Source organism: Nelumbo nucifera, chromosome 8 (genome assembly GCF_055504915.1).
Source record: "Nelumbo nucifera cultivar China Antique chromosome 8, China Antique-T2T, whole genome shotgun sequence".
Classification (NCBI taxonomy): domain Eukaryota; kingdom Viridiplantae; phylum Streptophyta; class Magnoliopsida; order Proteales; family Nelumbonaceae; genus Nelumbo; species Nelumbo nucifera.
Window position 1 is genome coordinate 55,779,143 of NC_142656.1, and position 72,089 is coordinate 55,851,231.

The 72,089-nt window shown below is 35.3% G+C and overlaps 1 protein-coding gene and 2 pseudogenes across 6 annotated transcripts in view; all 3 read right to left on the bottom strand.

The window, feature by feature from the left end:
- Positions 1 to 14,325: 14,325 nt before the first annotated feature.
- LOC104589203 (beta-amyrin synthase-like) lies at positions 14,326 to 51,384 on the bottom strand. Of its 5 annotated transcripts, XM_010247444.3 has the most exons (19): positions 51,231 to 51,384; positions 47,206 to 47,452; positions 38,954 to 39,139; positions 23,579 to 23,668; positions 23,298 to 23,495; positions 22,852 to 22,936; positions 22,211 to 22,377; positions 21,940 to 22,128; positions 21,685 to 21,798; positions 20,794 to 20,916; positions 20,589 to 20,711; positions 20,258 to 20,356; positions 20,000 to 20,056; positions 19,787 to 19,833; positions 19,547 to 19,690; positions 17,698 to 17,875; positions 17,472 to 17,552; positions 14,790 to 14,873; positions 14,326 to 14,658 (listed from the first exon to the last, which is right to left on the bottom strand). In XM_010247444.3, the coding sequence occupies exons 2-19, from the start codon at positions 47,401 to 47,403 to the stop codon at positions 14,533 to 14,535; spliced, it is 2,289 nt and encodes a 762-aa protein (XP_010245746.1). In that variant the 5' UTR covers positions 47,404 to 47,452; positions 51,231 to 51,384; the 3' UTR covers positions 14,326 to 14,532. The 5 variants fall into 5 exon arrangements, 4 of the variants coding, with proteins under 4 accessions (XP_010245746.1, XP_088749857.1, XP_088749858.1 ...); XM_088893731.1 differs by lacking the exon at positions 19,547 to 19,690; XM_088893730.1 differs by lacking the exons at positions 14,326 to 14,658; positions 14,790 to 14,873 and adding an exon at positions 17,162 to 17,399.
- A 16,118-nt stretch (positions 51,385 to 67,502) lies between these two features.
- On the bottom strand, positions 67,503 to 68,442 carry LOC104589218 (butanoate--CoA ligase AAE1 pseudogene; annotated as a pseudogene).
- Positions 68,443 to 70,669: 2,227 nt separating this feature from the next.
- Positions 70,670 to 72,089, bottom strand: part of LOC104589204 (protein FAR1-RELATED SEQUENCE 5-like) — a 3,472-nt pseudogene continuing 2,052 nt past the window's right edge. Inside the window, exons 1-4 of the transcript XR_016079195.1 lie at positions 71,885 to 72,089; positions 71,640 to 71,717; positions 71,364 to 71,423; positions 70,670 to 70,907 (exon numbers count right to left, since the gene is read on the bottom strand). The exon at positions 71,885 to 72,089 is cut by the window's right edge and continues 2,052 nt beyond it. The product of XR_016079195.1 is annotated as a protein FAR1-RELATED SEQUENCE 5-like (transcript). The remainder of the gene's footprint in view (positions 70,908 to 71,363; positions 71,424 to 71,639; positions 71,718 to 71,884) is intronic.

Sequence of the window (72,089 nt, forward strand, 5' to 3'; positions counted from 1 at the left end):
CCGGGTCATTGCTTTGTGTGGCTTGGGGCCAAAGGGAGAGTTCGGGCTCCTCGTAGGGAGTTTGAGCTCTAAGTAGGGAGTTCGGGCTCCTCGTAGGGAGTTCAAGCTCTAAGTAGGGAGTTCGGGCTCCTCTTAGGGAGTTGGTCTCCTCGAGGGGAGTTCGGACCGCTGGTCTCTTCCCTTTGGTGTTTGTACCCTCGGTACGCTGTTTTAAGTGTCGAGCTACTTGTTTTTTGCCACGTGGCATGATTTGCGAGGTCGAACCAAATCTTCCTTCATCACTATTCATAATTAAAATCCTATAAATATCTTTTACTTACGGACAAATACCGTAATGGTCAATTATAATTTATATAAGCACGGATAACTAAAGGCCGTTGGTATATCCATGAATAGTTTTTAGCCACAAAATAAGTGTTTTTTGCCACGAACAAATTACCGTGGCTAAAGATCAATTTTCAGTTTCTATGACTTCAAGCCACGGATAGCTATAAAGATCTTTTAGACACGGATAAAATGAATTCTAGCTACGGATGAAATGACCGTAGCTAAAGGTCAATTTTTAACTACGGATATTTATTGTTTGTAGCAATAACCCATGCTTTATCCACGGATTTTTATATCTATAGCTACATTGAAGTAGCTATAGACCTATTTTCTTGTAGTTTGCATCCACATCTACTATAACCATCTTCCATGGAGCCTAGGTTATTAATTGCAACAAGAAAGAGAAAACAAAGTTTAAGGTGTATAAACCATGCTACCTACACTAATTTCACAATCCTCTTGATAAAAATTCTCACTAAAGGTCTCTACACTCTATTAGTTCTTTTCAACTTCACCATGGAAAAATGAACCAACATTTTCATAACACCCACAACCATGATCTTCCAAGCAATACACCATTAAACAAACATCTTTAGCATGTGGCAACAAGGTAATTTTTTTAATAGCCTATTTGGTCTCAAAGTCAAATGAGTCACAACATTGGAGAGTTTTAAGATAGATTTCAAAGTTTGCTTTATAGAGGATTTTCAAAGGGGTATTATCCAATGACAAAATCATGCATATTAGGGATTATGAGATGACATGGGTTCCTCAAGAAAGCAATCAACACTTTTGAGATGGCATGGCTTCCTCAATTGAAGGAAAATTCTTATGTTCATAAATTTTGTTAAGAACTTTTCCTCAACTTTATTTCTCTTATTTTTTGTCAAGACAAATATAATACTTCCAATTAAATTATCAACTCTTCAAGAAAAACTAGACAAAAGAGCTTTAAACTATTAAATGGTCATCATAGCTTACTGTGGCAATCAAGACAAAATGTACAAGGAGCATTTGTAGTGTTTACCTTTAGGATAGCATGGAATTTCCTATATAGAAATCGAAACTTTTACAGTGGGAGAAAGTTGGCTACTCAAGATGGTTCTTAATTAACTTTCTAGTGTTCATTGTTATTCATCTTTTTTTTTTCAAAGGGCAATTTCTGGCCAATACATGCAACGATGCAATTGTTTAAGGAGAAGAAAAAGGAAATGCCTGGTATATCCTTTTTTTAACATTTTACTAGGCAAAACAAAATATCATTAAACAAAAGAGAACCAACAAATTACATATCCACCTCACTTAGAAAGCCTTGAGATGGTGAAATGTAGTGATTATATGGAATGGAGAACAATTAGAAAGTTGGATTAGATTCATCAAGACAATCCCTTCCTATTCTAGTCAGACTATCATCATAGACATTTGTTGATTTGATCCTAGTGCCTATTCATCATAACAACCAGGGGTATCACCCCCCTTACAAAGTGAGGTGTGGTTGATTCCATCATAAGGAGATCCATTCACCTCCAAGAATTGAGGTACCAAGCACTAGGATCAAATAATTGAACTTTCTCAATGATCAAATAATTGAAACAGAGAAACACAAATGTGTAATCCTCCAAACAAGAACTTTTACCCAATAATCCAAATCTACACAATTGATGACCTGAATCATTTGTAGGGGAGTTAGAAAGAGGGAACCTTAGTAAAATTCTATTCATTTGTATTTGGTAATCACTACTGCACTTTCACCCAATAAATAATTTTTTAGGAAAATTATACTTAGACCTCCCTTGCACTTTGACCCCTACAAAAGGCTTCCTTCATCTTACAAAAAAACCTTGCACAAACTGAAATCTTCATCCCAATGAAGTTTTTGATGGGAAGATATAACTATAAAACTAAATTGTTTGATTACATCGCTATAAAACCAAATATATTATCACTAAATTGTGTTTGATTACATGATTACATCAATATAAAACCAAATACATCAAATAGGGAACATTGTCCTAGAATCTCTTTGGCTTGTAACATTAGAGAAACTTGAAGATGGCCCAAATGACGATAAAGAAAATAGCCACCATAGTCATTCTACTTGTTGGTTTGCATGATAAATGTTGTCCATCCACATTTACACCCAATTTAGCCAACACTCTTTTCATCTCATATAACTGAGTAACTATTTCTTCCTCCATGACTTTCAATTCTGTATTGCTTACCTCTTCCCATTGCTCCATCACCATTGGATAATTGTCTTGGTCATCGTTTTCATCGGAAGGGTTGCACCATGAAAAAAATTACACTTTTTTTTTTTTAATTTGAACCGATCTATTTGATATTTGAAAAATAAAATAGAAATATAAGTAAATCACAGCTTGACAAACTTTAACATGTTTGCTTTACAAATCAATAACTTCAACGTGCTATCAATATAACCAAGGCTGTGTTTGGAAACAATGCAAATATGTAGAGTATAAAACAATTCATATAAATTGCAAAATTGGGTTAGTTTTGCATTGACAAATTTACCTTCTTACCAAACATACTTTTAGCTGTAATGGATGCAAACATGAATCCAATAAAGCATATGCTTTTTTTATCAAAAACCCACTTTAATGCAAATTTATTTCTTTTTTATTGATGTACTTTTACATCTTATTATCAATGTAAATATGCATTGGTCTGCCGTTTGTCAATGCATAAATGTAATGTTGTCAAACACAGGCAAAAGTGAATCAGAGTGCAAATTTACCCTGAACCAAGATTTACACTCCATTTGCATTGTTTCCAAATGCAGCCCAAGGAAAATAAAATTCTATTACACCTACCAACCATCCAGCACAAAATAAGTATAGCCTATGAGGGTTGTCTATTGACTTGGAGGCTTGTACTATAGCTTTCCAACCACATTTGCATATTTTATTCTTGTATTAGAGGTAGGAACCTCTAGAAGTCAAAGACTACATTAACATCGCAAGCAATTTCAACAACTACAAAAGAAGTGAACAATTATTAGACAAAAAAAGTCTTATATGCAAGAGTTGATAATCTCACTCTATTTGATTGAGTACCCCAAAGAAATCTCCTAATCATTTTCTCAATATAAAGGCATATATTAGATGTAAAAGAAAAAGCACTAGCCTTCCAACTAACTAAAACTTGTCTTTAACTCTACTAATGGAAGAAAATAACTTCTTCTTGTTTCTCCCAATAAACAAAGTACAATCAATTTAAGGAAAAATATTTACTAAAAAATAAAATAATTAGTGTCCATTCATTTCCCCAGCCAACCATAGAAACTTACTTATCCCTCGTTCTTAAGTTGTGTTCCTATCCTGTCTTCATATCATGGTTATTTAGGGTGGTGAAAGGTGAGGAGAGACAAAGGGGGTTTTGGGAGATGGGTTAAATAAGAACGACTCAAATGCTGAGATAAGTGATAGAAATAGTAGAGCTATATACTGGAAATAGTTATTCAATTAACTACTAGAAATGGTTATTCAATTAACTAATAAATAAAGAGGTTGTCAAATTCCACAATTAATTATCTCTATCATGAAAATCTATTTATTTTCTTAACAATTTTATATTAAAATTTCAGTTTTACCCACTCTCTTCTTTTTTCTTTCTCTTGTTTCTTTATCCCCCAATCCTCAAATCCATTTCTCTTTTAACTCGTGTATATCAAATTTTCCTCAAACCCATTACATTAGTAGAAAGGATTATGATAGTTGCAATAGGACAGTTGAGTGACTCATTTAAAGAATACTGTTAAAAATCTACAAAAGCACTACATACTAGTAAAACCCTTGTGCGTTAAAATGAAAATAGAGAACCCACCTGACCGAAATCCTTGTGCCTTAAAATACTAGTAAGACCCTTGAGCATTCATTCCTCCTGGGTTCTTTCTTCTTGAGTTGCTCCTCTTCAAATAGAAAAAGCTGAAATTGGGATAACAAAAGAGGGCAAAGAGTATGACATGTAGGTAGGGGTATTTTAGTAAAAATTGATTCACATTAATTTGTAAAAGGGTAAAGTAGTTATTTTGAAAAAAAGATCACCAGTTTAACATTTTCCATCTTTGTCATTGATGGAAGGGAGGTATTTGTCGATTTTTTCAAAAATAAAGGGGAGGTTTTTGTTAAAGTAAAACTATAGGAATGGTTTTTATGATTGTCAGAAACTTCAAGGGAGGCTTTTGTATTTTACACTTAAAAAAATGAAAAAAGGAGCTCCGTGCTCCTTATTTGAACTAGTGATTTTTAATTTTTTCTGGTCTGATAATCAGTTTATCCTGATATTACCAATAAGACTTATTTCCTCTTTATTAAGTGAACAAAAAGGACAAAATACAAGATGTATATAAGCTCTTTGAGAAAATAATAGACTGTGTTGTTTGTGTGGTTATTGTGTTGGAATGAAACTCCCAACTAAATTTGCATCCCAAATATCCTCAACTAAAATTTAGTTTTTTGTCCATCACGCTCGAGATCATATTGGCGCTCCACAGAGGGAGCCCCACATGCACATCTCACCATTTTTTGGGAACATTTCCTGTGCTTATCATGCAGAGATGTCCTCAATACACAGGTGGGAGGTGTTGTGGGGTGCCGATGTGATCTCATTGCGGCCACCAAATATTTAATGTGATTTTAGTACTATGTTTATACTTTAAGATTTTCTTCGTGTCCAAGTATAGTCTACAACCTCGTCAATATTCTCAATTGAATATGCTTTTGTGATGTGGAACCCTCTTTTTCTCTTAAATAACTTTCTTTCATTGGTTTGTTTTTTGAATATAATTTGTGGTGTTTTAAGATGTGCTACATCATTTTGGGAATAGGTTGAAATATTTCTTCACTTTAATATAAAAGGTAACTATTGTCAAATGGATTATACCAAAAGCCAAAGTACTTCTGGTGAGGCCTATTTCATTTTTTTAAAGCATCAATCTCCCTTTTCCTTTTGCATTATTTTTAATTTCTCATAGAAGTTTCTGGTAAACTTCTTTTGGAATGCTAGAAAAGTTAAGTTATAGGAATGGAGGATGACTTATCTATCATGTATAAGAAAACTTGTCTACTTAAGTATCACAATTTCAACAAGACCCAATCAATTTGGTTGACAGGCTCAAAGATGGCCTAGAGAAGACACCTTTAGCTCTTGCTACGACACCCCTAAAGACATTAGTGTGTTGCTAGTTCTAGATTTTCTTTAGAAACTATATATGTGCATCCCTTGTAGGTACCATGGTCTTCTTGTTACTACTAGTAAAAGTGTACAGGTGTTGCATGTGGCAATATCAAATGATGATAATGATAATAGTCAACAATCAAATGACCTTATTGGTTGAACCATTAACCTATTTAACCAGCAAAATTGACTATGATTAAGACATTAATTCATTTTTTCTTTGTATTTTAACCATTTCTATCTTTACTAACAATAATTATTATTTTTCAATCATATTTTTGTTTAAAATGAAGAATATATAATATTAATGAACGTTCAAATTTTTTTATAAAATTTATAAAAAAAATTCTATATTTTTAATTTATGAGATAATAAAATTTACTTATTTACCAAGAGGAAATGTAATTCCAATATATTGTTTGAATATTGATTTTTAATATTATGGTCAAATCAATTATTTATATATAATATATATGTTATTTATATTGCATATTTGTAAACTTTTTATATGATGAAAATAGTTGAAAAATACTTATATTTTTTGTTTTTTCTTTATTTCAACTATTATATTTTCTTTTCCTTTTAATAATTTATTATTTTTTAAATTAAATTGGGTCATATCAAATTCAGATATCCAACATATTGATCGAATTCAATTTGGATCGAATCGAATTCAAATATAAACTGATTCAAATCTGATCCAATCTATTTGCATCTTTACCAAACCACTTGCCTACAATGACCTATCTAATTAAATCATTGAACCATTTAACATGGTTAGTGGGGTCATGTGTTAGGCATTGATGTTCTTTATTTTTTATCATAATTTTTATCCCATTTCTATCATTAATGAAAATAATTCTCATTAATCACACTTTTTTATATGATGAAAATATAATATTATAGAATGTCCCCAAAATTATCGATAAATTTATACATTTTCTAGAATTTTATGCATTTTATTATTTAATAATAACATTCATTTGACATGGATAGTTTAACCACTAACCTATCACTTGGATGGAAAAACCATTTTGTTTTTTCGTTTGATTTTAAATCATGTATTCCATTTTCATCATCGACAAAAGTAATTCTTATTTTCACATTTTTGTTTAATATGATGAATATATAACAATAGAGTTGTATCAAAATGTTTTATGCAAATCTCATATTTTTCTTTTAGTTTATATATATGTATGTATGCATGCATATATTTAATATTCGTTACTTGGTTATGACATCATAGATTGACCCATTTGACCCGGAATGTTAAATCATTGACCTACCTACCATCTAGATATGGAAATGGTTTCATTTTCAAACTGGTTTTAAATTTTGCATTTCATTTATATGACTGATAAAATAATTATTATTTATCATACTTATTTTTGTTTATAGTATTAGTATATAATATTATAGATGTGTCCAAAATTGTTTCATATTTTTTTGTACTATTCTATTTTAAAAAAAATTATTTTTAATTATACATCATGGGTTAATCTATTTGACCTGAAAAGTTGAACTGCTAACCTACCCCCTAGATAGGAAGATGGTTTAATTTCCCATCGGTTTTAAGTTGTATATTTGATGTCCATCATTAATAAAATTATGTCTATTTTATAATATGAAAAATATATAATAATAGAAACGTGACCAATTTTTTTCAAAATTTATTTTTTCTATATTTTTTGTATTTCTTATATTTCTAAATTTGTATTATTTATTTATGAAATCATGAAGTTATCCATTTGACCCAAATGGCTAAAGTACTTACCCACGACCTAGATGGAAAATATGATTTCATTTTTAGGTTTATTTTAAAAATATAAAATTTCACTCTATTAATAATTATTGTGTTTAGATTTATTAATGGAATTTAATGATAATAAACAAAAGTATAAATGTTGGATTCAATGAGAGAGAATATGATTTATTTAATGACTTAAATGTGAGACTTAATGAGAAGTGATTGAATGTACTTAATGGTATTCTTTTAATTACATTTTTTGCCCTTTCAATAGGGATGAACTAAATTCAAGAGGAGGGGTATTTTAGTGAAAAAATCCAGAAGTCAATACCTCCTCATTCACACTTTTATAAGTAGTATAGATTTATTGACCAGACTCTGCCTATATCCGACCTTATCAATCTGAAAAGTTTATATTTTCCTCATTGAAACTATAAGAAGTGAACTTCCAAAATATATGCAAATAAGACCTTAATGACCCTACAACTAACTTTCAATCTTAACCACTGCTTTTCAGTCCTCACATAAAAGAAAGAAGGGGATACACCTTGGCCATATGATTGAACTTCAAGAATACTTTCTGGGTAATCACCAATCTGAATTTTAGTTTATGCTCTCTATGATCATATGGGTTCTAAAGGGGTATATTAATATATTATAGACACTTTGTAACTTGGAGGAGATGGGTTCTACATGCTTCATTAGTTCAAATAAATGGTTACATCCTAAATACAATAGAAACTCAATTACTTATTGCACATGCCCAAAGACAATATAAATGTATTATGAATTTTAATAATACATTAGAATTTCAATTCCTTTGTATTTGTTTGAACCTAATCTGAGAGAGAATTTGGATTGGGTTAACGGTTTGAAATGCTTATCAATGCAATCCCAATTCCCCTCTCTTGATGCATTCGGTAGGGGAGAGTTTGGATTGTCTCCATGTATAGTATGTGAAGGGTTTGAATATTTATTTTAGAGCATGCAATGTACTAGAGAACTTTTTAAATAATTCCCCACTTCTCTTATGCTTCTTTCTTTTAACCAAACTCACTTAGGACAGGTTTTGCACTGAAAGCCTAAATTTGATTAGTTTTGAACTTTGAACATCATATTTAATTTGGAAGGTTTCTTTTCTTCTAGCCATATATTGAAGAGAATTGGAGGGACAAGGAATGGATGGTATGACCAACAAATTGATGCTTACAAGGCATGCCTAAATGCACAAATTAACCAAAGAGACAAAGAATAGACCTCAAATTCCAGATTCAACGACTATTGATGATACCTACCATGTATTGTTGTAAACAACCATATACTGTGCATTATTGATGCTATTTCAAATAAAGTCACCAAGTTTCCCTATGACGTCACCAAGTTCATTGAATATAGCCCTTTTGTAATTTATGAGATTTGCCTCCAACAGAATGGTCTAGGAATACATGTAAATTGATAATTCAGAAGATATGTTGATAGGTGGAAAATCCATTTTTTCTATAATTTCTGTAATTTTATATATATATTTTTTCAATTTCTACTATTTTATGCAATTTCTATGTTTTTATAATTTTTGTTGTTTTGTTGAAACTTTTTTATTTTTATAAAATTTTAACTTTTTATGAACATTTTGATATTTCCTATAATTTTTTATATTTTTCTATAACTTATTAATATATATTTTGATCAATTTGCACTTTGTAAGAGCATTTTGGTCAACTTGCCATATAGAGGTATTTTGATCAGTTTAATTATTTATTAGATCCACAATTATGACAAACACATTGATATTTGATGCTTCATACTTTGAAAGGCATTTTGGATAATATATTTTTAATGGCCACTTATACAAATTTAAGGGTATTTTGGCTAATTAGGGGCATTTTGGTTAATTCATTATTTATTGGGTTGTATTAGGCCCCGTTGTGTTGTTTATTATACCTTGTAACAACATTTTGGTCAATTTGTCATTATAGGCATATTTTAATCAATTTATTAATTAAAGGGTATTTTGGACATATTTATTATATGCATGTTAAAACTAGATTTTTGCTTAGTCTGTTGCCTGAACTTCCAATTCACTTCAAACACCCAATCAGACCTTCATGGTCCCTCTAAAACACACTAAAAAAACCGAAAACCCAACTCTTAACCCAAAAGCCCCTAAATCCACCATTAAATTTACCCAATACCTATCCTATGGTCCTAATTAACCCCCATTTACACACCGACCATTAGATTAGACACCACCATCAGACCCAGGACATCCTAAAGTATCTACCCATGAAATTTCAACTCTAAATTCCCCAATTTACCCCTTCATCAAGCAAATATTCCATTTTAAGCCATCTTATTGGCCTAAACACCTACAACCCAAATCCCCTTGATCCTAACGCCTCAAAATCAACCAGATCACCCCATTGAACTCTAAATCCCCCTAAACCAAATAAACATTATCATCATCTCCTAAACACCTCAAAATACCAACCTGTGAATTTTTAGCCCAAAATACCCTTGATTTTCCCTCCATTGCAACACGATTCCATTTCAAAGCTCTAGATTCTTTGAACTAAACCCCTCTTGATTTAGCTGATCTAGACCTAGTTGGGCTAATTTAATCCCATTAATGATCCAAAATGCGAAAAAACCTCACCTGTCAAATTTCAACAAAAATTACCCCTTGTCTGCACACTCATCTAAAAAGATTTAGTTTTAGCCAATCTCATTGACCCATACACATAAAACCACTATCACTACATATGCTCAGACCCATCTTGGCCCTTCATACTTTGACCGAGAACCCCCCCACCATTAGATCGGGATCTTGGTTTGACCCTATTAAACCTAGGAATGGCAACGGGTAGGGTACCCGTGCAAATTGCCTTACCCATTCCTGAACCTGCCTATGTATCCTTAATTCCAAACCCGTCCTAAACCCATCTAACTTTTCCTCTCAATTTCCCAAACCCACCCCATCCTAAACTTATTAAACCCGTCCCAACCCGTTTCACTCGTTAAACCCCTGACCCAACATTTTCTACTAAAAAAAATGTTTATAGTATGACTTAACCCAGATCAATTAATGATTGCACTAAATCTCTTAGCACTCCTTTAAGCCACCAACCCATCTCGCCTTTTGTGTTATTTAATGAAATAAAATAGGTTTTATTAATTTTTGTGTTCATCAAAACAATATATATATATATAACAATTCCAAATTTACATCAAATGATGATTTTAATCCCAAGAAATTTATACAAATAAAATATTAATAATAGAATAATTATCTTAATACTTAACATTTATAAATTTGTGTATGATATATAATATAATATGTTCATATTTATGCATCCCGAGTATCGGGTATCAGAAACCCGTCCCAATCCCTACAAAGGTTTTAATAAAAGGATCCTATTAAGGTCAGACGGATCGAATATCAAAAAATTCCTGCGAAATTGCCATCCCTAATTAAACCTATAACTACCAAAATACTACCATAAACCATAAAATTACCAAAGCACCCTTATACCCTAATATAACTATTAACCTTTGTTTCCCATTCGTAATAAAGAGGTAGCGGTAGGTCCTCCTCCGACCTTTATCTCTCTCTCACTCTCTTCTCTATTCCCCCTTTTATTTATTTATTTTCTCGATTTCAGTCACTGTTCATCGTCTTCTTGATGAAAACAACTACTTCTTAGTGGCGACATTCTCTTGGTATTCTCGTTCTCCCTCAGGTGAGCATCTCACTGATTCCTATTTCGTTTTAGTCCCTTATCGCCATTTTTTTTTTTAAATTTTTCATCTTTTTCAAACTCCACAACCTTCCATCGAACCCCCATCTCTTGCTAGCTTCCCTGTTCGAACAGAGTAATTTGTCGCGACTGCCATTAAAGACTTCACTCTCAACTGGTTAGAGAAACCCACACTTGAAGCATCATCTTCTCATCGTTTTCTCGATCGTAATTTTCTTCTGTCGTTGCCATTTGAAGACAAATAGCCCGTAAACCGAAGCTCAGCTGAAATTACTCTGTTACACTGGTCAAGTCCAGGCCGAAATATTATTACGTAGACCCGGTTATCGTTCTTTGTTTTTGGTTTTTCTTTTTTTCTTTTTTTTCTTTCTTTTTCGTGTTTTTCCGATCTGTCTCTCCTGCATTTTTCCATGGGGTAGCTGGACCTCAAAGGGAGGGTGAGTAGTTAGAACTCACAATGGGTCTACCGCTGAACCAGTTCCTGTGAAATCCCAGACACATGCCCAATTCGGTTGTGGCTTCTTCTCGGTGCTCCAATCATCACATAGATTTATTTTAAAAGAGGATTTTTCAGTTAGTTATTTGGAGCTTAAACTTACACTTCTTTCCTTTTTCTCTAATTGATTTTTCCTCTGATAATTGCAATAGCATGTTGTTCATTCATTTTATTGCCTTTCTTTGATCTGTTCGAATGAAATGCTGATAAGTTTTGAATCTAAATGGATAATCCCCTCTACTGATACGACTATGTTGTTCTCTTTGTTTAGATGGTTAATGCCTTGTTTAAAATAGGTCTGATATCATTATCTTAGTTGTAGTAATACACCAATTTGAATTAAATGTTTGGTTGGTTCTGTAACTCGAAACTGTGATGAAGGCTGTTGGGTTATTTTGATTGTTTGGCTTCAATGACACCAGGGTTAGAGGAGACTGTTAATGTTAGATCCCTGATTAGGGGTGTTTAAATTCGGTTGATAAACCGAAAACTGAATAAGCTAGTTGGGTTCGGTTAAAATGGGTATTAGTTTGATTTGGTTTTTGTTTCTTTAAAAAATCGATTTTCAGTTCGGTTCGGTTTGATTGAGATTTTTAACCGAACTGAATCGAAAATCGAACTAGTGATTGTATTTAATTAAATATATAAAATATATAATATTTTATTTAATACTTTACATTTATTAATTAATAATTATTATCTTTTCCAATGGGCAATGGTTAATTTGCAATTCCCCTTGTGCTTTGGGTGTTGGGCCTATTCCAGCATTTAATTAATAATAGTTAATTAAAAAACTAGAAACTCTAAACAACTAAAGTATTAAAATCTAGATTAATTATTAATTATTGATTAACTCTTTGTAGTTGCTTTAACAGTTAGTCATTTATCTTTTCATTAAATGATTGTATTTGTATTAATTGTTCATTAAAACCTAGACTAAAGATTAATAACTAATTGTTAAATAATTATTAAAACCAAACCAAACCAAATTGAATCTGGTTAGGGTAAGTTCGAATTTTAGTTCGGTTTGATTCGGTTGGGAGAGATGGTCAAACTGAATAGTCGGTTAGGTCTTTAGTTATAACTGAACCAATTGATTGTAAACCCCTATCCGCGATTGCAAAAAAGCCATTCAATCATAAAAAATATATCAAATGAATAATAACAAAAAAGGAGATAAAATAATGATAAAAGGGAAATAGGTGCAATATATGGATAAAAAAAGAGAAACGGAGAAGTCGGTGATTTAGAAGAGGGGAGCAAAATTGATCTTGTATTGTAAAACCTAGACTAAAGATTAATAACTAATTGTTCAATAGTTATTAAAATCAAACTGAACCGAATTGAATTTGGTTAGGGTCAGTTCAAATTCTAGTTCGGTTTGATTCGGTTGGGAGAGATGGTCAAACTGAATAGCCGGTTAGGTCTTCAGTTATAACTGAACCAATTGATTGTAAACCCCTACCCCTGCTTGCAAAAAAGCCATTCAATCATAAAAAATATATCAAATGAATAAAACAAAAAAGGAGATAAAATAATGATAAAAGGGAAATAGGTGCAATATATGGATAAAAGAAGAGAAAGGGAGAAGTCGGTGATTTAGAAGAGGGGAGCAAAATTGATCTTTCTATGTGAATTAGAAGGGGGAAAGATTAAGTTATTGAATTAGACCAATGGTAAAAAGAAAAATAAATAATAAACAAAAAATAAATATGTTAAATAATAAGAAGAGAGGCGAGAGATCAAATCAGCCCTTACAAGACTGCCCCCCACAACGTCCCACAGCACATCTCTACCCTATATTGGGAACATCTCCTGATGATAGTACCAGAAATGATGATATCATCATTGGGAGATATTCTCAATACACGGCGGGGATGTGCTGTGGGATGTTGTGGGGGGCAATATTGTGGGGGGCTGATTTGAACTCAAAGAATTAGATGAGAAATATAGGATATAATGGGATAAAATCATTGATAAAAAAAGTGAAAAAAAGAGAATAAGCTACTAAAAGGGAAATAGTAATAAAAATGAAATAACAAAAATAAATAATAAAAAATGAAGAGAAAAGAAAATAATAAAAATATATAAGAGATTCAAAAAATAATAAAAAAATATTCCACAAAACAAATAAAATAGAATAGGCTTCCATAAAAAAATAACACAATAATCGATAAAATAAAATAAATAAAAATTTAATTAAGGGGATCCTCTTGTAATCTTTTGCTTTTTATGTTTTTCCTTTATTTTGCTCTTAGTCAATTGAATAATTATCTATTTTGTGAATGCACCTATTTGGATTCCCATGTGTGTCCCATCTATTGGACATGTGAGAAGGGTGCCTAACCCCTTCCTTCTCCCATCCAAATCTTACTCAGATTGGTTTAGCCAATGCCTTGGGTCTTGGAGTCACTATAAATAAAAGCTGATTTTTGATGCAATTGGGCTTGAAGTGTTGTTGAATCATTCAACATAAAAGCTTAAGCTGTTAGATGAGGTCCTTGAATAGGTTGATATTTTTTAACAAGCTCCATCACACGAAAGTTCATTGGGTTTGAAGTGTGAACAAGCACAGACCCACTCATACCTTGTACTGAAACTTGATTAATTATAATGGAGGTAATGAGAAACGAACACTAGACCACTTGGTCAAAAGTGACTGATACCATTTCAAACAATCATTCAACCTAAAAGCTTAAGCCATTAGATGAGGCCCTTGAATATGTTGATATTTTCTAACACAAATGTCTTATCCATTGACAAATCACTGAACATGAGTTAAAGAAATTAAAAGACAATATATATGGAATAGTGATAACTTTTAAAAAGGCAATAAAGATTACAGCCTCAGCAATTTTATTTTGCCCATGTTCAGCTTATAAGAACCACTTTTCATTTTCGAGCAAGCACAGCCCCTTAATACAATAAGTGAAAAAGAAGAAAAAAGATTAATGCCTTATTGTCTATTATTTTGAATAAGGAGAACTTTAAAATTTTGGGCTTCATTTATATTATAAGTTCCTGGTAGATTTCATAACCAATCGCCTCCTGTATTCTCCAAGTGCCCACAATGGAAATATATTTTTATATGATGAATAGTGTAGCATACAATTCTTACAAAAGACTCCAGTGAGTTCCTGCTTGCAGATTTGTAAACGACATTAAATCAGACAATATTGGAAATAAGTAAATTAATGGAATTAATGGTTATTTCTCAAAGTTAGGTTACATCATACAACAGTTGGATGTTTTTCAAAGAGTTGGTTACCTGTTGGGGAAAATCACCATTTTCCAATTGTGAATTAATCAGTAGCTTTGCTGCACGATGTAAGGGTGTTGCATCTCTCTCTGCCTGGTCACAGGAGAAAACTAAATTAATATTAGTATTTCTCATAAGATTAATTCTCAGTTCTAAACAAATAATTTTCCAAGGTTAAACTGTTTTAATTAAGTTTAGGATATCATTTCTTTTTAGGGTAAATTTCTTAAACTGTCTTTATAGTTTAGTTTAATTGATTAAGTGTATTCTTATTATTTGAAAATTGAGTAATGCTACTCTTATTATTTCTGATAATTGACTAAGTGTATCCTTAGCAGTTAAACATGAACAGAAAAAGTCAAATACCCATTTTACCCCTATATAAAATTACATTTTTGTCCCTGATTTTAATTAACTCGTAATCCCTCTTAGATACTATGGCGCTATCACCGCTTTCCACCATTTCATTCCCACCTCTTGTTCTTCTTCTTCCAGTGAAATTGAAGACAACTCAGTGATGTGAACCCACCAGAGTATCGATGAAATTGAAGATAACCTAGTAAGATAAACCCGCGAGAGCACCAACTGGCCACCGCCTGAGTGGAGGACGACGAGTACCGGTACTATCATCCAGAGAGCGAGAAAATATGGCGAAACCGACGGCTTCTCCAAAGCCATTCTCTCCGTGCCCAAAACAGTAGAGACAGGGAATGATCGTTGTGCCGGAAGCGACAGAAACAGGGCCGTGCGGGCTGGGCCCCTCAAAATTTTCAACCGACAAAGCTGCTTCTATCGAAATGGGTAAGCTGCTTCCCCACCGGCGATGGAGAATAGAGGGATATTGGAGAGTAGGAAGGGAGCGAAAGGGAAGTTCTTCGAAATTCACAGTCGACGATAATAAAATAGGGGAGAGAGGGAAAGAGAACGAAGGGGAAGAAAGAGAGAGAGAGAGGATCTGGTGCGAAACCGACTCACAGCACCACTATCAGTTGGCTACATGCAATGAGGCTTCGTCTCTGATCTCTGTGCTTTATACAGAAATGAAGAAGATGATGTTCAAGGCTTCGTCTTTAGTCTCTGGTTTTTGTCTTCAACGAGAAAGAGGAGACCGACTCATCTCACTTTAGTCTAACACCATATATCATCGATTGAATACGTTGACAGGATTTAACAGAAGCCGGCAGATCCGCCACTTCTCTTCGTCGCTTGGTCCGACCAAAACACACATCAAAGCAGTGGCAGAGCTTAATGGTCTTTTCCAACTGAAAATCGACTGAAATTTTGCAGGGGTTCATTCATAAAATGTGCGTTCTCTTTTTTCATTTCTTGGTTTCTGATTTCAGAGATGGAGATCCATCATCTAATGGGTTCCACTTTTTCTTATCAAATAGCTTTACATTTTAAGCTGCAAAAAAATTAGCATGCTTGCAAAGCTTTTCTATTCTCTTGCTCAAAGACAACTGAATCAAATCCGTGCAATCGTGATAAAAAACCCTAAACCCCATAAACTAAATCCCCTACTAAGAGCACTCCCCCTCTCCCTCTCATCTCATCTGTACAGAAGCTTTCGTTGTTGCTTAGTGTCCAGTCGGTGCTTTGGCAGACATGGGAGAAGGATAATAAGCTTCGGAAGTCGGGATTAATGACAATGGGAGGAAGTTGGAAGAGGAAGGTGATCTGGTTTTGATAGAGACTGTGGGAAGAAGATAGAGGTCGGAGGAGGAAGGGTGTGACCAATCTAGAGGAAGGGGATAAGGGTAGAATTGGGTTTTAAAAAATTTTAAAGTTTATAGAATTAGTCAATTGTAAGAAACAGTAAGAGTAACCTTAGTCTATTTTCAAACAGTAAGAGTACACTTAGTTAATTACCTAAATTATAAGTGTAGTTTAAGAAATTTACCCTTCTTTTTAAATTAAGTAATAGAGGATGTTTGCCTGTTTGGTTTTATTGCATAAATGTTTTGTATGGTATCTTAGAAATTAAGAATTTTGTTAAAATCTTTTTTTTTTTCAGCTTGGCGTCATTAGACACCATTAATAGCCATTAGGCACCATATAAGCCAAACAGTAAAAAAAGAAAAAGCTAGAGAATGCAAAAAATGTCATTTTTTTAAGCATCTATTTGGCATCAATGCTGTTGCTCCAGAAAACGGTGATACATCAGCGCCACGTTGTTGGAAACGCCTATTTGTTTGGAACAGTTTTTTTATAAAAAATGGTGTTTCAAGCCATGTTTTAGAAATCAAGAAGGTGTGGTTTGGAGCAACGCCGAATTTAGTGTTTTCTTAGATTGCAGCTCGTTATTGCCAACAAGGACATGATGTGAGAGTGACATGAACTTCCTATAATGGGTACCAGTGTTGAAAACAGACATGGAGCACTAGTACGGTAGTACCAAACTAAAAGTGTTGCTGTTGCTCCAGGAAACATCCTACCTAAAAGCAACGTTTCCAAACAGAAAAAAAGACACCTCAAAAAATGGTGCTTCCTACCCACACATCAGAAAATCATTTTCTCAGAAACCCAAACATCAAAAAACGATACTGTATCTGCAGCATCGATGCCAACTAAACAAATAATTAAGCTCCTTTGCAAAATTGTATTATTGGCGCTGATTTTCTGACCATGAAACCAAACACCTTTATTATAATAATAGAAGCTAAGAGTTTGATATAAATTTAATTAACTAACCTGTCCAGCATGCATAAGACCCATCATTGCCCATGCCGTCTGCACCAAGTTCGATCTACCATTTTCTAGAGGTGTGTACTTCTGTTTCATAAAATAAATGGTAATTGTTCATTTTGAATGTTGTAAAGGCATTACTACCATGCATGGAAACTATTTTAGAATTAAACTTATAAACAATAAAAAAAAAAAACTTGAGCCAGAGCTCCCTACTTCCCTAAAGATATACCTTATTTGGGCATGAGAGATAACTCTCTCCCCAGCCACCAGATTCTTGTTGACTTGATAATAGAAAATCAACAGCTTTACGAACTGCTTGACAATTAAAATATGTCTTGTCCACTGCTGCTAGTCCTCTCACTGCAAACCATGTTGCATAGGTGAAGCAAATTCCCCAAAATCCATACCTGTTCCATATTTTCTTGTCATTTGTTCATTCATGATCAGCATCACCATCATCCATGTCCTATACCAATTATATGGGGCCGGCTATATATTCCAGAGGGTTTGGCAAAACTTTGACGCAACCCCCTTTAATCCGGGCTTGGGACCGGAAGTACTATTCTGATTCCAACTGTTTAATTGAGTGGAATTGAAACTCGTTCTTATTCATGCTGGAATGCCCCCATTTGAGTTATGGCCATTCCTTACCCTTCCTTTGGGAATGAAATCCATTCCTGCTGATTCCAATTCCCATTCTCATTTTTGTTTGAACCAAACAGACTATGTGAATGGACCATTCCGATTCCAATTCCGAAGGATTTTGATTCTAATTCTGATTATGAACCAAATAGACCCTTAATCTTATTTAAGGTCTACTTGATTTACGATTGGAATTGGAATCAGAATCGTCTATTTTCATAATCTGTTTAGTTGATACAAGAACTAGAATAAGTAGGAATGAGGTTTCATTCCCAAGGGAGGGAAGGTAATGACTGATGGAGGATGATTTGACCCGACCCCTTGAGACAACGACACGTGGACATGACTTAGCACGAGCAACAGTTCAGCACCACAGCCTGACTGTGACTAAGTGACCAGCCCACAGGGCAGCTCGCTACCCCATAGCTCGCTATAGGGGGAGCTTGCTACAACGCGAGCTCGAGGTCCCTTGAGCTACTGAAAGGGAATACTCCAAGACAAATCTATCCCAGCTCGCGAGCTAGGATAACTAGCTCGCTCCAACACTTAGGTTGAAAAACTGCCCCAAAGGCAACCTTGAAAGGGGTCACCTCGAAGTACCCCAAGGATAGCTCGCGACAGGATAGCTCGCTACGCGACGGAATAGCTCGCTACAAGGTAGCTCGCGGCTAAGTGACACGATGCTTTCAGGAAGCTTCTATCTGACAAGACCGTAACCGTCAGACTGCGCCATGTCTCCTGACCGACGGTGCAGTCCTTGCCAATTCAACTGACTACATCCACGTCTCTCGACAGATGGTGGCGTGCTTGTCCTCCCGCGATGTGTTACTCATCCGATTGGGTAGTACCCTGCAACAGTTACCTGCGCAGCCTTGGCAGATAACGGCTGTGACAGAAGCCCAATGGCGGTTACGCCCAATTTGACAAGAACGCCTATATAAGAGCCCCCTAGTTGAAGGAAAATAACTCTCTCTCTCTCGAACATCTGAGATCTTATCTTGAACTTACTTGCTCTTGATCTAACTCAGTGATCTAGTGCGACCTACACTCTTAGCCTTTTTCACACTCTTCACTATTTTCTCCAGTGTTCTAACTTAAGCATCAGAGTATTCCCACCGGGCAAGTCCCCTGGGAATTCTTCACCGTCTTCTTCTCAGGTGCCATCCATTGCCAGATAGGAGCCAATCAGCAGCCGGATAGGAGTGCCCGGATCGTGCAACATCAATGACCATTCCCTCAAATGGGGGAATGCCATTCCAAGAGGAATGGGGATGAGATTTTGATTCCACCAAGCCAAACCGTTAAAATTGGAATGACCCATTTCAATTCCATTCGAGACCCCTATTCGCAAAAACCAAACGGGCCCTCAGTAAATCTTAAATATCATTTTTTGTGATTCTTCCATGCATGCATATGCATAAAAGAGGGATATGTACCATGAACCATCAGGCATTTGTGTCTGTTCGAGAAAATGCACCGCTTTGGAGATGAAACTTTCTATTTCATTCCTCCTATATTTGGGATATAACTTCATGAACAATGCTAGAGCTTGAATTGCTGACCCAGTGCATTCAACATGCCTAAAACAACATTCTTTTTAGTCATATGGGAATTATGCAAACAAAAATGGGTACTCTAATTAAAGTGGAAGATGTATTAATGTTAAGAAAACATACTCATGCTCCAAAACAATGTCTTCGAAAAGCTCTGTAGGGTTTAAGAGCTGAAAAAATAGAAAATAGTTCAATCTGTAATAAATTAGTGTAATTAAATCCAAAGGGAAGACGTTCATGCACTATCTTCAAAGAAAAGTTAATTCGATTATTATCATTTAAGTCAAAACCACCATCTTCTGCATAAAATCCAATTTAACATTTACATGAAGTTACCTCTAACCAATTTTGTCCCTTAGCTGGCTCCCAAGCTGTCACACCTCCATTATTACTCTGTAGTTAACCAGCATGGTTAATAATAACATTTCTATATATTGCATCTCATTGATGAAAAAATGCTTGCTTATTTTAAGTTTTTCAAAATCCTAGGAGCATCAAGATTGGTGCTATATATATACATTTTTAAGAAAAGTATATATGTTGAATGCTGATGAAAAGAAGAAAAAGATCACTGATGACTTGGTTCTTAACTACCTGTAGGGTAAGAAGGAGATCAACAGAATCAAAGAGGTACTCAGATTTCATTTTTTCACCAACAACTTCAGGTGGCATTAGTGAAAACATGAGACAAGCCTGTAATAAGTAGAAGATAGTTATAAGTGAACAATATTTTTTTTAGTATGATGTTTGATCTGAATAGAGTCAAAGAGTTTATTTGGTTCCATTTTTTCACCAACAAATTCTTGTGGCAAAAGTGAAAACATGAGACAGGCCTATAAAAAGGAGAAGATAGTTATAACAAACCTAAAATGATTAAAAAATATTTTTTCTTGTTTGAGCATTATGTTTGATTTGAACTAATTACCTTTAAACCTTCTGCAGTGCAGTCTGAGACTTGCCACCCATTATCTTGATCTGAGAGTGGCCATGCTCCTTTTGTAATGTGACGGTACATACTTTGAAAGTCACCGGATGGGTTGTCTCGTATCTTTTAAGAGTGACATACAATAAATAAAAGTAGAGTAGATTATTCTAATTATGAAATGATGTTGGAAGCTATGGAGTGAAACCTGCGACTTTTTAATGAAATCGTGCCCCTTCTTAAGGCAAGAACCAATTTCATTGAGTGGAAGATTACTCGCCATTATTGCTTGAACTGCAAAACCAGTGTCCCACTGCTGACTACCAAGACTCTGCAATTGAGTTCTCTTAGATAAATCATTAGTACTTGGTGTTTCTCACATTTAAACAATATTCTATGTTATAAGAAAACTTAGAAGTTCCAACTATTCTCTGTAAGTTAGTGAAACCTTTTCAGATGATAATTCCTTATGGTTAGATAAAAAAACAGCTCAGTTACTTTTAGTTAAAGTGTGTGATTCCATACAAGTAAAGCTCATTTACTTTTATATGTAGATTATATTTTTCTAATTGGAAGACTATAGCTAATTCAACTTTTATGATCAAGAGCATGGAACTCGACCATCTTTGAACTGAACACTTAGGTTCTGTGAAATTAATGCTATTAGCAGTCTAGCACTAGTCTTTGCCATTAGGATGAGATTCAACAAGAGGAAATATTCCAAGACACATGTGCTTGTAAATTTCAAGCTTCCATTATTGTTTTCTCTTTCCAACACCACACAAAAAAGAAAAGACTGCATCCCCATTTGATGTTCATCATTGTTAAGGAATTAAGATAAGGATTGGTGTATGTACTGTTATGATAAGGGTGATGTTGAATAGAGTTACATTAAGAGTTTTCAGTAAGATAAATTTGTTAGGTTATGATAGAGTTTGAGGTTGATTAAGATAAACTACATAGAGCTGTAGATAGAGTCTAAGAGTTTGTGTTTGAGTTTGAATATGTTTGGTCTGTTTTAATTTATAAATATGATATAATTACTATAATTAATCAATCCATTCTTTCTAGCCTTCCTTGAATTCTATTTATCACAAACCTGCATCTTCATTCCATCTTCAGCAACCCAAATGTAATCTGGAATCCTGGCAAGGTGGTGCTTGAATGCATCCCCATTTGGATCTTCCACCCAACAAGCAAGCATGTGTAACACCTGTGACCAAGTCAAGGAAATAGTATATAATAACTAGCCTCAGTCTGCAGAGGTAATAAATATATACTAAATATATATAATTATAGACTGAACAAAATTCAGATATAGGATTGAATTGTTTTACTATTATATATGTATTACTTTCTCTATACATCCAGTCGTAATGTATCGACTGTTCTCATCTTCATAGTGGATGTGCTTCATGGTTGTTTTCAGCGCCATCTCTCTCAACTTGTTAAAGGGCCATCTTGTCAACAGTGGTTCAATAAGAAAGTAAAGACTATCCCACAGCATGTCTTGGATGAAGGGATGAGGATAGTAGAGGTCCTCCTGTAATACCACATTATAATTAGCATAAGCTTTTCTAATGTAACATAATTAACATGATGAAGATTAATCAAGCAAAATTAACCTTTGCACATATGTGGCGGGTTCTGCTCCATTTTATTTCATTGTAAGGTTGAGTGTGAAGCTCCTCCCTAAGTTGTAGAACGAGTGGTGTAATTGGACCTACGAACCTCTTGCCATATAAATATGACATGGGCATGTAAACCATGCGACAGTAGCACCACATCTTAGCTGCATTGCATAACAATTAAGGAAGATGTTAGAAGGGCCAGGAGAGTGTATAAAAGAAAGAGCAATTTTATCATACAGAGAATGTTTCATGGATATTATGACCCATACTGCATCATTGGGCTGTAAATGTTACACCCTTGAGCTACTAGCTAGTGTTGCACCACCCTCTCAAAACATATGATATTTACATTATTCAGGCGGTTAATCTTACTTATATGGAAGACAACATTTATAGACTCAGAGTGCAACATTTTACAAATTGAAGTGCTTGAAAAAGGTTTCTAAACCAAAGAATTAAATCCACAGTATTTCCCCATGTAGAAAACAAATTAGATATTCCTTAATTTGTACTATGACTTGGGATGTGCAAGTGTAAATACTAAACCAGTGTCATTTGTTTTTGTATATATAGTTATAAATATATTGAATTTATATATATATATGATCTGATTAATCAAAAGTGTTAATGCAAACCTGGATGCATGGGGAGAAAGGATGGGAGAATCCAGAATTCTGGAGGCATTGGATTGCTGCCTTCCCATTCATATACTCCAAGTATCTTCATCAAAGCAACAAACACTATGAGCATTGATCACATAATTATCTACCTGAAACCACTTAATGGCTTCTAATTAATAATTAAGGCTTAGTTTGGAAAGAGTACAAATGCATACAAAATAATGTAAAATATAAGGCTTTTCACACTACATATTTGTATTTGTACTCCTTCCAAACTGAGCCTAAGGTACTTTTTTCTAGTACTATATTGTCACAAATTTTGAGCCATTTAATGTCACTAAAACTATTAGTTTTCAGCAGTCTTAGTAACCTACTAACCTCTAACAATTTATGTATCAGCCTAGCGAACTTGAGTGATAAAAGCTAACTAATTAAACCAAATTTAATGTAAGTAGTCCTACCGAAAGCCAAGTCTTTCCCCAAGATGGTATCATAGTAGCACCACCATGGTCAAGGATCCATTTGCGTGATCTTGGAACGGCCCCATCTAGTCCACCTTCAGGCCCTTCTCCTAGAATCCTCATACAAATGTAGTTAAGTGTTGTACAGAACATGGTACTGTGGCCCTCTATGTGTAGCCCCCAACCTCCATCTTCGTTCTACAACATTTGTATTTAACTCACTAGTTAACATTAGACTATAGAAAAGATCATCTTCGGGTTTAATTTGAAGCAGGATATACCTGGTGATTATATATATAACGAAGAATCTCTTTGCGATGCTCAGCTTGAAAGACAGTGTTAAGATGCCCAGTGATGTATAGACACATGACCTGTGCATGCAATAATTAGGTTTCATTCTTAGTGGTGGTGTATGCACGACCCACATTCCAGTATGGCTTAGGGGTAGGGCCCAATACAAGCCTAGGCCTTGCTCCATAGGCCTTGGGCCGAGCCAAGTTGGACTGGGTTGGCCCATATTATTCCATTTTATTTCTTTTTTGTTTTCAGTACAAAAAATCAAAAATTCAAAAAATTATAAAAAATAATAAAAAGTTAAGTAAAAAATGACAAATTCAATGATTGCAGCAACAGTTTGATAAAATATCATTTTCAAATTTTATTTCATATGAATAATTAGTTCATACAATTAAAATATAAAATGATTAAATGAAATTGAAAAAATTACAACGAAGTTGAAAAAATGCTATAAAAAATGATTAAATGACGTGCCAGGCCATGCTTGGGCTAGGCCACAGGCCAAAGGCTCTCGGCCTAGCCTAGTCCAGCCCTATCATTATAGATGGTTGGCCAGCCAAGCATGGACCAAGTCGTGGCAGCCCACGGGTAGCTCGACCTATTTTACACCTCTAAGAATTCTTAACCAGTTAACCATATATGCTTACCTTTCAATAATTCATACACAAAATGATTCCTAATATAACCTAATCGGTCATGAAATTCTCTCACCCATATTAATATTTCATGAACTAGAATTGAGGAACTACTTGATAAGTGAGTCTATAACAGATAGATTAGGTCAATGAGTCTGTACCACCCTATTAGGGGTACAGGTATAGCAGTCAATGGATTAGATGTTAGTGTAACATGATCTGGTCCTATATGAGTCTATAACAGATGAATTAGGTCCAATCCAATCTGATAAATATTTTAGACTGCATTGGTCCAATATGAGTCTATAACCGCCATGTTGTTATTATTGTAATATTATTTTAAAATATCCTTAAAATATTTTTATGCAATATTATTAAAGCATTGGTAGCATAACAATCTTTACAACATTTTGGAAAGTCCATTCTCAACCATCTATGAGTTGGATTTAGAAAGAAATTGTGTTCATTATTTAGATTTTCTTTCCAATTCAATGTAATTACACTCTTTTTTCTTTCTTGCTCATTTGCCCCTATTTTTGATATTCATATATTTTTTTGTTAAATATGTTTACAACTAATTTAGGTGTTTTGTATTTCTCCTTTGAAATAGTTTTTTGTATGATTTACAATTGGAGAATGCAAGGAATGGAGATTCCGAACGATAGCTTGGTATGATCCGATTTAATTATTATGATGTTAACTATTTAGATTATTTTGATGTAGAGAATCCAAACTTGGTCTCCAACTTCTCTTTTGTTGTTTATAGCCTATAGAGACACATTTGTCATTCAAGAACAGAGATAAAACAACTTTCTAATTTGTTATTTAAAAATTCATGTATAATAAGGTTTCCAAATCCTTGTAATTTTTAATTGTATAGTATTGTAATTCTTTGCATAAATAAGATACTGTTTTAGATTAATCGAGATTATATATAGTGAATCTAATTGGGATTAGATTGAAGACCATGTTTTAATATTGATTTGATAGATTATTTATTCTATTACTTTATAAAATATTAATTTTGAATATTTTTCTTTTTAATTTTTAGTTAGAATTGTTAAACATGAATATATATTATTTATTTGGATTACATGTAGACATTATATTTAATAAACGTTATTTTATTTCACTTATTAATATAAGAAGCAATTAGCCTAGGCGTTTGAGGGTCGATTTAATATATGCCATATATCAAACCTATTGTATCGATATTTCAATTCTTTGTTGCAACTTGCCCCTTTCTCTTTCTCACATACACAAATGGATCTATAGACTATAGGAGGAGCCTCTCTCTCTCTCATCTCTCTATCTCTATGTATCTCTCTCTTTTGTTTCTCTCCCTATTTCTCTCCTCCCTATATCTTTTTTATTTTATTTTATTTTGCTTTTTAGTTTCCTTTGGTTCTCCAAATGATCAAAATTTGAGTTTCAATCTAGATTAGATGGGGTCCAATCTAATCCTTTTGAATTTAAATGAATCAAGTTGGACCCTCTGCCCATTACATTTTGGTTAGGCTAGACTTAGAATGTTTATTTATGGACATGTTTTGGATTGGGTTGGATTGGACCACAACCTAGTCTATTGACACCCCTATGAGCAACTTTATCTGTGGTTATTATCCACTAACAAAATCTTTTTTTTTTTTTTTTTTGTGGTGATGGAATGAGATTCACATCCCTTAAATGAAGGAATGCCATTCTTCCAAGAATGGGCATCAGATTCTGACCAATTGGTTAGGCCATTTCGATTCCAAGTCCAAACCCCTATAAAACCAAATGGGCCCTTAGGTGTGATACACTCTTTGAAATTCAATGGAGGCATCTACAAGTAGATTGAAACAACGTATATACTTGGGATGGTGTTTAGAGGTGTTGCAGACATAAAATGCAAGGTTGAACACTACTGTCAAATTGAATGTCATAAACTATCTAGAATGGACTCTTAGTCTATGAAAATTGGGATTAAGGAATGGGGAACTAGGTTACATTATAGGTAGTTTAGTAGAGCCTGACTTTTAGGATCTTAATCACTTTTGTTGGACACAAGAAAATTACATAGTTTTTCCATGGCTACTTAATTCAATGTAGCCTCACATTAGCTAAAACTACATGTTGTAGAAGATTGCGTAGGAAATTTGAGATGGGTTTTGAAGACATATTTACAACTTCTTGACGTAACAAGGGTGTATTAGTTAAGGACTTAAATTAGTGATAAGTGGTAAGTGGTCTATATATATAGATGTGACTATTTTTTGAGTTTACTCCATATTTTTCTTAGGGGAGGCAAACCAATTTCCTATTCCTATTTCTTGTAAGTTTCTTTCTCCTCCTGCATACTCTTATTCCAATTGTTCCTTGTAAATTATATTGCAAGTATATTAATGAATGAGGAAGTCACCTACAATAGATCAATCACTTCTAGTCTTTCCTAATGATGAAACCCTATAAATCCTTCAACTCCTATTTCTATTTCTCCTCTTACTCTTTTTACTTGCACCACCATTTGACCTTGATTTTCTTATCACATTATAAGCGATCTTCCATTAATCATATCATCTATATTTGTATTTCTTAAGATCACTTATATGTTGTATATAAATCTTTTCTTTTTGCATTCCTTTAATTTCTTTTGTGTTTATTCTAATAAATGTGATTAAAGCAATAAGATGGCTAATGTGTGAAAGGTTTCCATGAAAGATGACGTGAATGCTTTACTTAAGAATGGGACATGGAATATTGTTGACTTACCAGCAAGGAAGATAATAGTTAGGTGTAGATGGGTGTATGCTATTAAACACAAGGCAAATGATGACAGTATTGAATAGTATAAGGATAGGTTGGCTGCTAATTACTATGCAAATTTATTGGATTGATTATGAAAGCCTTTCTCCCCTATTGCCAAAATGACGTGTTCATGTATTATTGTCTTTAGCTTCTAATTATTTTTGGCCTCTATATCAACTAAATATCAAGAATGCTTTTCTTCTCTTAATGGAGACCTTTACGAGGAGGCATATATGGACATCCCATCTAATTTTATAATACTATTTTATAGACTAAAATAGTCTCCTCGTGATGATTGGATCACTTAAATGTGCTTTGTTGAAGATTGGCTATTCTTAGACATGATCACATGTTGTTTGCCAAATGATAAGGACATAACACTACTATCTTGATAGTTTTTGTTAATGATATTGTTCTTACATGGAACAATGAGCAAGAAATTATTCATTTCAAGTTGTTCTTAGGAAAATAGTTTAAAATTAAGGGATCTTAAGAAGTTGCAATATTTTCTTAGGACTAAAGTAGTTAGGTTCTATCATGTTATTTACATTTCTTAGTGGAAGTATCCGTTGGATCTCACTAAGATAGAAAAACTAGGAGTGAGGCCTATTGACACTCCTACTAACCCTAATCATAGAACCAATGCCAATGAGGGGGAGTTACTTCGTGATCGAGGGATGTATCAGAGTCTTATGGGCAAATTGTTGTATTTATGTATGACTTGGATAGATATAGCATATGTAGTAATTGTTCTAAGGCATTACATGCATGCTTCCATACCATTTATCTAATAGTTGTATACAAGATTCTAGCTTATTTATAAAGATGATTAGGAAAGGGTATTCATGACTATTTGAGGATAGATTAGATGTATACACTAATGCATATAGGACAAGTTCTCTTGATGATAGGAGGTCCACTTTGGATTTCTATGCCTTTATCGGAGAAAGTTTGGTTTCTAGAAAGAGCAAAAAATAATTTGGTGTTCACATTAGAATTTAAGTTTATGGCTCATGAATTGCTTAAAGCTTTATGGCTACAATCTCTTCTTGTGATTATAAGGTAGTAATTAATATTTCATGTGACCCAATGCAACATGACTACACCAAATATATTGAAGCTGATCAACATTTTATGAGGGAGAAAGTGTTAGCTCGGAGAATTTATGCCTAATGTGAAGATAAATCAATAGTCCATAATGAGCAACTATTTTTGCATCTCTAAGTTAGAAAGCTTAATTTTAGGAAGAATTGCCAATTTTCGTCAGTCTTGCATTATTAGCGTATGTTCATTTACCACAATTATTTTGGGTTCATGCTTTTAGAGTTGTAGCTTATTTTAGTAAACTATATATTGATTTCTTCTCTTCATGGTAAATTATCATTTACTATATTGTTTCATTGTGATTTAGACTATGATCTTGTTAAGACTTTTGTTTATGCATGCTTACCCTGGCTATGCCTATATAATCATCACAAGTTGGATTTTTAGTCTTCTTAATAGATCTTGGGCTATGCTTCCAACGCAAAGGGTTACTTATGTTTTTCCATAAGGACATGAATCATATCTAAGTAGTAAATTAGTAAACTATATACTAGTTTCTTCCCTTCATTATAAGTTCTCATTCCTTATGTCATTTTATTGCAATCTAGAATATGATCTCTTCAAGACTTTTGTCTATGCATGCTTCCCCTAGCTATGCCTATATAACCTTCATAAGTTGGATTTTTGGTCTTTTTAATGCAACTTCTTGGGCTATGCTTCCAATTCCAAGGGTTACTTGTGTTTCCATAAGGACATGGATCATATCTAAGTGAACTAACATTTATATTTAATGAAACTTGTTTCTGATTTCACGAGATCTCATCATCTTCAACTTCCACAAGAAATCATTTGTTACAGTGATTTAGGCCCCGTTTTGAGGAGTGATTCTGGTGATTCTAAGGATGAAAATAATGTTTGGCTTCACCAATTGATTGATTCTCATTCGAAATGGGATGAAAAAATCCCTCTAGAAACGTGATTCCTTGAAGTGAAAAAAAATTGACTTCTGTATAATGTGATTCTTACTCACTCCTAATTCTTGCCACACTAACTTAAATTAACGAACACGTGTGCCATAAAACTAAGGGTACAAATGTAATTTTCGTTATTTTTCTAACACCCACCCGATGAACCTTATCTCATTCCCTTGTTTCTTCTTCCCCTTCCTTATTCCAACTGCAACGTCTCTGTAACGGTCCAAAAGTGCGCTAGCTTCTTCTTCCCCTTCCTTTGATTGCTCCAATCTCAATGTCTTTGTAATGGTCCAAAAGTGCATCATTGTCCGTCAACATTCCAGGTAAAATCCCGTTTTTTCTCTCTTTTACTCCTTGTAGGTTGTGTCCCAAGCTGTGTTTTTTGTAATGCCTAGCTTTTCTTCTTCCCCTTTCTTTTACAGAGCCAAAACTCATGATCCATCGCTCTATGTCATTCTTCTGCTCGTTACAGGTATGAACATCACTTCCCTTTCCTTTAAATCTCATCTTTGGATTGCCCAAACTACCATATAACAGATTTCTTTCCTTTTCCTTTTGGTAGGTATGATCATCATCACCAACACTACAAGAACCTCTAACTCAAAACCATTACAAGTATTTCAGGTTCCTTACTTCAGTGAAGAACTTATCTTTTTTTTTTTTCTCTGTCAGAATCTTGCTTTATTTTAATTATTTTCTTATTTGTTCATAGGTTAAGAATAGAGTAGTAGAGATTCTTGGCCTATTGGCAATAACTAGTTTATTTCTTCTGGGTGTGTGCTATATCATATTTCTTTGTTCTATATATGATTTGATCAAATGTCTGAGCTGTTATATTTCTTTGTTCAATTGACACCAAAATTCTTTGTTCATTAAAGAAAAGGGTGATGCAAATTATCTTCTTTTTCTTTACGGGGATTGTAGATTGGGTCCTGCAAGTAATTGTAGCCCTTGTACTTGTCCTTGTTTTTGAATCTTTTGATTCCTCCTGATTATGGTTCGCAAAGAAAGATTTGGAATCAATAGGGCATAATGCCTCTACAACTCCCATCAAACCCATTTGTGATGTATGGTTCTTGTTAAATCTCCAATTAAGATCATAAGATGGATGCCATGCAACAAGGCTTTTATTTCAGTTTGAAGGGAGTTGTCGATCATAGAGTGCAATTCAACTCCATTTGAACTTATAGTTTTTAGTTGGAATGGTTTTGTCTATCAAATGATCAAAGAATTTATTCAAAGAAATTGGTTGCTACCAAAGGTAATTCTATTTCTGAGAAACAAGAATCAAATGACTGTACCAAACATGATTGGTGTTGCTCAGAATCCATCCTTTTCTGAAAGTATTATGAGAATTAAAATTTTGATAATTGATGCCAAACGGGGCCTTTGGCTCCACCTCTTCAGCACACAAGTCTATGTTAATCATGCTAGCTTCTCCTGGATAGTGCACCTACTGTGGTTCTTTATTCCCAAGGATTAAAATATCAGGCATATCGTATAGTATTTGTCTCCTATGAAGGGCGGAGAAAGAACCAAAAGAGAAAGACTACGTGGGAGAATGGAAGATGAAGAATAAGTGACGCCATCAAGCTTGATGTAACCGGTTCTGGTCACGTACCAATTTTTTTGTGATGTACCAATTTTTTGGCTAAATACCTCGTCATTTGACCTGCTCCCAAGTGGCCTGTGACTCAGAGGATGATAGAGCTCCCTGGTGGTGAGCTACTTGGTGGTGAACTCCTTGGTGGTGAGCTTCTTGGTGACGAGCTCCCTGGTGGTGAGCTACCTGGTGACGAGCTCCTTGGTGGTGAGCTACTTGGTGACGAGCTCCCAGGTGGTGAGCTACTTGGTGACGAGCTCCCAGGTGGTGAGCTACTTGGTGGCGAGCTCCCTGGAAGTGAGCCACCTTAATGAGCTGCTGAGTGCACTGCCTTGGTGGCGAGCTCCCTGGTAGTGAGATACCTTGATGAGCTGCTGAGTGCACTGCCTTGGTGGCGAGCTCCTTGGTAGTGAGCTACCTTGATGAGCTGCTGAGTGCACCGCCTTGGCGAGCCTCCTAGTGTAGTGCAACCCTATTGCCCTCTGCATGAGATGATCTGCTCCTCTTTGTAGACGGCGGGAGCCGAGGAACCTACGAGAACTAAATCAGAGGACCCGGGGGTGTTTACCTGGCGGGTCCACTCCGATGGTTAAGTTAGCACTCTGATAGTAGAGAGCTTGAAGATGATATTAGAGAAATGAGAGAGCTAGAAAGCAGGGGTTGCCTCCATTTTTCATCCTCCTTCCCCTCTGGGGGTCGGAGCTCTTACATAGCGGGTTCTTGATAGATCTGGCGTAACCACCTCTAACTCTCTACCGCAGCCATTACTGCTAGAGCTGAGCTGGTGGGTGCAGGTAACCGTTGTAGGGTACGACCCTGTCAGACGAGGCGTTGTTAGAGTTGGCAGGTACGACGCCGCCTGGCCAGAGACGTGGGTGCAGTCTCCAGATCTGGCAGGTACGGTTGTCAGGTAGGAAATCTTCTTGCGATATGCCGAGCTGCTCTGCAACGAGCTACCTTGCACCAAGCTACTTTTCACCGAGCTGCCGGTAATGTGCCAAGGTGCTTCTACCCGAGGCAGGTCTTTGTGGCCTACTAGGAGGCGAGCTCTTCGTAAGATGCCGGGCTGCCTGTGGCGAGCTACCTGTAAGTGGCCAACTACTTGTGGCGAGCTATGCCGAGCTGCCTATAAGTTGCGAGCTGCCTGTGGCAAGCTATGCTGAGCTACCTGTGGCGAGCTATGCCTACCTGCCTGTAAGTGGCGAGCTATGCCGAGCTGCCTGTAGACAGCTCGAGTTGTCTAGTTGTCAAGAGGCTGCACTTAGTTGGCATGAGGTGCCAGGTGTCACAATTTCACTAGAGGGCCAAAGTAAAGGCTTTGAGTGGACCGAATGTACCTCGCCAATATCCCGATCTTAACCCGACCCGAGGAGGGTGACGTTTTGGAGCTGTACCTCTCGGCAAGCGACGATGTGGTCAGCTCGGTACTAAGAAGAGAGATAGATAGAGTCCAACGTCCTATCTACTATGTTAGTAAAGTGTTGCAGGGAGTTGAGAAGAGATATCCAGAGATTGAAAAATTGGCTTATGCTCTAGTTATTGCAGCTTGAAAGCTTCGCTCGTATTTTCAAGCTCATACTATCGTCGTCCTCACCAACAAGCCTCTGAGGCAACTCTTACTCAAGCCTGAGGTCTCTGGGAGGTTGACGAAGTGGGCCATCGAACTCAGCAAGTACGACCTCCAGTACAAATCGCAAACTGCTATCAAGGCCCAAGCCTTAGCTGACTTTGTTGCGGAATGCACTTTCAGCACCGAAGTCCCCAGGCCGGACGAGCCCGAGGCCCCCAGGTCGTGGACTCCAAGCTCTGGACCTGTTGACGAATTAGCTCCCTCTCTACCGCCACCCTCGAAGACTCCTCCCTGTAATGAGCACTCTCCTCAGATAGACGAGAGATCCGTGCTTCCTGGTCCCTAACGAGCAGCTCCTGGGTCTCGCTCCCCTTCTGAGCCTGGAGGAACTCTTCTTGGGCCCGATCGAGCTCACGTTGGAGGCTTTGCATGTTCGACCTCTGGTTGACAGCGTCCTGGGAGTGGATAGCAGTCTGGCTAGCCATGGCGTGGATAGCGGAGTTCAACTGCCAATAAAAAGCCGAGGTAAGCGGGAGAGAAAGAGAGAAAAGGGAGGGGGAGAAACGGGGAAGAAACGGGCACTTACCACCATGCAGTGAGCCGAGGCCAGTTTAGCGAGCTCACTGTGATGCATCCCAGCCCAGCTCGCGACCTCCTCATTGCTGGCCGCCTGCCGGCTCCTCTGCGCGGCCACGAGGAAGTTGGTGACGTTGTCGTCCCTCCCCTCGGTAGGGAACCGCCGGACTAGACCGCATGGCCGGAGGGTACTGCTCCTGGGGTGGGACCCCTTCTTCTTCTTTGCCGCCTCCTACGGCTACTCCCTCGAACTACATAGGTGGGACATTTGGCGGTGGAACAAAGACTGGGTCAGCAGCCTCGAACTCAGCGGTCCCAGAGGTGGACGCTTGGTCAGGGCACGACCTCTTTGCCCTGCGCTTCTGGTTGCTCGATAGCAGGCGACGTGCATCTACACCAGACATGTTGGTTGCTAGAATTACAAGGCATTAGTCTAGATCACAAAAAAAAAAATGACGACCTAAAGGTCACCTACCGGGGCTCAGGCCGGCCTGCACGAGCTTGTCCTCTGCCAAGTAGTCCAAATAGAGAAAACCGACCCTACCTAGGACTGCAACGTTTCCCGAATCTTGGGGTCCAACTCAATGCCCAGATCCTAGATGCCAGCCCTCCAGTGGGTCAGAAAGCGCCACCACTCGGGGTTGCGAACTACAAAATAACCCCGCTTTCAGGCCGGGATCCTATTGGGTAGCTCATGAAGGAGCTTGAAGTCGGGACGGGGGGAGAAGTATTAAGAATGCCTTTCTGGAGGAGTTCCAGGGGAGGCATTCTTGATTGACAGAATGGTGGCGAAAATATCAAGAGAAAGATGAAGACAATATTCAAAAAATAGGGAAATAGTCCCCACTAAGTTTCGATCCGAGTTCGGGTGCAGTTGGTCAATGGTAATATTGAAATGGAAAAGAACCTCCACTATCAGAGGGTGTAGCGGGAGCCGGAGACCAGCCACGAGCTGCTCCTCGAAGATCACGATCTCGTCGTGACCATGTTCCCAAGGGTAGTTACCAGACGGGAGGCTGTAAATGAGATCCTTGGGGAGGTCATACTGAAAGACTAAGGGCCGAAGTCTCTCCATTGACATGGAAGAGGGGTCGAAGCTATCCCAGGAAGTAGAATTAGAGTTACCGGAGGTTTCCTGAGCCTTTGAAGACCGCTCTTCGGGGTACCCAGACATTGTTTGGACAGAAATAGAAGACTCATTGGAAAAGTAGACTGAGAAAGCGACGAAGAACAGGGAGAGCTCGATAAAGCAAGGCGAAGGTGCGACCTCAAAACTGAATGCAAGGCAAGTTGGCGTAAGGAAAATGAGGCCTGGGGCCCTCCTATTTATAGCCACTATGCCAGAAAAACCAATGGTCTCGATCGAAACAGATCCGACGGCTTACAATAAAGCCGACTGCACGTCCTTTGAAACCGAAGTAGAGACGACTGCACGTCTTCCCAAATTGAATGCAGTTTGGCGCGTTTTTTGGCACCCGAAAAGTCCAAAAATTGTCTGACACCTGTGCGTATACATCATGCGAACAATCAACCTAGTTTGAATTACGGGTTAAATCTACCCGTCACTTCATGAAGTCCCCGTGCTAGGGCAAGATCCTTAGACCGAGGAGTGGGGGGCAATTGATGGAGGGTGATTTGACTCGACCACCTAACCAGGTAACACGTGGACATGACTCAGCGTAAGTGACAACTCGGCATGACAGCTTGGCCAAAACTCAGCGTAAAGAGCTCGCTGAAACCCCAGCAGAATAGCTCACAATAAGACAGCTCGCTACAGCTCGAGGCAGCTCGCTATTGGAGCTCGCTACAATGGAGTTCGTTACAGGGGAGCTCGCTGCAAGGGAGCTCGCTACAAAGGAGCTTGTTATTGAATAACTCGAAGTCTTCGGGAAGCTTCCTACCCGAAAAGACCATGCTTGTCAGACTGCTCCAACATTTCTTGTCTGACGGCGCAGCACCTTCCAGTCAAGAGGACTGCGCCCACGTCTAGCGTCAGGCGGCGTGGTACACACCGGCCCTACATAACATCTCTCAATTGACAGGACCGTACACTGCGATAGATACCTGCCCTAACCGAATCAGCCTGGCGATAACGGCTGTAGCAGAGGATCAAAGGCGGTTACACCCGATTTGACAGAACATCAGTATATAAAGGTCCCGATCCCCAAGGGACAAAGGGAACCGGAATAAGGTGATCTCGTGCTATCTGCACTCTTAGCTCTCTTACTAATCTCTATAGTTCTCTCTCAGAGTTCTAACTTAAGCATCGGAGTGTTCCCACCGGGTGAACTCCCCGGAATCCTTCACTGTCTTCTTCACCTCAAGTACTCTTCATCGCCAGCTAGGAGTGACCAGATCGCGCTACATCAAAGCTCAAAATAAACCACTTGATCCCATGCAAAGTTGCTAATGGAATCATCCAAATCTCCAAACAGGAAGGCAGGCTTTTGTAGTAGGTACTCTTGCATCCACCCAAGGCTCGTTGATAATTTGGAGAATGTAAGATTCCTTGCACGAAAGCGTATCGACCCTGGTTTCAACAAACGAGTGTGTCTCATATAAAAAAGAGGGGTGGTGTGATTTGAACCTAAGTTCATAAATGCCAAGGTGCGCAACCACCTTTGACCACTTTTTATTTCACATCAACAATTGTAATAAATTAATTTTTATTAAAAGTAATGTCTATATGCAAATAAAAAAGAAAACAACACACATTTGTTTTCAACAACTCCAACTACAAATTAAAAGAACAATTTTCAAAATTAGTATTTTATAAATCAACAGAATAAATAATTTATAAAATCCACATATATATATATATATCAAAAAATGAATTTTAATTTCAAAAATTTATACAAATAAAATATTAATAATAGAATAATTATTTTTTTGAGAGTAATAATAGAATAATTATTTTAATACTTAAAATTGATAAATTTGTACATGACATATATCTTAAAATTTTTATAAACTATTAATTAATATATTATTTTGCATTAAATAATAATATATTTATTATTTATAAAAATAAAATTATTGTTTATAAAGTATTTGAAAATATAATATAAATTTATCCTATCAATTCTATTAATCTATATTTCATATAAAAAATAATTTTTTTAATTTAGAAATTATATAAAAATAAAATATTAATAATGGAATAATTATTTTGGTAATTAAAATTTATGAATTTTCATATGATATCCATTTTCAAAATTTTAATAGATTTGGTATACAATTCCTATGTATTTATGCATTATTTATAGTTATTTTGACATTAAACTTAATATTATTAATATATTTATGGAATTTGTATGCATTTACCAAGTGTATCCATATTTGTATCCATATTCAAATTGTCCGATATGATACCTACCGATACTTTAATCCTTACTAATACCCTAACTCCCTATTTCATTTTAGTCCCTTATACACATGCATGACCCATTATGAGTAGATTTCACCTAACCTTGTGGTTCAACATGAAGCCTCCTATACCTAATCTACATCTAAATCTCTTGCCCAACTTGCCTAATCCCATATCCATTTTATAATGATTTGCTCTAAAGTGGGAATTTCGAAACCTTAAACTTTACAATTCTACCAAGTGTGTTCTTGAACCTCACCATAACACTGGACCTACCTCCTACTCCCAATTTACCATATAACCAATTTGGCATCAAGTGATGACTAAAGAGTATAATGCTCTCATATAAATTGGTACATGGCAACTTATACCCCCTTTCCATTCTTAGAATCTCATAAGGTGTAAGTGGGTCTACAAAATGGAGCAAAAGGCTGATGGAACTATGCACCGATTTAAAGCTCACCTTGTTGCTAAGGGATTTTAGTAAACAAAAGAATTGGATTACAAGAAGGCTTTTTGTGCAATAGTAAAACCAAATGATGTTGTCTGATCCGAGATGTTCTGATAGAGGACACAATCAGATAGTCCTGCCAAGTGGATGAGGCCGGGGTGGAAGGACGAAGCTACACATTAAAATCTATAATTAGGAGAAAGGTCAGAGACCCAAGGAGTTAATCCCCGGGTACATACTTTGATGCTCAAGTCAGTTGGGCAAAGGAAGAGGTGGTTGGGCCGAGCGTGTTAGAATAATGCTGGTCCGGGCCAAAGAGATAGTGCGAAGGGGCATTCAAAGAGTGTTGTTCCAAAAGTCTCTTACCTTGAGTGAATAATACCTATTTATAGTTCGGTGTCCGTGTACTAGATGGATAAAGCTTCTGGGGTTATCAGGATGAGGTTGTCCACTGAGGTCTTTGGGAGGTATCCTCTTCCCCGGCAGACTCCGCTTCCTTGTCCGTGAAGGACACTCCTTCTTAATCGTGCTCTTCCACCTTACATGGCATTGACGTGACTTGAGAGAGGGAGCGGCCATGGAGATAGCCATGTGGCATCCACGGCCAGCTCATCTACTACCCAAACACCAACTACCATTTGCCTTGTCTTCTTCATTACAAAGTTCAATGGTTGTCTTATTCACCACTCACTAACTTGATGCCTCTAATGCCTTTTGACATAGTGCACTTCAAGAGGAAGTTTACATGATACAACCCCAAGGTTTTGTGGAATTGATTTCCATGACTACCCTTATTCAATAATTAGCCCAACACTTTTCTCTTTAGGATCTAAGACCCTTCACTAATTTCTAGATATTAAAGCCTATGATTCTCCCATGTTCTACTGTTGAGTTAGCAAAAATATATTGTTGATTTACTCTACTGAACCCATATGGGTAGCATCAACTAGTGACACAACTTTTGTATATAGCACCCATTCTTCCTTATCTCTACTTCAAGAATTCATTGAGCATAGGAGTTTTGTCAATCCCCTACATCACCTCTCCATAATAAGGCTTAACATCCCCATCATCCCGAACAAACTACGTCAAATCATGTATTCACTATGAAAGGAAAATTGTGTTGCTACCAAGCATAGAATACGCTATCTTAAGAGTACCATTGATAATATATCCTCTTTGCTTTTATTTTTTTTTTCAATTACCTTCGATTAATAGAAATTGCTCATGGGATTTTGATTAAACCTTTCTCTGAGCTATCACTTGTGGCTTTCTTGCATTTTAATCGGGTTAGAGCCCTAAAAGATTACATGTCTACCACTAGGCACTAGTTATGCTATTTACTTTGGTTCTATCCTAATCTCACGGTGTTGGAAGAAGAAAAAAGCAGTAACTCACTCTTCTACAAGGGCTAAGTATCATGCACTTGCTGCTATAGTAGCTAAGCTCACATGGATCCTGTCTCTTCTTTGGGATCTTGGTATTTTTTTCTGTTTGTGCTTATTGTATGATGATCGAGATAATCTAAATTCCATGTACCTTGAGATAGTCTTCCACTTTGTTCATGACAAATGGTGTCTTAAAATCTTATTATTGTTTGCTATATTCCAACTGTGGATCAGATTGTGGATGTTCTAACCAAGAGTATACCTTCACAAAGGTTTCTTTCCTTATGAAACAAACTGAATGTATTCAAGGAACTGTTCAATTTGTGGGGGTTGTATTTGTAACCCAATTGGGCGGTCACTTAACTCTCAAACCCATGAACAAGGTTTTTAAAACTGAACCGGACAACGAACTGGTCAGGAGTCTGGTTCCCAAGTCAAACAGTCTGGTTGTTCGAACTGAACAGACAGCCCATTCTGACAAAAAAAATAAAAAATAAATAAAAACGGCCAAAACCATTAGATGATTCGATCGCCTGAGTCAATGGTTTTCTGACCAAATCAACAATTTTTAACGAAATAACAGTTCTGGGGTAAAAGGGAACCGATCACCTGACCGGCTCCCAGTTTTTCCAATCCGACCCTTTGGTCCAGTCCGGTTTTGAAAACCATGCCCATGAATATATTTCATGCACGAGAGTTGTCAAACTACTTAATATCAATGTGATATCTTCGTGAGTCTCACTTATTCTATTGTATTTTTAAATTTAAATGAGAATATGCAAAGTGTATATGAACTAAAATAATTAGACTATAATTGAATATAGGTTGAGTACAAACTTGTTATAAATATCAAAATCAGTGTCTTTGCGAATAGAATCTCGATCAGTGGACTTCTCTCTAAGTAAAAGATCAGCACAGGGATAGTTACTCAATCTTATTTAAGTGAATTATTAGCCCAACTTACCAATGGTGGAAGGAAGAATAGTGCCCCAGCAATTTCAGAAGGCCAATGGCCGTCACTCGCTTGGATAGCCCCATAGTATTGGAGAGCCCTCCTTAGTGTAGCAGTAGCTGCCTCATAGGTTATATCCTCATTGTCTCCTATCTTTGCTGGTGGTATAGTTTGAACAAAATTATTCTCTTTTAAGAGCTGTATTTTAATGAAGGAGAAAAAGAAAAATTTTGATTAATACATGAATCACAATAAATAAAGAACATAGTGAGATTAATTTGATATATCAAAATAAGTTCAATCAAGAAATTAATGATTCATGTGTTGAAATGATGGGCAGGACATGCCTCCTACTGCTCTTGATTTTCAGATTTAAACCTTGAAACCTTAACTTTAAACCTTAAAATCTAAACTTTAAACTCTCAAGTCCTAAAAACCCTAACCCTAAACCTTATACCTTATAATCTAAAGTCTAAACCCTTAAATCCTAAAGCCAAATACCCAAACCCTTAGCCCTAAGCTTTGAATCCTAAAAATATAAATTAATTTTCTAAACCCTTAAACTTTAAAGCCTAAATTTCTAAACTCAAACCTTAAATTTATTGTATAAAATGCCTTTCGTAGGATACATGTCCTCCAATGGGGTACGGGGCAAGTATTTTCCATAACTCCCTTGTGATATAGTTCTTAACATCTCCATTTATCCCAAGAAGGGAGGAAAAATCGGATGGGTGTTTTGTAGTGTTAAGATAGTGTAATTACATAAGTACGTACGCATGCCTGGCTAACATGGGCTGAACCTGGGTCAGACTGGTCCATTTTTAGACCAATGAATTAAAGGTTTAAGGTGTTGGACATTTTAGAACATTAACAAATCAGCATGTGTCTTAATTAAATAATGGAATATTCTAGAAGAGCAAAGAATCCAGTTAAGCTATTGGAAAGCTAAATAAGCATCTGCATTAAATGAGTAAATAAAAGAATACTTCACATTAAGGCCCTATTTGCTTTTCAGTAAGTTATTTACCTGGGTAAATGCAATTACCTGGATAAGTTTTTCTTGGGAAGCACTTACCTGGGTAAGTGTATTTACCCATGTTCTTTTATTTCTCATGTTAATAAGACAATGACCTTTTAGTCATAAAAATCTATTATTAAAAATGACATTTTTGTCCATTCAAGTGTTTCCAACCTTCCCCCTAGGTAGGAAAGTTATTTACCCACTTAGGAGATGGGTATCACTTACCTGGGTAAATGGTAACCAAGAAAATAAACTTTCCCTGATCCCCACATAAATCTGAAAATTGAACATAGGATTCTTGAGTCTGTCTCAAAATCTGAAAACAGAACACCCCATACATCTAAATAATCCAAACTTTGGCTTGAGTCTGTCTTATATATAAGATGTAAAACTGATGAGATTTTTAATTGTTCAAAATAATTATTCTTTTAGGCTATGTTTGATTTGAAGAAAAGTGTAGGGAAAGGTAGGGAAAGCTGAAGTAACTGTTATTAATTATATAGAGATTTTGTAGACGGTGGCAATTTTGGTTGGTCCGAGTTAACATTTTACACTAGTTTGGGTAAGACCCATTCAAATTTTGACAAAAGCCCGACCTATACTTGCTCAACTTGCATCCCTAATATTTTATATTAAATGATGATGAAAGAAACTTCCCCTCAAGGCAGTCCAACAAAGGGATAAAGGCAAACATACAAAGAGCTCAAGTGCTGTATATTTAATAGATATTGATATTGGTTTTCAATTTAATTTATAGTGATACCCTGCATAGTTTAAGGAAGTCCATTTCTATTAGAATCATCCTCTCTAGATTCTTACTTCCCTTGCAGATTTTTCTAAGCTAATTTAGTAGAAAACAATTCATATATACCACCAGGTCCACCACGAATATCCTCTTCCCTAAGCTAAAAGTAGCTATTATACTCAAAATAAAACCTACTAATAGGCCTCAAAAAGAAGGAAGTGAATTAATGGGTTACACATATAAAGAGAAGATTCCTAAATTCTGGTTTGCAAAAAACAAAACCCCCCCGTCTTAGCACAAATGAAGACAAAGAATTCTGCAAAAAAAAAAAGGAAATAACTAAAAAAATCTATAAAGAAAAGATTTGAATAAAGTTTAAAATAAATAAATGACAACAAATGAGAATAGTTAATTTTACAAGGTGCTGTTCTAATGGTCTAAAGCATGGTTTTTAATATCGAACCGGTGACCGAACCAGTCAGGGGTCTGGTTACCAGTTCGAATGGTCTGACCGTTTGACCTGAATGGTCGACCCGTTCTAACAAAAAAATAAAAAAATTGAAAAATTTGAAAAACTGTCAAAACCATTTGAACGGTTAACCAGCCGGTTCAGCAGTTTGCTGACCAAAATCAATGGTTTTGGGGGAAAACGGAACCGGTCAGGTGAACGGTTCCGGTTTTCCCAGTCCAACCGTCCGGTCCGGTCAGATTTTGAAAACCATGGTCTAAAGTCTGATATTTAAAAAGGAAATACGTTTTGACAAGAGCACTTTGAAAATTGTTTTTTGTTTTTTGCTTTATATAATATATGAGTGTAGAGAATATATTAAGCTAATTAAAACCCGAGCTGAATGTTCAATATGGTTATTTTACAATTTTGCCCCCATAGTTGATTCTGAGAATGGATATTTATATTACTTATAGTTAGCATTAATATATTAATATTAATCATTATTTTTAGAATAAAACTAATATTAACCAAATAATAAAAACAATGGAAATAAAATAATAAATAATAATAATATTATTTTAATAAATAATACTTATTATTTTAACAAATAATACTTATTATTTAGTAATACTTTATTATTATTAAAAGAGTACATTTTTGAAACCCTTCCAATATCTTTTCTTTTCTCACATTGATTTATTTTTCCAATTTTCCTTCAACTTTTTTTTTTAATTCACTTTTCTTCTTTTGTTATTTATAAAGATTGTATTGTTCTTTTATTTTGTGTGTGCAAAAACCAGCCTCAATAGTAATTGCATAGGTATTTTGGAGAATTTTGTGCCTTTTATCAGAGGATTCTAATAGATGGGGTCTACTTGCAATTGTGTCAAAAAGTTTAGAGAGGTGATTGCAATTACCTAATTTACCATTATTAAAATAATATTTTATTATTGATATTTATAAACTTTTTATAATAAGAGTGTGTTACTAATAATAAATATTGAATAAAATGTCTGAAGGGAATTTTGTGGAAAAATAATAAGAATGTTGTCAGTTATGATATTTGAACTCTAAAAAGTAAGAGGTATTAAAAGAACAACTCGATGTCTGAAAATTTTGCTTTTAAGACATCAAGACGTTGAAAATATACCAAAAGAACAAGGCCTAAAACAAGTAAAGTCTAAAATAAATGATAATGGGCTAACTTCTTGTGGTTGAAACGGGCCTAAACAAGTAAAAAGTGGGCTAAAACCCTATAATTTAAAGTCAAGTATACAAGAAATGAAGGTGTGGGTTGAAATTCTAAAATTTTAATCAAACATAAAACCCTAGATATTTAAATATTACAATATTAAGATTGATAAATTTGTAGAAAGCAAAAACATTAACATAAATTTCTCGTCCATAAGATGAAATTATACAAGTTGCTAAAAATTAACTAATGAGAGATGAATTTTCTACAAAAAAAAAAATAGTATTACGGAGATTTGATTAAATATGATACATAAATTACAGAATGGTCATTATAAATATGAACAATAGTAAATATAACTCAATGGGAGTGCAAATCAATTTAACCTAGTATTGGAAACCAAGAGATAATTCAAGCTGAGCTTTTTTTAGAACCTTGGTTCAACAACTCATAACAAGGGAGAGATTGTGAAGGATATTGCCCAAAGAATTAGAGCAGGATGGGCGAAATTGAAGGGTGCATTTAGGGTTTTATATGATAGGTGAACACCACTTGGATTAAAAGGAAAACAATTGTAAGGTCAACTATATTGTATGAGGGAGAGTGTTGTACAGTAAAGAAACATGTCCAAAAAATGAATGTGATAGAAATGTATAGGTTGGAATGGAAGAATGGAAAAACTTTTAAAGTTAGGATGGATCAAAGATGAGGTCATCTGTGGGAACTTAGGAGTAGCTACAATAGATGATAAAGTGAGAAAAAGTTGAGTAAAATGGTTTAGTCATGTACATAGAAGGCTATCAACAACACCTGTAAGGAATGATTTAGTTCATGTAGTTGGGTCCATATATTTGCGATAAAGCTTGAAGAATGATAATGAATTAAGGATGAAAAGTAGTAAATACCATTGTTCTGAAAACCAGACTGGACTGAATGGCCAAACCTTTTAACCAAAGAACCGGTTGAGGTTCTAGGTCTGGTTATTCCCTAGACCTGTTTTTAACAAATTTGTTAAAAAAAAATGTTGAAGAATTCATAAAATTACTGACCTAGACGGTTCAACCATTGAATTGTTCAACTCGAACAACGGTTCGCAAGTAACAATATACAAGTATGAAATGGAGATTTCACTCCTACTTCTCATTCGATCAATAGGATTTTATAGAAGTAGGCTTTTTAGTTTTTATAGAAGTCTTCATTCTCAAGACTCTCGAATATGAAACTCTCAACCAAACTCAACGACAATTTGCCACTTTGAAGGAGACCATCAAGACTCAACTCCCTATCTCCAATCTACAAGCACCATTTGCAATGGTAGGCTTGCAACCACGACACAACTTGGGGTACCAGACTCAATGATGACGTGGGGCTTTGAAGGAGACCATGAAGACATTGACTCCCTATCTCCAACCTCCCTCTATCCTTGGTCCTTGCACCAATGACCACCATTTGAAATGGTACCCTCAAGGCTTAGGCTTGCAAGGATGACGTAGCTTGGAGTTCCATTTTTCTGATGTAGCTCTACCATTTGCAAAGGTGATTCAAGGATTATAGCGATAGTTTTGAATCCTAACCTCCTACATCCATTTTGATTTTGTTTGGAGAAGGGAGAAAAGTTTCAATTTCCATATTTGAATCTTGACCTCCCACACCGGTTTTGATTTTGTGCTAGTTGCAATGGTTCAATCTTGTTGGACAACATCCACCGAACTAGAGATATGGGTTGCAACGGTGATTCAGGTTTAATTTTATGATAAATTTTATTATTTATACATATTTTATAATTTTATTATTATGTTTATGATGTCACAGGTTGAACCATTGATCCAAAAATTAGTGACAAGAGCGGTTTCATTTCTGGGTTAGTTTTTAAAACCTTGGTAAATGTGAATATTTGTACAAGCACAATGGCCTTAAATTTCCTTTAATGAATCTTAGCAATGGGTGAGAAATAAAAGATGAAATGAGTTTCTTTCTTTCTTTCTTTATTTTTTTCGATAGGAAATGGAAGAACCAAAGAAAAAAAAAAGAAAAACTAGATGCGGCATTACTATAGTTTATGAAAGTGTCATCGAGTGTAAATTAATTACTACAATTTTAATGCTAAAAATGGGCATGAGACCTTAAAGTCAGAGGGTTACATAATTGGGTGCTTGAATAGAGGTTTTTCTAGATGCTTCTTGAGGCTTCTAGCTAACTCTGCATGCTTTTAGGTTGTTCTAAAAAATTCTACAGTGTTTTGGTGTGTTCTCTATGTAGGGATGATGCTAGTGGAAACTTCCGGAACTTTGTAGAACAATTTGGATTTGTGTGGAATGCTCTAGAGTGGTTTGGAGTAATTAGACTTGTTCTAGAGTGTTCTTGTACCTTATAGAATGGGCATCCCTTAGAAGAGTGTAGAAGATAGAATGTTCTATAGGTGCTTTTAGATGATGCCAATTGTGAGAGTATTCTTTGAGTTGTAAGCTTTCTTCCATAGTGTAATACAATTTTTTCCTCTTACATTACTTGGTATGTTTTTGTGTGCCTTGGTGTGTGTCCTTAGCACTTAGGCAACTTGGTAAGAAGGGTCTTGGGTGTGTAGTTTGGCTAACTTTCTTGGAGGGCCAAATGAATGCCACAAGACTTACCAATGGAAGTGATCGGGTTGTAACAAGTGGTATCGAAGCAACGTTTCTAGGGGCATGTGGGAGCTTGCATGGATAAGATGTTGGTAGGATGCAACACTAGCAAGACACATGAGTGGGAGATGTGCCACTCCAAAAAGACAAGGGAAGCATCAAGTGACGTTCACGTTGCCTTGGAGGATAGGATGGCAATGGTAGAACTTGTCATGGGAGACATGCAAGACAAGTTCATAGACATGAGTGGCTGAGTTGATGGACTAGAGGGTAAGCTAATGGAGCTCAAGGCAGCCATGGAAGAGGGCATGAATCTTGCTTGGCATGATGAAGACAAAGAATGGGATGGATTGGAAAACAAGTTGATGGGCAATTTGGCCAAGGTACAAGCTAATGTAGACGAGCTAAAGGAAGATGTGGTGCTTTGCAAGAAGCTGCCAACATGGGATGAGGTGGGAACGCTATGGGACATGCCAAAGGTAAGGGCACCTAAGCCACCTCACTTCAATGGTACTAGGGATGCATTGGCATTGAACAACTTCTTATGGTGCATGGAGCAGTACTTTGAAGCCATGCACATAAGGGACAAACAAGCTAAGGTATGTGTTGCCACTAAGTACTTGACTCACACAACTATCTTGTGGTGGAGGCAACATTGTGTAGACATGGAGAATGGGCAGTTTCATATTGATAGCTGGGACAATTTCAAATAGGACATCAAGCACTAGTTCTTTTTGAAGTAACCTGAGGAAGTTGAGGCATACTAGATCAATTAGGGATTATGTGTGGGAGTTAACACGCATGCTTGAGATATTTGACATGGTTGACGAGGAGTTTCTATTCAACTTCATGGACAGGCTCCAACCATGGGCAAAAAAGTTGTAGCATAGGAGCGTGTAGTATCTAGCTATTGCCATGGTTGAGGCAAAGAAGTTGGGGAGAGAAACATGGGTAGCTCAATGGAGACCATGTCCAAATGGGTGGCCACGACATCGGAGGGGGAGATCACCATAGCCACAAGGACAATCAAGATGGGCATAGTGATAACTAGGTTAAGGGGGGGCAATCCAAAACTCAGAACGAGAAGGCCAATCAGATTAAGTCAAGGGACAAGGGCAAGGCAAAGTTGAGTTGCTTCATTTGTGAAGGGGACTACTATTCTCGTGACTGTCCAAAGTGGAGGGTGCTTACTGCATTGTTATGTGGAGGTGTAAAGGAGGCCAAGATTGGTCACTGTAGTTACTTAGTAGCATTAAGAAGTTGGAGGGTCCAGCTAAGGGGGCAGCCAAGACCACAACTAGGTCAAAACTGATGTATGCGGAGGTGTTGATCAATGGTGAGAAGACCTAGTCCCCACTAGAATAGTTTCCAATGGGTAGGGAACTTGAAGAGATTATTGTGGCAACCATGGCCACCTTTCTTGGGGTAACTCCATGGGTGGAATACACAATCAAGTGGAAGGGTTTAGGGGCGTTTGAAGCACTGTATGCATATGAGTAGATGAGTTGATTGTGGTAGGCCACGAGGACTTGATCAGGTAATGGGATGCACAAGCCAATTGAGTGTAATGAGGGTGTTGCACAATCAAGTGAGGAGGAGTGTCATGGGATGCCATAATTGGGTGCTTAGCTAGAGGTTTTCTAGATGCTTCTGGGCTGTTTCAGAGCATTCTATGGTGCTTTGGAGTGTTTTCCATGTTCATGTCTAGAAAGGTTTGGATGCTAGTAGAACCTTACAGAACCTTGTGGAACAATCTAGATTTGTGTGGAATGCCATAGAGTGGTTTGGAGTAATCAAAACTTGCTCTAGAGTGTTCTTGTACCTTATAGAATGGGCATCCCCTAAAATAGTGCAGAAGATAAAATGTTATATAAGTACTTCTAGATGATGCCAAGTGTGCATAGTTCTAGAGGATTTTTTGAGAGGGTTAGTGTATAAATAGAAGTCCCCTCCCTCATTTGGAAACCATCCAAGTTATAAGAGCATTCTTTGAATTGTAAGTTTTTTTACATAGTGCAATACAATCTTTTCCTCTTACATTACTTGGTGTATTCTTGTGTGCCTTGGTGTATGTCCTTAACACTTAAGCAACCTAGCGAGAAGGGTATTGAGTGTATAGTTTAGTTAACTTATTTTGAGGGACAAATGAGTGCCACATAACTTAGCCAATATGAGCGGTCGTGTTGTAATTAAGAAGTGAAGGAAAATTATATATATAAGAGAGAGATGGTTACTTGCAAGCGCAATAAAACATCAGCACTGGGCTTGACATGGTGGCGGTTCTTCCTAAACTCCTCGCGAGCCTTTTCAACCTTAGCACGCTCTTCTTCTGTATAGTAGTTGGGGTCAAACTCCCAAGTCTGACGTCCCACATAATTGTTGGTGCTGTATATATAGGGGCCACCTCCTTGGGCAATCTTAAGCCTCCACATATTGATAGTGATGTACCAGTGGTAGTAACTCGCTTTCTTTTCTTGATACCTACCCATTTTATGAAACAATTTTGAAGAGCTTAAGTAAGGGTTCAGGTTCAAAGCTAATTAATTATTTGTTAGATGAACTTTAGAATGAACTTGCTAAACTAATCAGCAAGGATTGGGGAGGGATAAAAATCATTCACATGTAGAGTGTGAGATCTACCATCACCACTGCTTCTATACATATCCATGTCAAGAGTGTATGTGTCTTTTCACAACAAATAATAAAAATATATAAAATGATGATCATGATATTTATGTTATATACCTGAATACATCAATACTAAAATAAAATATAACTATGACATGGAAATTATTCACTTTTTTTTTGCACTTAAAACTTTATTTCTTAGCTATAACTAGTTAATTCTACATAATGTTTGAAAAATAGAAGCTAGCTATGGTTAATGTTGGAGATGTAATTAGAGAGAATGAGGTGAAGCTATGAGACATATTTGAATGTTACTTTTTTTCCACTTAATAAATTGAATTTACTATTGGGTTACAAATAAATTTGTTCTCAGGATTCAGTAGAGTCTTAGGTAAGGGATTGCAACCAAAGTTGAAGATGCTATAAGAAAACCTTCTATGAGACAACCATAATTCAGATTGATAACAAAAAAAAAGTATGCATGTGAATTGTGTAAAAACATCTTGACTTACACCTTTTTTTATAAATTATGATTGTTAAATTTAAATTGTGCCTTTTGACCATACATGATTAAGTCATGACCGTTTGGTCGTAGAAAGGAATATCAACAATCATGATTCAGCCTCCTCAAAGTGTCTCAGGGTGTCCCTATGTGTACTACTTTTTTTGTTGAGATTCAACAGCCAAGACTTAATCAGGTGTGGTTAAGAGACACAATTTAAATTTAATTATTAGTTATAATTGAAAGAGAATGATCACTTAATTCAAATTCATGACTGTATACAGATAGGAATGGCAACAAGGTAGAGACAATATTCCCCATCCTCAACTTTGAATTTTACTAATAACTTCCCTTCATTGACCTCGATTCCCATAAAGATAAAAATCAACTTCCATCACTGACCTCGATGGAGATGGTTTCTTCATTGGGGAGACGAATCTCTAAATATTTTTTTTAACTAAAAAGTTTGCTTGTTCTTTGGGAAAAAGATTTTCTTAAAAGAACTAAAAAAAATCATTAATCTAAATTGGTTTAACACTTAACTAACATCATTAATTACCAAGATAACATGAAAATTGAAATTTATCCAATATATGTATTGGCATTGTATAATATTCCAAAAAAAAATATTGGCATTATATATATATATATATTATATAGTTTGGGTAGGGCAATGCTGATATTTCACTTCATATCCTTGATCAGGTATATCAATTATTCCCATCCTTGTCCCAGTCCCCACTAGAATAGTTTCCATACCTGACCTAGTGGGGATGGGGAAAATTTCCATCGCTATGTATAAAGAGCCTCTTCACAAACACTAAGGATGTGTTTGGTTTGAAGGAAAAAGTAGAGAAAAGAAAGGAAAGGTAGGGAAACCTTTATAAACCTTGTAAAATTTTCCCTACGTTTCCTTTCTTTTCCCTACCTTTTCCTTCAAACCAAACATAACCTTAGAAAATTACTTGAAGATTTTCCAACTTTATTGGTTGCAATTTATTATGTGAGGCTCTATTGTATCTTGGGAATGAATATATTTGTAACTCAGCAGAAAATTCAATTTACTGAATAGGGATAGATAACATTCCAAAAATAGCATCTTTAAATACACTACAAAATTTCACCTCCAATAATTTATTACTACATTTTCAATAGTTAATTTTTTATTTTAATTTGGTTGACTAAATTAGCATTTTTCACTAAAACCTCTAAAGAAAATGGTGGAATAGAAAAAATGAAATAGATGGAAATTAATACACTATAGACGATAAATGATCTCATTTAACTGACCAATTTATTTTGAGGGGAAATTTTTATAGAAATGCATGAAGGAAACCAACTACAAAATTCATTAGGTTGGAAAATTGCAGGATATGAATCAGTTTAAATTTAATAAATTATCTCTGTCTTTTATTTCTTAACCTCAAACTTTACTCCAGTGGAGGAAGTCAACCGACCTATATATATATATATATATACAATGAAGAAAGCCTATGAGGGGGGACATAGAGGACCATCCGTTCATAGAATTTATAAAACAAACCCATGAGATATTAATATTACCAAATATAATACATTTTAATGGGAGTTAATATTTCCACGACCCCATTTTTAGGATTTCTTTTTTATAGAAGTTTCAAAATTAACTTTGGGGAAAATCTTTGATACCTAACTTTTGACTTAAATAATTGCCTTAAACCGTTTCAAACATTTAAAAAGCAATAAGAAATATTGTCCCTAGAAAAAGATAGTGGATAAAATAACAGTGTTTCAAAACATTAATAAATGCATATTTATGGGTTTATTTTTTTTATATATTTATACTAATAGAGGAGCCTGAGCATACACGGCATGACTGGGAAAATTTTCAGGAGGAAAGACTAAGGCATCGTGTGATTTGTGGGAATAGGCGTTTAGAATTAGAATCGATTCATGAGAATCCTGTCCACATTTATCAGTCACACATGGAGAACATCTCATCCTCTGCATAATATTATGCAGGGGGAAATATTCCAATTCACGGGGGGTGGTGTGTTGTGGATAGGCGTGGGCAGGAGATCCAGAGTCGGTTAGATCAAACCAATTCAAAGACTAGGATTCTAGTTTTCTATCCCCACGCGACATGTGAAATATGAAAAATGGTCCTCTTTTGTCAAGACTACCAAAAAATTGAAGGATCTGAATTAAATCCAAAAGAAACTCTCATGACCATCAGAAAGAACAAAATAATGAACCGAAGAGAAAACAAAAAGAAAAAACTTTTGATTAGTCAGAAAAATATACTTTTTCTTATTCTCCTATCGCTTCAGAATAGTTAATCAATTACCTTCTTTGCAGAAGAAAACTTAATTGTAGCGAGACGCAGAACAAATTAAATAGACAAAAGACAACCAACTTCGCCTCAGATCAAATATAGTCAAACTCTTTTCAAATTTCTTGGAGTGGAAATTACAGAATCCATTTCGTCCATTGGATATCAGATCAGTGAGAGATTTTGACCTAGTATCCAATGCTGTCGTCGATTGGATGTTACTTAGTGGTGCGGGAAGACTGTGAGAGAAGTTCAAAGGTCTGACTGTGAGAGAGACAGAGGGAATATAAAATAGTGAGAGAAGGGAAGAGCTGGAAGGAAAACCCTGTTTTTTGGCGGGTATTAGTATAGTGGCAGTCCATTAGCCTTTAGCGAAGAGAGGGTTTTAAATGACTGCTGCTATAAAATAGTATTTTTAGCGGAAGTCATCCATGTGGAGATGGGATCTGCTCCTTGCACCGACCTTACACATACATTCTATCATGCATTGGGAATATTTCCCGTATTTATAAATTATTATTCATGGAAGATGTTTTTAATGCACGGTGGATATACCTGTTAGGCATCTGGACTCATTCTTTTGAGGCCTTAACTTCAATTTAGTGAATTCTCAAAAAGAGTTTGGAGCTCAGCAAAATGAATTAAATTTCAAATTTCCTAAATCAGTAATATTTTGAATCATAAAATTCATCAGAACTAGTCCTATAAAAACATGCCAAACCTAGTCTACCTTGCGCTAATTAGGGCTAAATAAGCCTTATATATAGTTGCAATTAAAAAAATAAAATAATTAAAAAGAGGATCAAAAAACAACTTACCAGCTTTTTTTTTCCTGGAGAGATAGAGGATCAGATTTGAGGAAGCACTTTAATTGGATATTGAACTCAACAAAGTAGTTTGTTTAAGAACTTAAAAGAATTAGAACCAGCTAGGTAGGTTAAACAAGTAGAATTGCAGGATGTGTAGTGTAGGAAAAAAAAAAAAGAAGAAACCCACCCACTTAAATAAGGACAACTTTGCATTTACTCTTGCAGAAAAAAAAAAAAAAGAAGTTACAGGTATTAATAATCATTAAATATGGCCATGTGCATACTGCATATGTGTTGTCTTTGCTTTTATTTTTATTTTCTGTTTTAATTAAAGCTACTCTAAAGAGGTCTTAAAAATAACAGCTACTCTCTCCTCTTTTATCTTTATCATTGTTATCGTTACTTTCGAGATCCAATTCTTGCATACATTTATACTAGCGGGAATCGTGCTATATAGTTTTCATTTTACCTCATAAATATTATTTTATCAAAAACTATTAATTTGATCAACAAACCGCTGACCCAGGTGATTGAATCCTTCAATTGTTTTGACCGTTTTTGTTTAGAAAAAGAAGTTAAATTTCTTGTCAGAACAGGACCATTCTATCTGAAAACCAAACCTCTGACCAATTCGTTGTCCCGTTCGATTTTAAAAACCTTGCCATACTATGCACACACTAATTTGTTAAGTCAAATTAAAAGGGAAGGATTCCACCTAATCAAAGTAGAAGTATAAACTAACATGGGCTAAATTGATATGAAAGGAGTGAGACCCCAGTCTAGAACTGGCAATGGGTTGGGGCAGGCGGGGCCAACTTTTGCAAACCCTATTTATGACCCTGAACTCAAGTACCCCACTCTATCCTTGTCCTGTACCTTGACGGGATAAAAATCCCAACCCCATACTCATTGCGTGGAATAGGGGCTAAAAATCTAAGTCTGGATCTCCTGCCCATGGCTATCCACATAAGATGTTAGTCATATATGCAGAATATCTTATTCTTCTACATAATATTATATAGGGGGAGATGTTCCCAATAAGGTTCAAAATATTGATATGTCTAATACACCGATAGGGGCATATCGGACGAATCGATACACATTTTGGAGCTGTTTTTTTTTTTTTTTTCACAACCGGTTCAGGAGGGCCGTTTAGGTCTCCTCTACCCTCTGAACCGGTCAAACCTCTGATACACCCACTGTAGGGGCGTATCGGAAGGGTCCCAAAACGATGCATATCAACCAATATGGGTCGATACATGTCGACACTTTGAACCTTGGTTGCCAATTCATGGGAGGTAGTGTGTACCCCACTCTGTCATTTCCCCTTCTTGTAAACCAGCCCTACTCCCCACCTTCTGGGTTCTACTTCATTTTCTCTTAATATATTATATTATAAATTATAATATGTTATTTTTTTAATTCTTATTAAAGTCCTAATATCTTTATATCAAAGGTTATACTCACGATTTGGTTTCTCAAATCAAATACTTTTAATCAGGTTTGGTTCAAGATAGGGATGAGCATAGTTCGGTTGAAACCGAATAACCGAACCAAAATTTTAGTTTCGGTTTGATCGGTTCAGTTTTTAAATACGGTTTTAGTATTGTCGGTTTTGGTTTCGGTTCTGATATTTAGAGGTTTGGTTAACCGAAATAACCAAACTTGTAAGGGCAAATTTGTAATTATATAGGCCATTAGGCCAAAACACAAAACCCTTAAGGGCTCGAGCTTGACATGTCTCCACTCTCCAGTCTCCCTTCGCCCATCCCAGTTCCCTCTACGACTTTGCACCTCTCTCTGCCCATTGCTTCTTCTACTCTTCACTTCTTCAGAGTTCACTCGTTCAGGCTTCTCTCTTCTCTTCGTTTTTGACTTAGTGACTTCTGTGTTTTTAAGTATCTGAAAACAAATGAAAGATTTTAGACTGCACCTAATTGGCATAATGTGTCTCATACTTAGGCTAGTATGAACAGGAGGCAATGCAAATTCATCTTCATTTCAGTATGACAGTATGTGTTGGGAGATACTTCCTCGAGTTTGTTTTGGAAAATCAATCACTTGACCCCTAAGACTAAGATGTATTGTTAGTGTTCTGCCTATGGCAAAGTACATCTCCCAACACGATCCTAACATGTCAGACCCTTATGCAAACTGTAATTAAGAAGAGGAGACTTCTCACTTATTTTTTTGAATGTTTGATCGTTAGAAGAGTATGACTTCCCTCAAACATTTCTACTTGAGTTGACCATTTTTCAGATTTGACTGTTTGTAAATTGTGATTCAGGAGAGTACAATCATTCAGGAAGAAATAATTAAATAATAGCAAAATTTAATTCTAAACGAATAAACCAAAATAACCAAAAAAAAAATTCGATTCAATTTGATCGGTTTAGGTGAAGTTTGGTTTCGCTTCAGTTTTGGAATATAACATATCGGTTTTATGAAATTCGGTTTGTTCGGTTCGATTTTTAACCGAAGAAACCGAATGCACAGCCCTACTTCAAGGTCGGAATCATGTTTGGATGGACAAATACCAATCCCACCCCGTCCCTAGTCACCGCCAAAATTTTGCGTTTCCCAAAACCTAGTCAATTGTCAAAACATTTGCCCTGATTGGGCGTGAGGCAAGCCAGAAATAAATGGACAATAATTTAGTGTTGACTTCTAATAAATTTAATTATTACTGTTAACAATAATTTTTGCAAACAATTAATGATAAATAATTTTTGAAAATTGATCAAATTAATTACTGTTAATTAGTTGGAGTTTTCAATAATTACTGTCAACAAAGAGATTAACAGTAATTGCAATTTTTAATATTTAATTACTATAGTTATTGTTAAATAATAATTTTTGGAAATACTTAATGAGAATTAATTTTTAAAAATTGATAAAATTTACAACTAATTACTGATATTCATTATTAATTACTGTTAATAAGTTACTATATATTGTTAATTGGTTGAAAATTTCATTAAATTCTGTCAATAAAGGGATCAAATGTAATTGAAATGTTCAATAATAAATTACTATTTTTAATGATTTTTTTTGTAAATCTTAAAAGACTACTACCAATTTCTAATAATTTTTAATAATTAATAATAATTTAATGTTAAATAAATAGAAAAATAATGATTATTTCTGGTAATTTTCATAATTATAGATAATTTACTGATAAATGACAATAATTTACTTTGGAATTCGGGTCAATTTAAATAATTTCTATTAATAGTAATTTTTGAAAATAATTAATGATAATTAATTTTTGAAAATTGCTAGAGTTTACAACTAGCTATTGATAATTACTATTAATTATTATTAATAAGTACTTAACGTTAATTAGTTGAAATTTCTATTAATTAGTGTCAATAAAGAGATTAGAAATAATTGAATTTCAATAATTAATTATTATTAATTAGATGAAAATTATAGTAATTAGCTAGTGATATTTTCAATTAATTACTAACCGTAACTAATTAATCATAATGCTAACAATAAGTTCTTTTCAATTATTATGGATATTATTAATTAAGTAATTAATCATAGTATTAACAGTAATTAATGGGTCATTACGATCCATGATTGTAATGATCCTTAACAGTCACTAATCATAGTTTTAATGAGCACTATGGGTCGGCTTTCATTTAATCAATCATGGCGTTAACAGTAAATGACCTATTGACCCACAATTGTGATAATTAAAAGTATATATAATCATACTGTCTGTGACATGTTACAGTAATTAGGGTTTAAAGGCATAATTATTTTATGAGTCATGAGTAGTTCAGTACTCTAGTCTCTAGGCCGAACTGTTCCGGTTCTATGTGATTATTCTATGCAGCTGGACCGGGATGACCCACATCACTTAAGTTATATGGGTTGGGTTTGGACCTATACGTACCCTACCCATATAATTCCTCTTCTTCACCCGATTAGCAGCTGCAATGATCATTCGATAGAACGATCACAACATCTGAGTTGAGGCAAGAAGACAACACCCATTATCATAGAACCAACTACATAATTGCTAGAATCCCCATCGGCCATCGGAGGTTGTTTTCAACATAATATCGGTGGAGAATTCTAAAACCAACAAACTATGGGAGGATTTGGTTCAAGCATTAATCTTTTTTTCCCTCTGTTGTTTTTTCTTCCTTTTTTTTGTATAGGAATGGACCTTTGGAAAAATATTATAGACTCTTTAACTGAGACATGCATATAATGTAAGGGTCTAACAGATCGAACAAGGATGATGGTTGTAGATGATATTATTGACTCTTTAACTGCCCTTGTTTTAATTTGACCTCCAAAGAAGGAAAATGGTAACTTATTTACATACTTGATAAACCAACTGTGGATGATGGTGGTAGGAAGACGATGATGGCTGCTCTCCCCTGTTTTCAAGTTGAAAAATTGAACTTATATTGAGAAAGAGAAAGGGGTGGAGCCATTGGTGATACTGGTTGTAAACGTGTTAACAGGAATTTGCTCCGCCGCTTTGTTTTGAAGTTGATGAAAGTTAATCAATTTGGGAGGGAAAGAAAGCTTTTACATGGTTGGTTAGAAGGAAGGTTTATTAAATTTTTACTGTGGCTGGTTAGAAGATTATATTAAGGATATGATGCGCGATTGACTATGAAAGGGGCTGGGGAAGACTACTGAAGTAGCATCTTGAGATAGATGGCAAAGGAAAAGGGAAGTATTGAGGGAGCAAGGAAAGGTATAACGAAGAGGAGCGAAAAGGTCTCCATTAGGTTATGTTTTGTTTGAAGGAAAATGTAGGGAAAGGAAGGAAAAGGTAGAAAAATCTTTACAAACCTTGTATTTGTTTCCCTTCTTTCCCTACCTTTTCCTTCAAATCAAACATAGCATTAGGGTAAGGGAGAAAGGAATGGCCATCTAATGTGACCATCCTTATTTTAATATGTAATAATAGATATTTTGTTCTTGCATGGATCTATAAAATTATTCACACAAATTGAGGGAATTGACTATCACATCAACTTTTACCCTTATATCCAAAATGAGCATAATTTATTGTTTCCTTGGTTTTTACGTGGGTATGCCAAATAAAATGAGCACTTACTTTGTAAGATCTAGAACATTTACATAGGTGAAATTTCACTACCTATTTTTGTTACTTAACACATTTTAAAATTTTACTAGCGGGGACCCATGCGATGCATGGAAAAATCTGAGTTAATATATAAAATTTTAATAATTTTATTTTCATTTAATGTTGATTTATAGAAAATAATTATTGTTAATTTAATATAAACAATTATTTTTTAATAAACTTAGTTTTATTAATAATTTGTAGTAATTTTGATAATTAATATTACTTTTATTATTTTTAAATGAAATTTTGATTAACTTTAAATAAATAAAAATAATTACAAAGCTAACATTTTTATTAATTTTGTTAATAATTAACGATTATATAGGAATGACAAGTAGGTGAGTTTAGGGCAGGGCACCCCATCCCTATCCCTGCCCCATATTCAAGGCACTCTACCTCATCTCCGCCCTGTCCCCAATGTTAGGCTGGTTCAGGGCAAGACAACCACTCCTCATTGTCTGGTGAGTTTAGGGGCAAGGCACCCCACTCCTAATCAAGGATGGGGAATCCTCGAATTTCCTTGCCTCATCCCCATTATTGGGTGGATTCAAGTAGAGGTGTAAATTAGGTCATGTTAGGTTTGCACGACACGATCCGCATGTGGCTCGCACAATGTGTGGGTCATGCCGTATTGGCCCACAGGGCGTCCTGGGTTGTGCCTCCCTCCCTTACAATAATTTGGGGGGGTCGGTTCGGCACAGTCCACGGCCCGAGCCCGCATGGGCCCATGCTATGTTGTGGATCGGGTTGGTCCATTGGCCAAGCCTTGGTTCAAACTAGGTCGCAGACCAAGCCAAGATATGAGAGGTCCATTTAAAAAACAATTGAAAAAGATGTTTAAATTTTTATTTCATAGGATTTTTTATGTATATATATATATTGTAGTAGTAAAGCAGTTCTATCAAAAGCCTACAAAAGCATTCAAAATGACAAGTCCAAACATGTAAGTTTGAGACGTATATATGTAAGGAAATTTGAAAATTCCAAAAGAAAAAAAAAAACTTAATTGATCCTCTTAACAAGGGATAAGCTGGAGAATTAGTAAGAATAACAACAAAAGAGATGTAGATGAAAACTTTTTACTTAATCACCAATAATGGTATTTCAACTTGAACTAAAAAAATCACTACTAGTATTGAGAAAGATCCTATTAAAAATGACCATAAAATTAGTGTTAGTTATTACAAAAGGAGTTTGAGTTAAACCATTAATGTATATATATATACTAAAATTGGACGGTCCATTTCATCATGTCTCCCTTTGAGAGAAGCTATTTATCTATTTTCTCTATTTTTTTTGCATTTTTTTCTTATTTTCTTTTGTTTTAAAAATATAAAACATTAATTATCGCTTATCTTAATTAGATTAATAAAGTTGCACACTATTAGAGAGAGACCATTGGATTCTCTAAGGCCTCTTATTTTAATGCATGTTATTATTATTTTTAAAAAGGACATTTAAGAGAGAGAGAGAAGCCTTTGGGTTTTCTAGGTCCTCTTATTTTAATTCATTTTATTATTATATTTAAGAGAGAGAGATAGAGAGAGAGATAGAGAGAGAGAAGTAATAATATAAATCAAATAATATAAATAGGTTTGAGGTTAAACAATAAAAAATTTATTAATTTAAAAATCCACTAAACTTTCACTAAAAATAAATATTAAAAAAGCTTAGTAAATATTAAAAATATGTTTCAATTCCACTTAATCAAACTTAATAAATGCTAATAAAAATAACAAATTTAAATATAAAAATATTAATTGATAGTTTTAATAATATTATTAGATAACTTATGAATTGAGACTGTTATTGTGCATAACGAACTCATTAAAAATGATAAAAATCAATAAAAATTTAAAATGCAAAACCCATTTTATTAACAATATTTTGTTGTAAAAATTACTGAATAATAATGAAAATAATACCAGCAATTAATTAAAAATAAGAAATTTAAATATAAAAAAATTAATTGATAGTTTTAATAATATTATTAGATAACTTTGTATTAATGCATTTTTAATTAATTAGTAATTTTTATGAGTTGAGACCTTTATTGTGCATAATGAACTCATTAAAATGATAAAACTTAATGAAAATTCAAAATGCAGAGCATGTTTTATTAATAGTATTTTTTTGCAAAAGTTATTCATATGCAAAAATTACTAAATAATAATGAAAAGTACCAACAATTAATTAATTAAAAAATACAATTGATAGTATTTTATTATTGACTTATTAAAAAATTACCCAAGCCAGAAATTATTGACAAATATTGAAAATTAGCTATATTTTTTTATTAACTGTGGTATTTATTTAGTTATTTAATTTATTTTTACTAAAAGCAAATGCAAATTAGTTTTGTATTGATTAATATGCAAAAATAAATTCTAAAAATACTAAAAACTACTGAAAATACTTATATGTAAAAAGTACTAAATAATAATGAAAAAACACCAAAATTAATTAAAAATCTAGAAATTCTAAAAAAAAACTAAAGCTTAATTAAAATACTAAAAATAATTAAAAAAAGTAAATTAATTTTAATTTTTTCACAAAATACTGAATAATAATGAAAAAATAATGTATTTTAAATATTGATAGTCATATAATTAATAATAATTATTTTTAAACTGTAATTAACAATAATTATAATTTAAGCTATAAATAGTATAAAATTACATTTAATTAGCAAAAAAGTTATATTTAATTACTAGAAAATTACATTTAATTAATTTTAGCCAAGAAATTAGCAATATTTCTGAAAATATGATCATTTCCAGAAATTACCGTATTTTCAAAATTATAGTAAAATTATAATATTTTAATAGTTAATAATAAAAAGTAACAAAATCATTTATAATTTAACCTAACCTGATTAGATCTTTAAATTTGTAGGCTCAAGCAACTATTTTCTTTTGAGTTAGGTCTAGCAGAGGTACGCATCATGCCCGCATATTATTAGGGATAATCAAATTCAAAGTCTAATTGGGTATCAATCTTCTAGAGTCCAATGATGGCTTTAGCGGATAGGACCTAAGATAAACAACCCCAAATAAGCTCAACTTGGAAGTTATATGCATATATGGTACATTTTATTATATAATATTTAAATAACAAATTTTAATATATATAGAAATGTTATATATTTTTTTATACTAGACTAGAATTAAATAAAAAAAATTATTTATAAAAATCATAGTTTTATAATTAACACGGGCCTCTTTATCAATAGAAAATGTGCAAGGCCGAGCTCGAGCTTGGCCCGACCTTCGGGCCTAGATCTTGAGCCCGAGCCCATCCTTCATATAAAGCTCGAAACTCGAGCCCGGAGCCTGATCTATTCACAAAATGTGTTATTTTCAGTATACTTTTATAAACTAATATTATATTAATTTAGTAATAATTTAATAAATTAATAAACTAATTTATATTTCGTAATAGTAAATTGGTATTTATTAATAATTTAAGAAGCATATATATATATATATATATATATATATATATATATATATATATATATATAACCTAAGTACTTTTTTTATATATGTAATAGTATCGGGTTGGGCTCGAGCTCAGGCCATGCTTATTTGAGAAAGCTCGAGCTCGAGCCCATGGGCTTGAAATTTTGTCCCAGCCTAAAAAATAACGGGTTAGGCCAACATGGGCCATCGGGCTACCCGACCCATGAATAGGATGTTGATGGCTGTGCTTGAAATGTTTTAATTGGCACCACATGACATCATGTGTTGCAGGTAATTGATAGGATGTTGATGGCTGAGCTTGAGTGTATATTTTTGGAAGTTTAGGGTACTTGGTTATAGAACTTGAAAGTTGCCTTTAAGTATCATTAACCCAAAGTACAAAGCATCTATATGTAGTCTCCCTAATAAATAGCAATATATAAGTCATTACTATTACCAAATGGATGACAAGTAGGAGAAGTTAGGAGTGTTATGCTTTAAATAAACACTTGAGAATGACTCCTGTACTAAGTACGAGGCAATTACACCTATGAGGGCATTCTTTTTTCGGATTTTGAAAGGGGGGAAAGTTGGTCAATGAGATTTTGGTTCCCATTCTCATTGACCAAGAATCCCATGTTCTTTTTTTAGATTTATGTGGGGACTAGGGAAAGTTTATTTTCCTGAGTATCATTTACCCGAGTAAGTGATATCCATCTCCTAGGTGGGTAAATAACTTTCCCACCTAGGGGGAAAGTTGCCAAAACTTGAATGGGACAAAAATGCCCTTTTTAATAATGGATTTTTATGGCTAAAATAGTCATTGCCTTATTGACATGAGAAATAAAAGAACATGGGTAAATGCACTTACTTGGGTAAGTGTTTCCCAAGAAAAACTTACCTAGGTAATTGCATTTACCTGGGTAAGTAACTTACCGAAAAGCGAACGGGGCTTGTTTTTATTTTTTTTATTTTTTGTAATAATGTTATTTTATTTGAGATTCACTATTTATCAGGTAGTTATACATAATTTGAATTTTTATTTATTTGAAATAATTAAAACATGTTTAATTTGTAAGTTAAAAATCTTTATAAAAAGTCTTTTATTTGAATCGGGAAAATTGCATTATAAATATTGATATAGGTTGCACTAATTTGAACATTTTTTTTTCATTTAAAAAAATTGACTTAATTTTGTTTGACACCCATTATCTATATTTTAAATTTTTATGTTTTCATTTGATTTTTTATTGTCAAAGAATTTTTTGGTTGATAGATTTTTTGTTTGACTTAAGAAACTAAATCAGGTTTTATTTGTGATTAATACCCCATTTCATTAAAGATGGACCCCACACCATTCATTCTTTTATTTGAGATTCAATACTTATGCCTATATAATAAATTTGATTAGGACTTCTTATTTAAGTTAAAAAATTATATTAAGTTTAATTTGTAATTGACAACCTATTTCATCTAATTTAATTATTTATTAATTTAAATAATTAAATAAGGTTTAATTTGTAACTTAAATGTCTATAAATATTCTTTTATTTGAATTAGGAGAACTGAGTTAAAAGTATTGATTATGGGCCCCATATCTTTTAGATTGAATACTTTCTCTATAAGTAGCTATGTATCTAAAATTATCACTTTCTTTGATAGTGGAGTTAATTATTTCACTTTTTTAAAGTGGATATACACATTTTTGAGAATTTCAATTTGAAAGTAAACAAGTACCCAATTCCTGGACACTCTTTCTTGAAAAAATAAAATGCTGTGTCTTATGATTTTTTTTAATATATATACTAGAAAATGACCAAACTATATTTTGTGCAGGTCTTGTATTTTGAAAATTTTTTTTGACACCCATAATTTATGTTGTAAGTTTAATTTTTTATATAACATTTTAAATCATATAGATTTAATTTTTAATTTAAAAGATTAAATTTAATCTCTAAACAATAACCCACTTTATGAATCATAAATAATTTGAATTCGTCTGAACAATTCACGTCAAACTCACATTGGAATTTGATACAATCAAGCTGGGCTTGGGCTAGTCTCAAGTTGGGGAAGAATTGGAATGGGTTGGCTTGGGACAACTAGGCATATGATAAGCTAAGAAGATCAACTCGAGTGCCTATCAGGAATCCAAGGTATGGGGATTGAGCATGCACCTGGACCATGGGCTTGCAGATTACGACTTAAGATTTGCATTAGTTGTTATTGTTGTTATTTTGTTTGCATTGGAATCGGTCAATAAGTTAGAGAGGATAATCCCATTGTTGTTGGCTATTTTATTGTCAATTAGTCATTTCACTCCTTTTGTTTAGGGAAGTAGTTGAGTCCTTTTTGTATTTAAACTCTATCATTTAGCAAGGTAGACAATTCGAAATTCAAATAAAATTATAAGTTTCATTTTCACCTCATGTAGAATATTATTTTACAAATCTCTTAAATAGCTTTGACCGGGACCTATCAGTGGTATCAGCACTATACATTATGGCTACCAACAAAGAAAGAATCGAAAATCTAGAAGCGGGTCTTAGGGGACTTCAAGCTAATTTGTGCAAAATAGAGCTGGGTGTTAATGACAAACTACATCAGCTAGAGACTGCTATTAGCAAGATCTCCAAAGTTTTGCTTACAAGGCAAGAACCAACCTCTAGCAATGTCAACGAACACAGCGGACAATCCTCCAATGGGCGTTCTTGTGAAAACACAGAAGGGGGATGGCCAATGTTCTCCTCTAAATTGGCTAAGCTCGAATTTCCCGAGTATTCTGGTGATGACCCAACTGAATGGTTCACGCATGTCGACCAATTCTTTGAATACCAGGACACTTTGGAAATCCAAAAGGTGTCTTTGGCTTCCTTTCATTTAGAAGGAGAAGCAAATCAATGGTGGTAGTGGTTACGCAGGGCTTATCATGAGGAAGGGAAGGAGGTGTCGTGGGACATTTTTGTAGAGTAATTATGGTCTTGTTTTGGTCCAACGTATTGTGAAGACTTTGACGAGTCTTTATCAAAGATAAGACAAATGGGATCCTTACGTGAGTACCAAAAGGAATTTGAAAGATTGGGAAATAGAGTGCAGGGGTGGACTTAAAAGGTATTGGTGGACACCTTTATGGGAGGTCTTAAAACTGAAATAGCATATGGGATTCGGATGTTTAAGCCAAAATCCTTGAAGGAATCTATCAGCTTGGCTAGGATGCGAGATGAGCAGCTGAACCATCAAGAGAAGGCTACACGTCCATTCAATAGGACCACTCTCGGCTCTTCCCCAACGAAACTGAAGTCTGCTCCACCAATGAAACGACTCACTTGGACTGAGATGCAAAGGAGGTGTGTTCAAGGTCTTTGTTTTAATTGCGATGAGAAATTTGTACCGGGGCACAAATGCAAAGGACCGCAGTTGTTGTTGCTTGAAGGAAATTATGACGAAAGTGAAACAGATGACGAAGAGGGAGCTCACACCAACCTTCGAGGAGAACCTGAAATTTCACTCCACGCTCTCACTGGGTGGTTAACAGCTAGAACCATGCAAGTCTTGGCTAAGGTGGGACCTCATGAATTGATTGTTCTTATTGATAGTGGGTCAACCCATAATTTCATCAATGAAAGGATAGCTGAATTGTTGCAATTACCGGTGGAGCCAACTGAACCCTTTAATGTGAAAGTGGCTAATGGTAATCCTCTAAAGTGCCAAGGGAGATTTGAAAATGTTCAAGTCCTATTGCAAGGTATTCCATTTACCTTAATTCTTTATTCATTACCGCTAATTGGGTTGGATATGGTTTTAGGAGTTCATTGGCTTGAACAATTGGGCACGGTGGTTTGTTATTGGAAAAGAATGACAATGGAGTTTTCGTGGAAGGACCAGTGTCAACAATTGGAAGGAATTGACAACCAACTGATTCAGCCTACGAAATTCAAAACAATTTCAAAAGAGATGAAGTAGGGAAATTCCATAATTGCCATTTGTCTACAAGCAGCCATGGAAGAAGTGCCTCAAAGAACTCAACTGGAAATGTAGCAATTGTTACAAGAATTTGAAGACATCTATCAGGAACCAAAGCAGCTTCCTCCAAAAAGGGAGATAGATCACCACATCAATCTCAAAGAGGGGACTGCACCAATTAATATCCGGCCATACAAGTATGCCTACTTTCAAAAAGCTGAAATAGAAAAACAAGTTCATGACATGTTAAAATTGGGGCTAATAAGGTCTAGCACAAGTCCCTTTTCTTCTCCTATTTTGTTAGTAAAAAAGAAAGATGAAACTTGGCGTTTCTGTACCGACTATAGGGCTCTTAATGCTGTAATCATCAAGGATAGATTTCCTATTCCAACCGTTGATGATATGCTTGATGAACTATATGGGGCAGCCTTTTTTACTAAACTTGATTTACAATCAGGTTATCACCAGGTACAGATACACCCATTAGACATTCACAAAACTGCCTTTCGTACATACAATGGTCATTGTGAATATTTGGTTATGCCCTTTGGCTTTGTAATGCTCCTTTAACTTTTCAGGCCATTATGAATTCAATGTTTCGTCCATATCTTCAAAAATTTGTGTTAGTCTTTTTTTGATGATATTCTCATTTATAGCCCCAATTGGATCATGCATCTTGGACATGTTAAAAAAGCTTTTGAAATATTAAGGCATCACAAATTTTTCATCAAGCTTAGCAAGTGTGCATTTGTTCAGCAAGAAGTTGAATATTTGGAGCACATTGTAACTTCACAAGGTGTCAAGGTGGACCAAGGGAAAATTAAGGCTATGCTTAATTGGCCTAGACCCACTAATGTTTCTGATTTGCGAGGATTCTTAGGCCTTACAGGTTATTACAGAAAGTTCGTCCGTAATTATGGAGTTATAGCTCGGCCACTCACCAACCTCTTATAAAAGGGGCAATTTAGATGGACGAAAGAAGCAGATGATGCATTCAAGGCTTTGAAGTAAGCAATGACTTCTACTCCCACACTTGCTATGCCTAATTTTAATGAAACATTTGTCATTGAATCTAATGATTCAGGTGCTGGCATTGGAGCAGTGTTAACTCAACAAGGGAGACCCATAGCATTCATGAGCCGAGCCTTGGTGTCCTTGCTTGTTGGGCCGAAAGTTCTACATCCACACTGACCAACGCAGCCTCAAGTATTTAATGGAGTAGCGCATAGTGACACCAGAACAACAGAAGTGGGTGTCCAAATTGCTAGGGTATGACTATGAGATCACTTACAAACCGGGAAGGGAGAATTCCGTTGTTGATGCTTTGTCAAGAGTAATAGGCAGCCTTAGCCTTAATACTCTTTTTGTCCCTCAAACATCTTTGTGGAATGCAATCAAGACTGAAGCCAACGAGCATCCCTACATGGTCCAAATTGGCAAGCTTGCAACTGAAAATCCTGGAGCTCCCTATAAATGGCGGAATGGTTTGGTATGTTACAAAAACCGTGTAGTAATTCCTCCTAATTCCCAACTTGTCAATCAGCTATTGCATGAATTCCATGATTCACCATATGGAGGACATTCTGGGGTATTGAGAACATACAAGTGATTAGTACAACAATTCTATTGGCCATCAATGCATAAGGTGATTCAACAATATGCGACCTCTTGCAATGTTTGTCAAAAGAATAAAGCAGAAACTTTATCTCTAGCGGGTCTTCTTCAACCATTGCCCATCCCTTGCCAAGCACTATTTTTGTGGTAGTAGACTGTTTAAGTAAATCAACTCATTTTTTGGCTTTGCCGCACCCTTACACGGCAAAAATGGTAGCTGAAAAATTTATGGAAGGGATTGTCAAACTTCATGGCATGCCAAAATCAATTATTGGTGACTGATATCCCATTTTCATAAGTCACTTTTGGCGAGAATTCTTCAAAATGTCTGGAACTAAGTTGCACATGAGCTCTGCCTATCATCCCCAAACCGACGGTCAATCCGAGATAGTTAATAGGTGTGTTGAGCAATATCTTCGATGTTTTGTTTCTCAACAACCCCGAAAATGGAGTTCTTTTCTTCCATGGGCTGAATTTTGGTACAACTCTACATACCACTCCTCTATTGGGATGACACCTTTTCAAGCTCTCTATGGGAGACCACCACCAAGTATTCCGAATTATCAAGTTGGAACATCTTCTGTGGATGAGGTGGACCAGACAATGGTATCTCGGCTCAAAATCAATTTACATGCAACAGTTAATCGAATGAAACAAATGGCCGATTCAAAAGAAGGGACGTGGAATTCCAAGTGGGGGATTTGGTCTTCCTTAAATTCCATCCTTATCACTAGCAAACTGTCTATAGGAGAGCATATCAAAAGCTGGCTAGTCGCTTTTATAGTCCATACCAAATTGAAGAAAATGATGGAAGGTAGCTTACAAACTCAAATTGCCTCCAGGTTCTCGAATTCACCCTGTTTTTCATGTTTCACTACTTAGAAGGCAAGTAGGGGAGACTACTGCCACTAGCACTGAGTTGCCACCCATAACTGATGATGGTGAGCTTATTATGGAACCTGAAACTATTTTGGATACTAGATGGGTTAAGAAAGGATCAAGTTTTGTTGAGGAAAGCCTTGTCCAGTGGAAAAAGCTTCTAAAAGAAGATGCTACGTGGGAAAATACACAGGAGCTGTGAAACAAGTATATCAACTTGAACCTTGAGGACAAGGTTCCATTGAAAGATGGGGCAATGATAAGCCAAGAAGATCAACTCAAGTGCCTATCAGGAATCCAAGGTACGGGATTGAGCATGCATCGATTTGCATGGGACATGCAAATCAACGAGTGACCTGGACCATAGGCTTGCAGATTATGACTTAAGATTTGCATTAGTTGTTATTGTTGTTATTTTGTTTGCATAGGAATCGGTCAATAAATTAGAGAAGATAATCCCATTATTATTGACTATTTTATTGTCAATTAGCCGTTTCACTCATTTTGTTTAATGAAGTAGTTGAATACCTTTTGTATTTAAACTCTATCATTTATAGACAGTTCAAAATTCAAATAAAATTACAAGGTTCATTCTCACCTCAAATAGAATATTATTTTACAAATCTCTTAAACTGGGACCTCTCAGCATAGGCATAGAGATCTTTCTTTTTAAGTTTCTTTAATAAAATCCAAAATCCTTACATCGAATGGGCCTCACTAATACGGTGCTCATCCGTTTCTCTCTCCTAGCTTTGTGGGTCCACTTAGTTGTCAACTTCAAAGTATTTGACTCTTATTTTATTCTGTACTTATATAAGGAAGGTAGAAGGTGATTCCCAACCGCCCCAGTTAATTCGATAAGAAATTAAAGCCTTTATTAGAAACACGCAATAGATTGTACTATAATGCATGCATGTGGGAGTATAGAAAACTAATGATATATATACCAATATTGTCTATTTATTCATTTTTTTGGCCTGAAAATTCCACAAGAGTTGAATAACAAATCTTTTGTAATACAATTATTCTGGAGTAGGAGACCAGTTGTAAATGTTGGTGATTGATAAGGAATCTATAAAAGAAAGCTTTGCGTTAGGGGTGTCTATGAAAAACTGAAAAACCGAAAAATTGAATCGAACTGAGAAAACTGAATCGCAAAATGCGGTTAATCAAATTGATTAATTCGGTTTCGGTTCTGGATTTTTGAAAAACTGAAGAATCGGTTTGACGGGACTTGATCTTTTATGTCAAATCTTTAAGGTACCCATTCATCACCACATTGCCTCTAAACATTACTTCGCTTATGGTCTTTGCATCTGCTGGTACACTCTTCATGGCCACTGGATCTTTTATGTCAACCTCCTCCATTCCATGATGTTGCAGGCCTTGGCGGGACTTGATCTTTGCTTGTTCATGAGCAGACAAGGCATCTCACTCAGGCTTCCATGTACAAACTGTTCCTGGACCATAGGTTTCTGTTAGGCCATATGAGTGTGTAACGCCAAAACCAAGTTCCTCCATCTTGAACAAGATCTCTGAAGGTGGTGGTGCAGCGCCTGTCATCATCTCAACCTTGTGGGGAAGTGTCTTCCTTTCACTGGAAGGTGCATTGACAAGCATGTTCAAGACTGTTGGTGCACCACCCATGTGTGTTACTTTGTGGAGACAGATACTATCAAATATGCCCTTTGCAGAGACATGTCTGAGACAAACATTGGTGCCACCTTCAGCTGCCACACCCCAAGTGAGGCACCATCCGTTGCAGTGGAACATAGGAATAGTCCATAGGTACACAGGCATCGGGCCCATGGAGTTTAAAAGAACTGCTGCAAAGGAATTGAGGTAATTAAGCTCCCCCGTGGCTGTAAACAACTCCTTTGGGGCTTGATGTGGTGCCAGAAGTATAATTCAATGAAATAGGGTCCCATTCATCCATTGGCCATCTGATATCAAAATTCAGTTGTCCTACCTCTAGCAAACTTTCATATTGCAATTCACCAGAAGTTGAGGCAGCATTTTTAATGATTGGGGAAGGTTTATTGCACTCTGTAATTAGGATCAGGTGTGGTAACTTGGCTTTTGTGTTGGAGAGAAGTTTAAGTGCTCCTTGAACAACTTCGAGGAACTGGTACTGATTTTGGCTTCTGAATGACAAGGTGGGTTTGAGTTTGACAGTGGCCATTTCATGTTAAAAATTCTGGAGGTTAGGTCCATTTCTATTTCAGCCCTCCCAAGACATTAGATAGCTGGTACCATTACCAGGTCCTAGGAGAACCTGAGCCAACTAAAAGTTCCCGAGCCCAAGTGGAGGTAGGCAAAGTTTGACTGAGCTTTGCCTGTTGACAGCCCTACATGCTAGTTTGATTCTAAACTCATTTAAAAATGAAGAGTGAGCTTTAGGGAGGCAATAAATTAAGGCCCCATCTGGTGCGTGTTTTTGTGCGGTCTTTTCGCTGCTTAAAAGTTGGGAAGACCGAAAATCGGTCTATTCCCGTTTGGCACGCGGAAGACCTCGTCGCCAAAAGATGGGGTGCCAAAAAGATGTGGGAAGCCAGCCCATTTTGGGCTGATTTTGGGATGCTCCAAATGAAGCTTCCCACGTCTTTCGCAATTTAATCTCACACGGAAAGACTCGAAACGAAGCATAGAAAGATGCACGTCTGCCAAACGGTCTTCGGGCTGCCCAGATCTTATGTCAAAAGCTCAATGCATTTATTGACTGTCAGAGCTATGAGAAGATCTTCTCAAAAAGACTTACCAAACGGACCGTAAATAATTAATTTTCATTTATCAATACAAGAATGAGTTCTCAATCCACATCTGGAATTAGGTTTCGTAATAGCTTAAAATATAGTGCAAGATACTGTAAATGTGGAAAAAAATGTATACTTCACGTGTCAAAGACATCTGCTAATTATCAAAGGTTATTTTACACTTGCCCTGGCAAACCTGTAAGTATTACTATATTTTCATTGTGTGTTTGTGATGACAAATCTGTTATGTTAAATGTATTGACTTGTGTTTGCATGTATGTAGATAAATGATACTGAGGAGGAAACTTATTCCAATTTCAACTACTCCAATTTGAAGTGTTGCAACTTTTTTGAATGGGCAATTCCTATAAGTAGTTCAGATGAAGCTACATAAACCAAGAGCAATGCATTGAATCTAGAAAGCCATGTTGAAAAGTTAGAGAAATTAGTTGCTGAAGGACAAAGATGGCTTTACAGCAATTATTTACCGAAGGACCGAAGACTATGCAGATGTTGCTTATTAGTTTTGTAGTTGTGTTTATAGTATTCTTGTACATATATAAGAATTAGTATATAGGTGAAAGAACCAATTACTAGTAAACGATAACTATTGTATTTATGGATACTCAAATATTTACCCATGTGCTAGCAATGGTTACAAACTCAGGCCAGAACACCAATTAGTTTTAAGTTTTGTATTTGATTTATGGATGTTGATTTACAAACTCAGGCTAGAACCAATTACTAGTCTATATCTATATGGATGCTGAAATGAAACATAGCTGGCATTACTGGAAAGGACAGGCTTTACCAGAACATGGTTTGGCATTACTTGAAATCCCTCCAGCTAATAAGTGTGTAGCACATGGCTTTACCAATTACTAGTCTAAGTGTGTAGCACATGATTTTGATTGAGGCCAATGTCACCCTCCAGCTTTCAATCTGGGCCTCTAGTGAGCCTGCAGGCGATGTCATAGACATTATGCATTCAAGACTTGACAGTAGAGGAGAGGAGATATGAGGGTGGGATGGGATCGATGCAGTGTGTTTGGGTTCGGTCTTAGCCTTTTTGGGTGTCCATTTTTTCTAGATTTACAACTTTTTCACAAAGTACAACAGGTCAAGATTTTTAACAAGAAATTATATTGAACGATCTGAACCGGAGGGTTGCCTTGCTAGTTGATTAACCAGACCACACATCCCCGAGAACAAATTTCAGTTGGAGTTAACGCTAATCTAATCTCTTTGGCATTAATGAGAAAGAAAAAGTGGTGTGCCCATTGATTTCACTTCCTGTTTTAGATGAATTGAGATAAACCATAAATCTAGTCTTTGTTTCGCCGATGTTTGTACTCCACATAATATAAAATTACAAAAATTTATATTTTAATAGCTAACAGACTGCTAATGCTAAATCACATAACTTTTCTATTACGTTACTCAAAATCGTAAGTCACTTGATGAGATTCCTTCAACTCTCTATTAGGTTTTCCAGGTGGTTGAGACGGTGACGCTTAGCATTATCAAGCTTGCAATCTGCATTGTGTTCATAACTAATGTAGGGAATTGGGAAATTCAGTATTAATATATTCAAAATTAAATCAATAAAAAGGCCTCACCCATTATTTTCAGTGTATTCATGTGTGGCTGGATCCATTAAACGCCAAATAATCTCTCATAGATTAAAATCAAACCCAGAAATGATGGAATAATGGTGACAATCTTTACATTTTTCCTAAAATATAGAAAATCAAGGATATGATGCAGAAATGATTGAAGTGTTCAAGATATAATTTGTCAGTTTACAATACTATCCAACCACTACACTACCTTCCCTCTCTACTTCTTTCATTTTTTTCCTAAGTTGGATGGAGTTCATAGACATAGCCAAAACCTGCAAACCAAATAACATTTTAAGTTAATTTTTCATAGCTATGAAATAATAAAATAGTTGAATGCAGTTCAATAAGTAAGTGAATTCCCTTCATGTAGTGTTTGGCTTCCCAGAAAATAAGAATAAGAGTGAGAAAATTATCAAGTGAATTCCCTTCACCTGATTGATAACATGCTAGCCTAAGGCATCCCCCCCTTTTCTAGTTGTTGGTCTTGATAGAGTGGTCCAATCCAAGATGATTCTTGCATTTACACATGAAAGTGTTTTTGTAATTATACAAAAAATAAAAATAAAAAATAAAACACATTTTTAGAAATAAACATTTGCTCATATGAGATTTATTAGAGATGGTTTGACTTAACTTACTTTCAGGTACCTCTGTCTATAGATACAATGCCCAATTATGAATTGCAATGATTTTATAGAGTATTGAAAAAATCCATGCACACCACTTACTTGTATGAGAAAATTATTTACAAAAGAGTTAGAATGGTTATACATAAACCAATGTGGTGCCTGTGGCAAAAAATATATGTAACGAATATATTAGTTGTTGTCTACTAAAATTGATCTTTGCTTAAAACTTTAAGTTAATTTCAAACAATTACTTGCAAAGGTGAGGGCATAGTGTGTTGTTGTTGCCAATTCATCTATAATGTAACTCCATGATATCAGAATACATAACTCACTTGAAATTATTGTAAACTCACAACGGAGGAAAAAATAACTTACAAGAAGAAGGTAAGGAATGGTTCTTTGTGGATCACTTCCATCTGTAGTAGTTTGAATATTGTCCGCAGAACCTTGACCCTGAATTTTTCAGGATTTTGTTAAAGTTTCAAGTGCAACAAATATTTACCAAAATTTATCACTTTATTGGTTATAGGATTCACAGTGCCCCTATCTCTACAAGTCTGAATCATAGAAGAATCAATTAAATGTTTGAACAATAAAAACTGAAGTAAATTGAAAAATACCTGTGAAGAGCATTTATCATTAGATTGGTCTTTCTTTGTTCTTCTCCGCTTGACTAGTGCTTTCTACAAGGCATTTTTTGATCTTTTTGAAGAGTGTACAGAGGAAACCTTGTGCTTAAATCCCTTTGCTGATTTCAGAAACCCAATCCCCATAGAACTACCCTCAACACTGGTGTTATCACCAATATGCATTGCATTGGTGTTA

What these genes read in the sequence shown, in the direction of transcription:
- LOC104589203 (XM_010247444.3), bottom strand. Translation starts at nt 47,403, where the DNA reads ATGTGGAGGCTTAAGATTGCCCAAGGAGGTGGCCCCTATATATACAGC. An exon ending in ATGTTTTATTGCGCTTGCAA is followed by an intron (nt 39,140 to 47,205) that starts GTAACCATCTCT and finishes ATTAAAATACAG; the next exon opens with CTCTTAAAAGAGAATAATTT. An exon ending in GGGGAAAGACTTGGCTTTCG is followed by an intron (nt 22,937 to 23,297) that starts GTAGGACTACTT and finishes GCTTTGATGAAG; the next exon opens with ATACTTGGAGTATATGAATG.